Raw genomic sequence first — 62,243 nt, forward strand, 5'->3', positions numbered from 1 at the left:
TTTATTGTTTGCTCAAATCAGTGTCAAAGCAAGGTCCACACTTGACATTGCATTGCTAATTTTTAATTATAAAAGCAATACATGCTCATTGTAAAAATAAAAATTCAAATTATTCAGAAAGTTGTGAAGTGAAAAGTGGAATTCCCCCTAGAAAATTTTAGGGGCACCTGAGTGGCTCAGTCAGTTAAGCGTCTGACTTAGGTTTGGGTCATGATTTTGCAATTCAGCCCTGAGTCAGACTCTGTGCTTACAGCTTGGAGCCTGGAGCCTGCTTCAGATTCTGTGTCTCCCTCTCTCTCTGCCTCTCCCCCACTTACACTTTCTCTCTCTCTCAAAAATAAATGAACATTTAAAAAAATTTAATGCATGTATAAGCATATGTCTCTCCACAAATAGGATGATGCCATATACACATATATATATGTGTGTGTGTGTGTGTGTGTGTGTGTGTGTGTATAATAATTTTCCTGTAATGGAAAGATGGCTGTCAGTACATCTAGATCTATGTTTAACAGCTACAAGTAATTTCCCTATATGGATGTGGCAAAATTTATTTAACTAAATCCATACTGATAGGCAAATGAGATTGTTTTCATTCAGCCATTAGCAATAGTGCTACAGTAAACGTTTTGCATAGATCTCTGTTCAAGTGTTCTAGAAATGAAATTGCTGAGTGAAAGTGTGGGCATGACCACCATGGATACATATCCATCAAAAATGGAAGAATGCCTTTTACCCCACAAGCACACCAACCTGACAGTTATAAAAGTGGGTCCTATTTTTTACAGTTTCTCTGCCCAGCAATTTCCAATCACTCTTTATTCATTCAAATGGAAAGTCCATTAGAAATAGTCCATAGCAGCACAGTTGCAATCTAAAAATTTTTTGAGCTAAGTACATATCAGCAAAATAGAGGACCAAAAATATCCAAAAAATTAAAGCTTTAAAAGCTCCCTCAAATTTCAGATAAGGTAGGCTAAAATCACCTTAACTTACATTTGTGTGGGCTTCACCTAAACAAAGCCCTGAAGGAGACTCTAGGTAAAGAATAACAGCATACAGGGAGAAAAAATTAAAATTTGACAGGTAAAGGATTCTATATCTACCCCATCCGATATAGAAGCCACTAACAACATGTGGCTATTAAGCACTTAAAATATGGCTAATGCAACTATAGGACTGAATTTCTATCTTTATTTAATTTAAATTAAATGTAAAAGTGGATATCTACCAGAAAACATTTAAGGTGTTTCGAACAACTTGAGTATCTGATTATATTTTTCCATAGTAAGTTTCATGAAATCTAAATCCAAACTAAGCACATCTGATGAAAACCTAGTATCTGAATTGAAATGTATTTTAAGTGTAAAATACACTCCAGATTTTGGGGATTCTGTGTGAGAAAAAGCATAGAAAATACCTCATTAATAGTTTTTAATGTTGATTATAAATTGAAATAACATTTTTGACTTACTGTGTTAAATTATTAAAATTAATTTCACCAGGTTTTTTTAGAGGAGCTATTCAAAATTTTAAAATTATGTATATGGCTCATATATTTCTGACAGTGCTACTCTAGACCAAGGTAACTACATTTATCTGGGAAGAAGATTCATAGCACCAAGAGTCTGAAGTCCCAAAGAACTTAAGACTCACCGTACCTGACAGAACTGTAAGATAACCTCTGTGGCTCCTTCTGGAGGCTGCCCTCATAAAACCTTTCCACAGAATAACTCTTGATTTAAAATAAGGTATTTTACCAAATCACTGTATTCTCCTACAAAAGCCTCCTTCTGGAGGCTGCCCTCATAAAACCTTTCCACAGAATAACTCTTGATTTAAAATAAGGTATTTTACCAAATCACTGTATTCTCCTACAAAAGGGAGGTTTCCAGCAGCCATCTCTTCTGATGTTCATTCACTAGGCCAGCTTGGCAGGCCTAGATATGCTGGTACTGAAAATCTTAGTTCCTGACAAGAGTTAGCCTTCCAAGGAAAGTTACAATTTGAGAACTGCAGCAGCAGGTTTCACCTCACCTCTTTCTGCCTCCCTCCCCACACCCGTTTCCTCTGCCAAAAACTGGTAAAGGGGGGTTCTTCATTTGGACAAAAATCCTGAAAGCATGTGAAACTGTTGCATGGCTAATTAAAAAAGTAAGTACTCCTGGGGCTCTTGAGTGGCTCAGTTGAGCCTACAACTCTTGATTTCGGCTCAGGTCATGATCATAGGGTCACGGGATTGAGCCCCGCATCAGGCTCCACACTGAACATGGAGCCTGCCTGAGATTCCTTCCACCCCTCCCTCTGCCCCTCTCCTGTGCTTGTGCTATCTCTCTTTCAAAAATTAAAAAATAAAAATAAATAAATAAAAGTAACTACTCCTATTAAAACTGCTGACCCGAGGGGCACTTGGGTGGCTCAGTCATTTGCACATCTGACTCTTGGTTTGGCTCAAATCATGATCTCACAGTTCGTGAGTTCAAGCCCTGCGTAGGGCTCTGTGCTGGTGGCATGGAGCCTGCTTGGGATTCTCTCGCTCTCTTTCTGCCCCTCCAAGGCACTCTCTCTCTCTCTCACTCTCTCTCTCTCTCTCTCAAAATAAATACATAAACTTAAAAAAAAAAAAAACAGAACAAAAACTGCTGACTTGAGAAGTTCATGGGAATAGCACAAAAATCAGGTTATAAGTGAGGAAATTAAAAGCATTCTTTACTTTCAAATAATAAAGTACTTCTTGTTAATCATTTTATAAGTTAGTTAAATGACAACATTAAAAGTGGTATATCCATAAAGCAGTAGAACAGCAGTTTATTGTCTCATGATGTATCATTCTGTGTTTCTCTCAGAAGACTGAAAATCATTTTACACTCTTATATCTCTTTTACATATTGCATATCAGTGTCCAGACTTCCTAGACCATAAATCCATAACTGAGGAAGGGAGTTCAGAAGTGAGACTACCAGTGCCAGAATAGGACCACTTAGGAGAGGGTGGAGATGTGTATGGATTTAAAAAGCACATTCAAAATGATCATTGTTCTGATTTAGCCATGACAGGTGATATGGTATATTTTGAAGTTTCAAAGAATATTAAAGGATGCATGGTTTGATTCCCAAAACAGAGCACAAGTTAAAACAAATTTGAGGATCACTACCCCTAAATCTACATTGCTTTCCACAAGAACAGGGTAGTACAATAAAATGTCAGCTCACACTTGAGCAAATCAAAATTCTAGGAATTCTTTGTACTGGAGGAGATAATGCTGCATAACATACCCCTGTGTAACAGTCTACTGAGTTCTCTAATCAGAGTAAGCTTAGACTTTAAATTTGACATATACAAAGTAGAAGCTTTCCTACCTACCTAAAGCATGCCTACACTTATCACCAAAAGTAGGTGTACTTGAGAAGTAAACACAGCATTTCAACTTAGTATGATCTTACAAGGCAGAAAAAAAAAGGTCGGGTCACTTTTCTTACAGCCACTTTTCACCCACAAGGAAGGCAACAGCCATAACCTTTCTTTACAAAAAAGATGAAATCAATATCATTACAAGACTGGATTATTAAAAATCTTGAGTCTCACTTCACCACCAGTCCATAACTTCTGGGCCCATGGGAGCAGCCGAGTTGAGAATTAGGGACAAGTTGGAAATTTCCTTAGCCTGTTGGCAGCAGTCACCACGTAGAAATGTTTCTTGGTGTTAAAGAGGGGAAGAAAAGGATAAAAAGTATATTTTTAGACCAATTGTTTTAAGAAGAAATAAAAGGACTTAAACAAGTTTAGCCACTTGGGTTTGTTCAAAACTGAGAATCTAATGGGGAAAACAAGTTGGTGGCAAAATTCCAGTAGAACAGCCCCATGACTCTGGAGCATTTGGGAGCAAGTTATGAAGTGAGAAAATATACCCTCTTCTTGTGAAAAATGGAGCCCACTGGAATGGGATTTTTCAAATTGTGATTCAAAATTCACCAGTGAACTGGAGAGTGTGATGCTAAGTGAAATAAGCCATACAGAGAAAGACAGATACCATATGTTTTCACTCTTATGTGGATCCTGAGAAACTTAACAGAAACCCATGGGGGAGGGGAAGGAAAAAAAAAAAAAAAGAGGTTAGAGTGGGAGAGAGCCAAAGCATAAGAGACACTTAAAAACTGAGAACAAACTGAGGGTTGATAGGGGGTGGGAGGGAGGGGAGGGGAGGTGATGGGCATTGAAGAGGGCATCTTCTGGGATGAGCACTGGGTATTGTATGGAAACCAATTTGACAATAAATTTCATATATTAAAATAAAAACCCACCAGTGGGTCATGAAGTCAAATTGGTGGGTTATGAACAGCACTTTTTTTTAATGAAACCAAATACCATAGAACAGAAAATATCAGAGTGTATTTCACTCTGTTTAGCAAAGGCTGGATGTTTTTGTTTCATATGTGTGTGTATGTATACATATTTTTATATACTGGCTCTCTAGGTAAAGGCTTTTATTTTTGTTTTTTAGTGAGGATCTGAGTTGATAACAAAATGTTGGAAAGCCACTTTTCCTGGAAGGCAATTTTTCTTTTTATATCCATGATACCAAAGGGTTCTGTTGTAAACAAAATTATGAAGCTTTTAAAACCTAATAGGGCTTTCCCAGCCCCTCTTTCTGAAATGTGGAGGAGTCAGATCTCAAGCTTCAGGCAGTAAGTTCCAAGCACTTCCCTACTACTGTTACTGAGAACATATGCTCAAACTTTATTCTGTCCTTTCAATTGTCCATATAAGTATGAACTAAATGCCACCTTTATACCAGTTGGTTTTGGTCTGTGGCATTCTTTAATCAAGATCACAGGTTTTGATATAAGAGACTTTTTTTCCCTCCCAAATAATCTATTTAGAATGAAAATGTAAGTTAAAACTTAGCAACATTTCTTTCAAAAGACACATTAAAAAGACAAATGCTACCTTAAAAAAACAAACAAAACAGATACCTTCCATTTCCTCTGAGCCATGTATTTCTGCAGTAATAATTGGGATTTGAGACAAACTTTGGATTTTGAAGCTTTGGCAGGCAAATTATTCAACCACTCATGTTTCAGGCACTGCGTGGCACTCATTCTGCAGCTGTGAAATCAAACAGAGGTTGAAACTTTTAGTTAGGGTTGCCTTTTCTGATTTTCCAGAAATTGGTTCAGCTGGGTAGGAAGTGTTAATCAGTGAATCGATTAATCATTCAAGCAGATTCATGCCACAAACTAAAAAGGAACTCCTCATGTCTAAAATTCCCTTCCTTAAAAGTAAAAGAAAGTCATCAACAAAAATGTTCCCTGCCTTCTACAGAGGGAATGTATCACAGTGATTAATCACCTCCTCCAGAAAGAGCTGGGAAATTGAGGCAGGAAGTAGGAAGGCCAGGTGGGCCTGGAATTGCTCTTAAGAAGAAAAAGAACATAAGTCTTGAAAAAAGCTTGTCTCTCCTTCCAGAGAATGATGTCCTTTTTGTTCATTTGAATTAGAAATATTTTACCTCTCATAACTTTTCACAATCAGAAGAACAAAATAGTAAAGGCCAGGGAACTATGGGCTGTCTCAGAGCTCAGACTCTTGGGCCTCACCCTGGGTCATTTGCCATTATTTCTTTATGTCTGAGTCTCTGAGTATCAGAAAACTCCATGGTTCAACCCATGACTTTGATATGCCTGCTGAAAACTAAGTAGGTCTTCATTATCAACAAATGAGGTTTTCTGGCTCTTATTCTGGGGAATAACATCTGCATATCTCAACCTTTTTTCAACATTAATCTATTAAAGTGATTACTTGATAACTTACCAAGGACTAATTTATATATGTGGTCCTTTTTAAAACTCTATCTAGATTTTATGCTCCTGTTGTTTATTTTTTTATTTCCTTCATCTCTTTCCCTGTTACCTTTTTTGTTCCAAAGCCATAGCAGACTAAGAAATCTTGGACAGAACTGGTCCAGAGAAAGCATAGCACCAGCCTGATCTTCACAGCACCCAGATGGATGGTCACCATCAGAATGGTTTCTGAATGACAAGCAATTAACGGTACCTCTTCTCTTTGACCAGCAGGCGGGAAACAAAGTCCTTGGCCTCTTCTGACAGCCCTTCAAAGGTGTCAGCGTCAAACTCCCAGCTACAGTTCACAATGAAATTCATGGTCTCTGCATCTGTTTCCCCTAGAAATGGGGATAAACCACTGAGTCTACAGAGGAGAAAAAGGACTGTCAGTATGTAGAAGCCATATCTGCCAACATGCAATGACGGGATAGAGGTCTTACAAGGTACAAGCAGCTCTAACCAGAATTCAAAAGAAAAGTACCCCTATTACTTCTCAACAGGAGATAGTCCAGTGTGTTCTGTTAGGGGAGGAAGTGGCAGGACTAAAAATTTAGAGGCATGAAGAGTATTTGAATAAATCCTCAGTCATGCTTACCTATTTTCCCCTTAGCCTGAAGCCTAAGAATAAATTGAGACCCAATCCAATATGTCCATTTATGAAATAGATGTTAACTTAATTTAAAAATATCCTAATATGTCTCTGATACAGCCTGGTTCATTTAAATATTACTCTAGGCCTCAGGGGCCAAAGGAAAACTGGCTTCATTAGGTCCCTCTAGAGTGAGGGTAGAGAGATAGGACACTCTAACTGGCTGGCCTCGGGCCTCAGACTTCCCCCACCTGGTGAGGTACACACATACAAAGTGTGGGGACACAAGGTAGCAATTATGCCATAATGACAAATCTGGGAGCAAAGCATGACTTGATTGGACCTCTGAGGAAATAACCAAGGGAATTCACAGAGAGACAAGGATGCTTAGTCTGTGTACATATCTCCTCTCAGTCCATGCTAACTCTGCTTCCTCAGTCCATAGAAAACAGGAAGCACAGGACAGGAGGGACAAGTTAGATGATACATCAGTGTTCTGCCCTGTCCATCTCCTCTCCTTACCGCTCTGGTGCACTCCAGCCCCACTTGTACTATAGCACATGCATTTCCTTGCTGGAGAGCTTCTTCTCTGGTGGAAGCTGCTTTATCCACCCAGAAGTTTCAAGGAACCAATGCTCTCAGGACCAGCTCACAAGCAATAACTGGTAAGAGTTGGTGTATAAACACCCTTACACCCTCCCCCCTCAGAATAACTGTGAGGGGCTGTTCCACGATGGATCCCAGACTTCCCCGATAGTATTCAACTCCAGTTGCCTACAGTGGTAAGTGCTCAATAACACATGCTTTACTGGTGTCTTCTCCCATCTCACTCCCTTACTCCTCTGTTGGCATTTCCTGGGAACAGCTCTCAAATAAATGACTCCACACTCAAATTTTCTCTGCTTCTAAGGATCCCAAACTAAAACAGATGGCCCCTATTCTCACTAGGAGCCAGGCTCCTGGGCACTCACAGCATGTAGGTAATGACCCCCACACTCCACATGTCTGTAGGGAAGGACACAAATTCGTAGTTGACGACTTCTGGGGCCAGGAACTCTGGAGTGCCAAAGTTCACCTTAAGCTTCTCCCGAGGCTTGTACCTGGGGACAACAGGATGCAGAGGACCATGGGAGTGAGGCCTGAGAGAATTCCTGGGACTAATTCCTGGTCAGAGCTAGACATTCCCAACCCTTCCTGTCTGCCATGTTGTCTGGACCTCACATCCCACCACGTGTGGTTTTCTGGATAATCATCATACCCCCAGGCCCCAACTTTAGACTTTCCTAAGTCACTAGGGAGAATCAGAAAACCATAGTCCTCTTCCTCCTAGCAGTTACAATGTCAAAAGGAGAGAAGATCAGTGTATCTTATTTGGCATGCAACCACATGAGCAAACACAAACAAATTGGATAGCAGCTCTCTGTGGAGGTCCGTCTGGTAGTGTGACCATTATTGTTGGAGAGATGACAGTAAGAATTAGAAAAAGCAAATATGTTCAATATCACAAATCATCAGGAAAATGCAAATCAAAACCACAATGAGATACCACTGCACATCATTGCTACTACAAAACAACCAAACAAAAGATCAGAAAATAGCAAGAGTTGGCTAGGGTGTGGGGAAGTTAGAACCCTTGCTGGTGGGAATGTAAAATAGTGCAGTTGCTGTGGAGAACAGTATGGCAGTTCCTCAAAAAATTAAAAGTAGAACTACCATATGATCCAGCAATCTCGCTTCTGGGTATATATCCAAAAAAATTGAAAGCAGAATCATGAGGAGATATTTATATACCTGTGTTCATAGCAGCATTATTCACAATAGCCAAATGGAGGAAGTAACCCAAGTAAGTGTCTATCAATGGATGACTGCATAAGTAAAATGTGGTAGATAAAAATACATAATAATAATGTGGTAGGTAATAATATAGTGGAATATTATTCATTCTTAAAATGCAAGGCTATTCTGACACATGCTACAACATGGGTGAACCTCCAGGACATTATGCTAAGTGAAAGAAGTCATTTGCAAAAAAACCAAATACTATATAGTTCCACTTAGGTATGGTACCAAAAGTGGTCAAATTCAGAAACAGAGGACTTTTTAATTAATGGTGTGTTTTGACAACTGTTTACAGGTTCCTTGTCATGAGCTGCTGTGAGTTAGGTCCAGAATATCATGCACCACCCCCCCACCACCACTGGTGATTCACACCAGTGTGGATGAGAATAAATGATTGTTTTAAGCCTCTGCAGTTTTGAATCATTTGTTAAACAGCAGTACTGTGGCAGTAACTAAGCCTAAATGTCAAAATATCCACCAAGACCCCCTCGCCAAATTCCTAGCATAAGGCCCTCTGTGACCATAGGGTCACCTATGAAGTTGCAGCGTCACAAGGTTTGGGGTGGGCATCTTCTTTCCCTGCCAAAAGATCTGATGAAATAGGCTTGGATTCCAGTCTGAGCATTGGAGCAACATTCTGGAGACCAAGAGTAAACTTCCCATCCTGTCCCTATCCTTGACCCTTGACATGACCCTACTTAGACCCACCAATGGCTCTCACTGCCCAACCTGGGGCAATGTTGGTCCCTCTTGCTGGATGTCACAGCCTCTGAACATCCGTATGTGCCCCCTACATGACCATAACCCCACTGACAATCTCAGTACCTTCTAATAGCTCCACCCAGAAATGCAACTTTACTTTCGATGGTTTGTATTACAGGAAAAAAATTGGCTTTTCCTCCCTCTTTATAAACATTTAATTCCTGTGACATATAAAATATGCTCCACCTGCACATTCCCCCACAGATTGTTCCTGCTTCCGAGGAAGCAGGCCAATTTGGCAAAACCCAATTTGCCAAATGATCCTTTCACCCAATGGCCAGTTTGCTGGACTGTTGAGGATGTTTTCGATGTTTTCCTTTTGCCTCACAGCCAGAGCCTGTGACTCTGTCAGCACAGCTCTGCTGAGTGCGGTTTCCTGAGTACCACGTGTTCCAGACACCTGCACTTCCCCAGTGCCCAGCAGTTTTATGTGGGTGGCCTTCTCTTAAATGTGGCTCTGCATGTTTATTTTCTTGAACTTGCCCTCTGCCTCTGGTTCATCAGCAAAAATTATTGTCATCAATGCCTTTGACCATGTTAATGAATTTATCAGACAGTTTGGGATGGATGACTCAGATTTTGACTAACTGATGTTTGGTAAGTTGACCTACAGCCTTTTTCACCTCTCCAGCAGGCAACACTCAGTGGCCTATAGTATAATGTTCCAGCTTCTTAGCCATGACATTCAGGACTCCCTATTAATGCCCTCATCTTCACTATATCTCCCTCCCCCATCCCCACCCCAGCTCCTACCTTCCCCGAGAAAGCCTGCACATGTGCAGTGTACATCCTATACTGACACCACCCCAGCCCCTCACCCTCCCATCCCCCCCAACCACCCTCACCCTCACCCCCAACACGCTCCAGTGTTGTGCTGGAGCCACTTCTCATGGGTTCATGAGAGTCAATTGTGTACATCTCCTCCCAACTCTGTATTCAGTGATGTCATGTTAGTAGTTTGAAGTCAGCCAAAATTAGCAAAGGTTACAAATCAAACCCCATTCCCATCCCGCCCACCCCTACAACTGATTGTTAAACATTTACCAGTATCCTACTGCCCACAGATAACAACACCTTGTCCATCGCTCCTTTTTAGCTGCTCAGAGAAGCCTTCCCAGAACCCAGGAGCCTCAGCTGGTTAATTTTTGCTCTGAATTCACAGTTTGTCACTGTAAATACTCATTTGGCAATTGGACATCTGGCATTTGTGAGGGTACTACATACACATCTGGGAGGGTATACATTCCTGATGAAGACAATATTGCCCCAAGGGGGTGAACACCGGTTCTTGGAAGGGCAAAAAGTCTTAGCTATTACAATGGTTTCTGGATTTCCAAAGGGCCACAGAACATAAAAAGATACAAAGGACAATTGTAGCATTAAATTTCATGAGGAGGGGCCTGGCGATTAGGAGAGAAATGTCTAAAAAGTCCCTTTGGAAGCCAGGCAGTGATAATAAAAAATAGATTCAGAGACATTGCTCTAGTGTATAAGACACACAAGTGTATAGGATGCATCCCAACTTTATAAGACATTATTTGCAAAAATATTAAACAATTATTTACATTATGAATTGAATGTGATTTTGAAGCATTTGGGTTGGGGGATTTGGCACTGTTCATGAAAAGCAGTACTGTACATTTGGTACAGTAGGACGATATGAACTTCCCTCTACTGTTACTCTCATGACATTACCTGTGGCCTCCCATCCATCATGGGGGCACTGAAAATGCATCTTTGACCCCTGAAAAGAGGTAAATTTACCACTTGACCCAGGGAGATTGCCACTATGGTTTTGAATGCTATTTGTGGGAGGCAGGTCTGGACATCAGAGGCTGAGCTCAGGCAAGTGGCTGTCTCCACTGGGACAAGGTTTTGCTTTCTTCCCCTTGTGGATGGAGCGGAAGATACCATTAGGCCTATAAAATGGCAAAAACAACTTCTTTGTGGAAAATGACCATCAGGGTGAGAGAAATTTTAAAGAGTTTAAATTTAAAGAAAATTCAGCTGTGGTGTGAAGACCTACCTAGAAAATATGTGATTCCCAGAGAAATGTCATTCTTGGTGGAAATAGAATTCTGGAGGAGTCTTGGAGGATGGGCATACAACTGTTGCCATGTTTGTAGACTATGGATGCTTGAAGGTTTGGGGGACATTCCCTCCCCAATATGAAGGGTCTGTTACTACCATTGCACCACTGGGTGTGCGTGCCAGGGACCAGAACCCTGCAGAGGCACGGCATTCATCATACATTGGTCTGGACAGGTTTGTAAAACTATGGACATACTGTCCTTCACCAGGGACTTTAAGGGACTTTAAGATATTTTTTAAATTATATATGATGTTTATGTACTCAAACTTGAGAACCTAACCACCTTCATAGGATGGGTCTGCACTCTCTATGTATTATTTCATTTAACCTTCCTAACTGCCCGTGTCAGCAAGTATTTCATGTTATCATCACTTTACCAAGATTTAATCAGTCTTGAGTGGCCCCAAACCACATACCCCAACATCACCCTACACTGTTACATATGCACCTTCCTATTTAAACCACTCACTTCCTGACAGGGAAGGTGCTAGATCCCTCACATAGCTCAGCACATCTTGGCCCCAGGCCTGGGGGATGAATAGAACTGATCTGAGGACACCCACCCAGTGGCACTTCTTGAACCGTCCCACCCTCTCTGCTCACACTGGGGTTTGAAGTACAATTAATCCCACAGCCTTTTAAGGAGAAGCAGAGTCATGCAAAGTCTGCATGAAGCCACCCCTGGGGTAGTAACAAGGCCTATCTGTACAACTGAAGGCCACCAGCCTCTCAGTGAAAAAGTTTTCTGTGTCAGTCCCAAAACTCAAAAATTATCTGAACTGTAACCATATCCAAGAGAGCCACAAGCAGTTCCCAAGGAGTTCTGTCAAAGTGCCAAACCACAACCCCCTTACCTTCTGGCCAGCCCAAAGTCAATGATCTTAATTTGATGTCCTGTCTGATTGACACACAGTATGTTCTCCGGCTGGAAAAGAAACAGATGTCTGCTTAGCTCAGCCAACAGCTAAGAAGGTGTCAACTCCCATGCTTATGTCAACAGACCTCAGTTTCCCAGCCTCCAAGACAATAAATGGCCTAGGGCAGCCCTACAGGGATATATAGATCATGAAAACAAAGTGGGCTGGTGTGAGACACTAAAGAACTGTGTGGACTGTGGAGAACTGGTGGCCTCCTGCCCTGTGAAAAGCAGCTCCAGCCACCAGTCACAATGAAGGAACGCAGGCCCAGTTGCCAAACTTCCCCAGTCCTCAAGAGAAGCCAGAATACATATTTTTATGTGAAAAATCCATGATTTTAAATACTGACAACTCAAATTTAAACATATACCCAAGTGCAGGTGTCAAACAGAACACTTCTGTGATGCAGACTTGACCCACAAGCTGCTTGTGTTGAGACTGTTGGATCAGGGTCATGGTTTCAAAGCCTAGCTGCACATTATAATTATCAGAGGATCCCTCAAAAGTCCCAGTGTCCAGGCCCCAACCCCAACCAATTACATCAGAATCTCAGGGGTGGGAACCAAAGCTTCAGAATTCCAGTCAAGGAGATCAGAGCTGCTCAATGTCAGTCAGTCTGCCATGTTATGGTGACAGCTGTGACCCACAGGGTAGAGATGGTGGTCTTGGGATGCTTCTCCTCTTAAGTCCTTCAGATCAGCTCTGAGGCCTGGAATGATGCTTTCTGCTTATGCAAAACAAATTTGGATGGGGTAGGGTGGTGTACACACATGGGGTGTACGGTAGAAATGCCCTGAAGACCCAAGGCCCAGTGCCTGAGGCCAAGGGGTCTTTTATCTGGGTCTGTGGCCTTAGGTGAGTCTGTTCCCATTCCTGAAACCTCAGTGTCTCCATCAGTAAAATGGGAATAATAACCACTTCCTGCTTTCCTCCTGGGAAGGTATGAGGATTGAATCACATAATATGCATGAAAACACTGTACAGATTCCAAAGCAAATGTCAGGTACTATTTCTCTCAACAGAAGGTTTTATTGGTGCAATGGAATTAGGCAATGAATGCCTCAGATAGGAGCAGGAGATTTAAAGTCTCCATGTCTTCCTCATGAGGTCTGGAAAAACACTGTCCAATAGAAATATAATGTGAGCTACATATATAATTTAAAATTTTTCCAGCAGCCACATTAAAAAATTAAAATTAAATAAGTGAACTTAATATTTATAGCAGCATTATTGGAGTATAAATAATAAATATAAATAATAATGATGATATCATAAAATTCACCATTTTTAAAGTGTAAAATTCCCTGGGTTTTAGTACATTCACAGAGTTATGTAATAATCCTTACTATCCAACTTTAGAACATTTTTATCACATTAAAAAAAAAAAAACAACCTCATACCCATCTGCAGTCACTCTCCATCTCCCTCACCCCTAAATCTTGGCAAGAACTAAGAACTTGTTTTCTGTTTCTGTGGTTTTGCCTATTCTGGACATTTCATATAAATGACCATACAAATGCTGGCCTTTTACATCTGTCTTCTTTCACTCAGCATAATGTCCTCAAGGTTCATCCATGTTGTAGTATGTATCAGTACCTCATTCTTTTTCATAGCTGAATAATATTCCATTGTATGGATGTACCATATTTGTGTATCTATTCATCTGATAGTGAATATTCAAGCTGCTTTCACTTTGGAACTATAATGCATAATGCTGCTAAGAACATTTGTGTACAAGTTTTGGTGTCAACTTATGTTTTCAGTTCTCTTGAATACATACCTAGAGTTAAAATGACTAGGTCATATGGTGATGCTACATTTAACATTTTAAAAACTGCCGAACCGTTTTCTAAAGTGGATGCACAATTTTACAATCCTACCAGCAATGTATGAGAGTTCTAATTTCTCCACATCATAGCCAACACTTCTTATTGTCTGTCACTTTTTTTTTTATTTTAGCTGGTCTAATGAATATAACATAGTATCTCACTGCAATTTTGATTTGTGTTTCTCTAGTGACTGATGATGTTGAGAACTTTTCATGTGCTTATTGCCCATTTGCATATCTTTATTGGATAAATGTCTGTTCAAATCCTGTGCCCATTTTAATTTGTCTTTTAATTATTGGTGTGTAAGAGTTCTTTATATATTATAGATATAAGTCCCTTATCAAATCTATTGTTTGGAAATATTTCTCTCATTGTATGGGCTGTCATTTCACTTTCATGATATCATTTGGAGCATAAAGGTTTTTAATTTTGATAAAGTCTAATTTATCTTTCTTTTCTAGCTTTTTCTTTTGAGTCATATCTAAGAAATCATCACCTAATAATCTGAGGTCACAAAGATTTACTCCTAGGTGTTCTTCTAAGAATTTTATAAGTTTAGGTCTTACATTTAAGTCTGCAATCTATTTTGAGTTAGTTTTTGTTTACAATATGAGTGTATTCTTTTGCATATGGATACCAAGCATGGGATCGTAGCACCATCTGTTGAAAAGATTATTCTTTCCCCGTTGAATTGTCATGACACAGTTATCAAAAAATCAATTGACCAAATATATAAAGGTTTGGTTTTGAACTCTCAGTTGTATGCCATTGGGTTATCTATTCATCTTTATACACATAACTCATTGTTTTGATTTCTGTGGCTTAGCTGTAAATTTTGAAATTGGGAAATGTGTATCCTCCAGCTTGCTTTTCTTTTTCAAGATTGTTTTTGCTATTCTGCATTCCTTGAATTTCCATCTCAGTTTTAGGATCAGTTCATTGATTTCTGCAAAGAAGCCAGCTGCAATTTTGACAGAGATTGTGTTCAATCTATAGATCAATTTGGAGAGTATTGTCATCTTCACAATATTGTCTTTCAACCCATGACCATGGGATGTCTTTCATTTATTAGGTCTTCTTTAAATTCTTTTAATAATGTTCTGTGGTTTTAAGAAAATAAATCTTGCACTTCACCTGTTAAATTTAGTCCTAACTATTTTATTTGATTATATATTACAGTAGTCCCTCTTATTCACGGAGGATACATTCTAAGACCCCCCCATGGATGCCTGAGACCACAGATAGTACCAAACCTTATATATGCTATGTTCCTTCCTATATATACATATCTATGATACAATTTAACTTATAAATTAGGCACAGTAAGATAAAACAACTAATAATAAAACAGAACAATTATAAAAATACTACTGGGGCACCTGGGTGGCTCAGTCAGTTGAGCGTCTGACTTCGGCTCAGGTCATGATCTCGCAGTCTGTGAGTTCGAGCCCCACGTTGGACTCTGTGCTGGAGCTCAGAGCCTGGAGCCTGCTTCAGATTCTGGGTCTCCCTCTCTCTCTGCCCCTCCCCCGCTCATGCTCTGTCTCTCTCTCTCTGTCAAAAATAAATAAACATTTAAAAATTTTTAATTAAAAAAATAAAAAATAAATAAAAATGTACTGCTAATAAAAATTATGTGAATGTGCCCCCCCTCAAACTATCTTATTGCACTATACTCAGCCTTCTTCTTGGAATGAAGTGAGACGATAAAATGCCTATGTGATGACAAGAAGTGAGGTGAATGACATAGGCATTATGATGCAGTGTTAGGCAGCTATTGACCTTCTAACTGTATGTCAGAAGGAGGATCATCTGCTTCTGAACTGTGGTCAACCATAGGTGACTGAAACCATGGGATATGAAACCAGGGATAAGGGGAGGACTACTGTATTGTAAATGGAATCTTTTTCTTAATTTTATTTACAGATTATTGATTGCTAGTATATAGAAATACAATTGATATTTATACATTTGTCTTATATCCTTTAACTTTGCTGAACCTGCGTATTTGTTCTAATAGTTTCCCTCTACCCTTCTTAGGATTTTCTATACACAAGATCATGTCATCTGTGAATAGAGACAGTTTTGTTTCTGCCTTTCCAATCGGGATGCTTTCTACCTCTTTTCTTGCCTAATTGTCCTGGTAAGAACCTCAAGTACAATGTTTAATAGCAGCGGCAAGAACAGACATCCTTGTCTTGTACCTGATCTTAAGGGGAAAGCATTCAACCTTTTACCATTAAGTATAATATTAGCTGTGGGTTTTCCATAGATGGCCTTTATCAAGCTGAGAAAGTTCCCTTCTATACCTAGTTCATTCAGTGTTTTCATCATGAAAAGTTGTCTGGTTTTTGTTAAGTCTTTTTCTACATCTATTGAAATGATCATGTGGTTTTGTCCTATATTCTATTGGTGTGGCATATTACATTGATTACTTTCATATGTTAAGCCAACCTTGCATTCTTAGGATAAATCCCACTTTGTCATGTGTACAATCCTTTTTATATGTTGTTGTATTCAGTTTGCTAATATATTACTGATGATTTTTGCATATATATTCATAAGGGATATTGGTCTATAGTTTTTTTGTGTGTGTGATATCTTTGTCCAGTTTGGTTTCAAGATGAGACTGGCCTCATAAAATGAGTTAGGAAGTGTTCCCTTATCTTCTATTTTTTGGAAGAGTTTGTGAAGAACTGGTATTAATTCTTCTTTAAATTAGATCTTCTTTAGGGATACCTGGGTGGCTCAGTCTGTTAAGTGTCCTACTTCAGCTCAGGTCATGATCTCACAGTCTATGAGTTCAAGCCCCGTGTCAGGCTCTGTGCTGATAGCCTAGAGCCTGCTTCAGATTCTGTTTCTCCCTCCCTCTCTGCCCTTCCCCTGCTTATACTCTCTCTCTCTCTCTCTGTCTCTCTCTCAAATGAACATTTAGAAAAACACATAAATTAGATCTTCTTTAAATTGGTAGAATTAAATTGGGCCTAGGCTCTTCTTTGTGGGTGATTTTTTATATTAATTCCATCTCTTTACTTGTTACAGGTTGATTCAGATTTTCTATTTTTTTCAGTTTTCAGTAGTTTGTGTCTTCGGATTTGTTCCATTTTATCTAACTTGCTGGCATACAATTTTTGACATTATTGCTTTATAATCCTTCTTTCTTTCTAGTTTTCATCACTACAGCTACTAGTGATGTCCCTCTTTCAATCCTGATTTTAGTAATTTATTTTCTCCTTTTGTCTTGGCCAATATAGCTAAAGATTTAACAATTTATTGATCTTTTCAAAGAGTCAGCTCTTGGTTTCATTGATTTTCTCTATTGGTTTTTGTTTATTTACTTATTTAGAGAGAGAGAGAGAGAGCGAGCATGTAAGCAGGGGAGAAGCAGAAAGAGAAGGAAAGAGAGAATCCCAAGCAGGCTCCACCCTGTCAGCATGGAGCCCAATGCTGGGCTCTATCTCACTAACTTGAGATCAGGACCTGAGCCAAAATCAAGTGTTGGATGCTTAACTGATTGAGCCACCCAGGTGCCCCTGATTTTCTCCTTTGTTGTTTTTTCTTTTTTTAATTTACATCCAAATTAGTTAGCATATAGTGCAACAATGATTTCAGGAGTAGATTCCTTAATGCCCCTTACCCATTTAGCCCACCCCCCCATCCCTTCTCTGTTGTTTATCTATTCTCTGTTTCATTCATTTCTGCTCTAATCTTTAGTATTTCCTTTCTTCTGCTTGCTTTGAGTGTAACTTGCCTTCTTTTTCTAGTTTCTTAAGGTAGGATGTTAAATTATTGATTTGAGGTGATATCCATATTTGCAGGTACAAATTTCCTCCTGATTTAGATGCATCCTAGTATGTTCTAGTTCTAGTATGTTGTGTTCTCATTTTCATTCATCTTAAAATATTTTCTAAAACTCAACTTCAATAATATATTTTATTTAATGCAGTATGTCCAATATTTCATCATTTTGATAGGTTATCAATATGAAAAATATTAATGAGATATTTTTCATTCTTTTTTCATATTAAGACTTAGAAATCTAATGTGTATTTTATATTTACAGCACATTTCAATTCAGATACTAAATTTTCATCGGAAATATTTTAGATATATTTAGATTTCATGAATTAATTGTATTGAAATTTCATAAAATTTATAGGTGAAAAGGAAATTCGCATAGTGAAGTCATCCCAAATATACTTAAAAGTTTACCAATAACTAAACTGACAGTTTTTAAATTTAAATAAATTAAAAATAATAAAATTTAAAATTCAGTTCCTCAGTCACACTAGCCACATTCCAAGTATTTAATAGCCACATGTTGGCTTATGGCTATTGTATGGGACAGCAGCTCTGGGGCTTTTTCTTCATGCTTTAATCCATGCAACACCCCTAAGAGGAAGATACTCTTATTCCCCATTTTGCAACTGATGAGCTTATGCAAGATCAATCAATATGATCAAGGAACTTAGGCAAGATCTTTTGGCCACGAAGGGACTGAACCAACACAAGCCCTACTCTTGGCTGGGAAATGGGCCTTTGCAATAATCAACTCCTGCTGCAGAGACACAGGGTTGCCCCAACGGCAGGTCTTTGACCCAGAACCACAGAGCTGAAGCCTGTGCTTCCCCCAACTGCCAACCTCACAGAGCAGCTAATCCAGAAGGCTTGGAATTAGCTGTAGGGATCTGGGAAGCCACAGGTCAATTCCCTACTATCGCTACCATTTTTCTAAGAAGTCCAACTTTACAGGTGTCAATCAGAAAAGATGGTCAGAAGAAGCAATGTGCACCCACAAAGTTCTGGCCAACCTATTTCCCACCTTCTGTGGGGAGCCACTGAAATTCCTGAAAGGAGTTGTTGAGAAACACCCTCCTGCTTGCCCAGCAGAGTAGGAAACCACAGAAATGGCTGCCATGTATCAAGTGCTTACTACCAGCCAGGCATGACACTCCTAGGACGATCCTAGTAGACAAAAGAGAGTGTAACACATTCACTCACTGGAATATCACATGGCCCTTAAAGAGAATGAGAAAAGATGTCTATAATGTACTGTTAACTGAAAAAAAGGTAAGTTTAAAAACAGCATGTATATAGCATGATCACTTTTGTATATATTTGTGTATCATGCCAAACTGCTAATAGAGAAGACCTCTTAGCAGGGGAAGAACTTTTACTGTGTATTTTATACATTTCTATATTGTCTATATTTGTTACCACAGCATATGTTCCTATTTTAATTTTTTTAAAACTAATCTTAAATGTTTTTAAGTTTTTATTTAAATTCCAGTTAGGTAACATACAGTATAAGATTTCAGGTGTACAATTTAGTGATTCAGCACTTCCATACAACACCTGGTACTCATCACAAGTGCCCTCCTTAATCCCTATCCCCCATCTAACCCATCCTTCACCTAACCCATCTGGTAACCATCATTTTCTTCTCTATCGCTAATGGTTTGTTTCTTGGTTTCCCTCTCTTTAAAGATATTTTTAAAGAAAAGAAGGTCACTGTATCATTTAATCTTCAAAAAACACTTAAAGAGTTACAATTATCCACATTTTATAGTGGAAGAACTGAGGTTCAGAGAGGCAGCATGACTCATTTACTCCAGAGCTAGGAAATGGCAGAGAGCCAGAAATGGAAGCCAGGATGGTCTGTTGATAGAGTTCTTTAAGGTAAGAAAGCAGCAGAAGCTCAGGAACCCTGGAGGCCCACCCACCACATGCCCAGGTGGAGCCTGACCTTGAGGTCCAAGTGCAGGATATAGTGCTGATGGAGGTAATGCACACCCTCGCAGATCTGCTTGGTGAACAAGATCACATCCAGTTCAGTCAGCTGGTACTTTTCCTCTGTGATCCGGTCAAAGAGTTCACCTCCATCCACACTGCCAGGGCAAAGAGAGAGGTAGGCACTGGCCTGAGCAAGGCTCCCAGAGGACTTGTCCACTCATATCACCAAGGTTCAAAAGAGGCCAACCCACGTAAGCCTGAGGGTTACGATTAAGGAGGGATTAAGGAGGGCCACTGCCATCTGGGGTTTTTATGGAGATCTTTGTTCTGGCCCATTGCCAGCTCAGAGTGCAGGTGGTAAAAAGAAACTGATGGGCCAAAGGGAATACTGGGGATTGTCTTCAATGTTGATGATCCAGGCTCACTCTGGTGACTCTGTGCCAAGATTATAAACTTGTTTGGCTACAATGTTGCTTTTTCACTCTTGGTAGAGACATGACATGACATGATATTACAAACCCTACCATAAGGAAAATAGCAACACAAGCACAAAAATAAATGGCCTCTGAGGCCCTGGTCTCAGCTTCAGGGGTGGTTGGGAGTGGTGGGGACTGTGTCAAATGGGAGACTGGCGATCCTGTCTACAGAGTCAGCAAGTAGGAGCTCCAGCACACCAGTTTCAGCTGAAACGCAGGTCCAAAATTACTAGATTGTTCACATTTGTAAGAAAAGCAAGATATCTGGGTTTTAATGTGAAATTTCCCAATTTCCAATTGTTAATGCTTAAATCAAAATTATTACAAATTGTGTATGCTAAACCAACATACATCTACAGGTCAGTCAGGTTTACTGCTGGTTTATGACAAATGACTTTGTCCTCCATGCTGCATATTGGAGGTGATGATATTCCTTAGATGTCCCAGAGAGGGGAGGGGAAAGGGAGAGCTTTGCCTAGAACCACGGCTCCAAGCCCCAGCCCTGAGTCTGGGCCCACAGACAAGCCACTGCTCCACCTCCTGAGACACTCACTATTCCATGACGAGGGTAAAGCTGTTCTTGCTTTCAAAGGCATCATAGAGCTGGATCAGGTTCACGTGGCTGAGCTGGTTCATGATGTAGACCTCATTCTTCACATCCTCCTTGTGGAGTTGGATGGGAGAGGAGTTTCCAAGAAATGGGTCAAGAAGATGAGCCAGCTGTGCCTCCCAAGACACATGCCCTTCCAAGGTGCATGCCCACCCTGTTTCCTCATTTCCTACTCTCACATCAGGTTTCCGACTCAGCACCCAAACCAGGTTCTTACAACAGACCCACCATTCCGCAGATAGGAAACCTGAGAGGCCCAAGAAGGAAGCCTGGAAATCCAGAGGGACCCTGTTGTCCAAGGTATGAGGTGATGTGCTGGGCAGAGTGTGGGACTCATGGAAAAGAGACAGGGAAGGTGGCAGTGTTCCTGATCAGCATGCAGGGGGCTGGGGAAGTGTAGGGCCAAGGGGCCAATAAGGAAGTATAGGAGCCCTGAACTTGGCCCAAGGCACCAGCTGGTCCAGGGCAGATGCCTCACCCGGTCCTTGGCACTCTTCACTTTGATGATCTTAGCTGCCAGTGAGAGGCCTGTGGACTTCTCTATGCACCTGTGGACCTGGCCAAACCGGCCCCTGCAGAAACACGACACAGCAGACTGAGACCCCAACAGGCTCACTCCATACATGGTGGACCATCCTGTACCCTGGAGTTTCTGGTCCTGCCCTCTGTCCATAAACACCATGGGATTATCCTGCACCCCAGAGGTACTATAGTCATCACCCCAACACCACATTGGTTATCCTGAAACTTAGAGAAGACCTTCTTCATCCTCTCATAAAGTATCTATCTATACCCTGGGGACTACCTCCCTCATTCCACACCACTCAGATTGCCCTACCACCACTAGTATATGGTTCCCATGCCCATACTGTGTGGGTCTCCTGCACCCTATACTTCATCTCACACCATGTGGGCTCTTCTGCACTCTAGAGGTATTCTCTTCACCTACTCTCTGTGGACTATCCATTTCCTAGTACACTGTGTGGCATATATACCACTCCTGGCTTTGGCTCCTGGTCAACCCCTTCCTGAGAAGCATACAACAGCATGCCATATAAGGTCTCCAAGTGTCTCTGCCCCCAAGCCTCTTGCTCCCGCTCTCTCATCAAGGTGGAAGCCCACCTACCCTCCCAAGACGTCATGCTGGCACACTGTGTAAACTGCTGAGGTCGCGGTCTCCTTGACATTCACCACGCGGTGTTCAAAAGGGGCTGGTGGGGCTGGACTGTCATCTGTTTGGGAAACAACACCTTGTGAGCCTCCTAAGTGGTTGGTTTAAGTGACAAGCCCTTCACTCTTCTCAAGGAACACCTCATTGGAGTCACCCACTCAGCAGAGGAACAAGCTGAGTCTCAGAGATGTGAGGTACTAGCCCAAGGTCACACAGCAAGTCAGTGACAGATGGGATTCAAACCCAGGTCTCCCATCACCTACAACAGTGCTCTTTGAAATATGGAGAAGTTATACCCAGTCTGTTCATTGAAGTTAAAAGGGGATCCACGGTGGATCAGTATAGTCAGCAGGAAACAGAAGGTGCACTTGAACGGGGTAATTGAGAGAATTTAATGACAGGACTATGTTTGAAGGTCCAGGCAGGGCTGCGGACATCAGTGACGCTAGTGTGACAGGGAGCCAGCTGGAGACAAACACCCACCCTTCCTCTTCTTGCACCCTCTGATCTCCTGATAGGGCAAGTAGCCTGTGATGTAGCCGGTAGCAGGTGTGCTCGGAGGGGTTTGGTGGTATCTGGGGAATGGAGGAGGAAACAGGACACCAGCACTTGGAAAGATAAAAATGTCTGAGTGTTTTTGAAAAATCTTGTCCTTCAGAGGTAATAGGAATCTAGAAGTGTTGCATGAAATAAAGCACAGGAATGAAGCAAAACAGCAAACACAATGACTGAAGCTGGTTTGTGCATTAAGGACTGTGGTGGGAAGTCAGCGGCCTGGGTTGAAATTTTGTCTGGATTTGTCATAGTTCACTCAGAGTGTTCCACCCACAGCTCTCATACCTCTGAAACCATACACCCGGTGCAGTGCAAACACAGCTTAGTTTGTCTTAGTAAAATTACTCTTTGCTCCCCAGAATAGAAGTTTGAATTTGCCTTGAGAGAATATTGCTTATTCTTTTTTTGCATCTGCAAAGCAAACCGTGGGCCCTGGGCCACAAAGGTAATATATATGGGCTATTGTTGCTACAGCTGCTATTTTTCTGGGACCCTAGAAAAGCTGGGATTCTGAGTGTGTGTCACAGGGATTCCAAATCTAGAATTAGGTCTGCAGTTTCTTTGCCGCACACTAAGTGTTCAGAGTGGCTGCAGAGCCATGAGGTTTGTACACATGGTTCCAGAGCCAGTCAGGGTTAGATCCTGGCTCTGTCAACACTGACTCTGGCCCTGAGCATGTTCCTTGACCTCTCTTGTATTTCCATTTATCCCCACTCAACAGGCCTGTGGGAGTAAATGCCTGCACAAATGCACGTGTCTTGGCACACAGAGAGCCCTGAGTTCACGTTGGCTTTATCACCATTCCAAGCCTCAGAAAAGATTCTGGAGACTCTATTTGCTTTCAGCTGTGTTTCAAGAATTAAAGGAAGGGATGCCTGGGTGGCTCAGTCGGTTAAGCGTCCGACTTTGGCTCAGGTCACGATCTCACAGTCTGTGAGTTTGAGCCCCGCGTCGGGCTCTGGGCTGACGGCTCAGAGCCTGGAGCCTGCTTCCGATTCTGTGTCTCCCTCTCTCTCTGCCCCTCCCCCATTCATGCTCTGTCTCTCTCTGTCTCAAAAATAAATAAAAAACGTTAAAAAAATTAAAAAAAAAAAGAATTAAAGGAAGCCCTTGTCCACATTTGGACCAAGTCGTACAGGTGGAGAGGAAGCAACTAGAGATGTCACTATGACAGGACAACTGCGGAGTCCAGAAGTGGCAAGGGGCCCCAGATGACCTGCAGCCCTTCCTCAGGGACTTCCAGAAATTCCAGGGCAGGAAACCAGCAAAGGGTGGCCTTTCTGCTGGCCTTCATGAGATGAGGGTTTACACCAAGGAGGGCAGGACCCTAATGCTGGAACAGTTGAGGGCATTTCAGTCACATGAACACAAGGATGTTTCCCACCACTACTGGGATCCTCACTACACCCTTCCATACCCCAGGATGAGAACTTACTCATTGGGCATGGTGGCCGATAATGGGTCCATTAATTAATAGAAGTTCTTTTTAACAGGATCCTTCTCTGGCTCAATCCAGAATGACACCAATGGTGAAGAGCTCAGGTGGGCTGGTGGCTTGGAGAAATCCACCCCGTTGAGCCCCAGGGCTCCCTTACTGCTACAGTCACTCCAAATCCAGCCTGCTGCATCTCCAGCCCTTGCTCTTTAGCTCCAGCAGTTACTGGCAGGCTGTTCTAGGTCTTGAACTCCCCCAGACCCACATTCTCTTGCCCTGAAAGCAGAAAGGCCCCCTGGGTGTAGGTCCCCCAAACCCACTTACCAGGCACACAGCAATGGACTCACCCAGAACCACGCTGCCAGCCTCGGCTCCCAGGGGGGTCTTTCTTCCTGCTTCAGCTCTGCCCATGCCTCTGGATGTGCAGTCCTTTCCAGGCTCAGGGTGTCCTGTCCCTGGGTCTTTGTCCTGCTGCCGGCCCAGGGATCCAGCATGGTCTCCCATGTTCCTCCTGGCCCCTCTTTGTCCCACGGTGGACTCAGCCCCAGGCCCCTGCTTCTCCTTTGCCTTTGCTCCCTCATCGCTGCTCTGCTTCCGCAGTGGGGAAATCTTTCCAGCTCCTTTTGGGATCTTGGTCACAGGGGTCTGGGGGGTGGGCCCAGGTGGGTCCTGCTCACCTGGATAGGCAGCTGCTAGAGCCTCCTCAGGGGGTATGTGTCTGAGGCTGCCCCCTCGTGTCACAAGCAGCTCCCCAGGGGTGTCTGTTTCCTGCACATGGATGGAGATCCTGGAGCAGAGATAAAATAAGGCCTTAAAACCAAGGACTTTTGAGTCACCACAGACCTGGGGTCAAATGCCTGCTGCTGCCACTCAATGATCACGGCCTGTTGGTCTGTTTTCTCATCCATAAAAAGGGTCCTTCAGGTTGTTATAATAGTAAGGTAGACTATGTTTGAAACAAGCAGACCTCAACCCCAGCCTCTCTGGATACCCTGATTACCTCTGCACAGACAGGACACCTGGGAGAGGCTGGATTCAGTGAAATGGTACCATTTGCTCTCAGAATTCCAGTGGATGAGTGTCTGAAGAAGACTGATGTAACCTGTGTTGGACAGTGAGCACCAGCTGCCTCTGAAGTCCTTGGAAACCTGCTTCTGCCCCAGGGGGACTGTGGCCTGGAGGCAGGAGACCTGGGTTCTTCCCACCCTCTCTAGGCCTCAGTTTCCCTTTCAGTTAAATGAAGAAAGGGTGAAGCAAGTCAAATATCACACTGGAAGCCCCAGGTCAGACATATTTTATTAAAATCAGGTAAATGCTCATAGAGACTGGATTTCTTATTTCTCTTGAACAAACAGTTCTGGCTGAGCTGGGCAGGTCTGCAGAGCTGAGATGCAGCTCCACTTCCTCACAGACCCTGCTGCACCCCGGCAATGCCATAGAGCCCACTTCATCCATTCTTACCCATACCTTGTGACATTTGGATTTGGGGGCCCAGCTGGAGGTCAGGAAGGCCCTCTGAACCCTGACAATATTCAGAAGGAAGGACCTTGACCCTGGGAGCTATGACCCCCAGGGGTTCGGACCCTCCCTCTTAGAGTTGCCCCTGCTCTGATTGTTCTTCACAACTCACTGCCAGGGTGTATGTGTGTTGGGGTGGGGGTGAGGGGGTGAGGGTCTGGCATGGACTAAGTCTCAGGAGGAGGCAGGCAGCCTCCTTTCTGGTCTTAGCTCTGGACCATGTTGCTGGACAACTTTGGACAAGGCCAGTGCCAGTTCCTTCTTCTGTCAAACAGAGACATTGATACCTTGCAGAAGTGCTGAGTTTCCACAAAGCGGGGAAAGGTCCCAAAGTGAGACCCAAATGGTCCAGCTGCTGTGGACAACAGGAAGGTGGTTCCTCAAAAATTTAGAAAAAAAAACCTACCAAATGACCCAGCAATCCCACTTCTTAAGTTCCAAACCCATGCTCATAGCAGCATTATTCACAACAGCCAAAGGTGGAAGCCACCCAGGTGTCCATCAATGGGTGAATGGATAAACAAAATGTGTAATATCCATACAGTGGAAAATTATTCAGCCTTAAAGAGGAAGGAAATCCTGTTGCATTCTACTACCTGGATAAACCTCAAGGACATTATGCTAAGTGAAATAAGCCAGGCACAAAAACTCTGATTCCACTCATATAATTCCACTTATATGAGGTACCCACAGTAGTCACGTTCAGAGACAAAAAGTACAATGGTGGTTGCCAGGATCTGGGGTGGGGGTAGTAAGAATTGTTTGACGGTTGTAGAGTTTCAGATTTTCAAGATGAAAATGTTCTGGAGATTTGTGTCACAACAACCCAAATATACTTAATACTACTGAACTGCACATTTAAAAATGGTTAACTTGGTAAATGTTATGTTACATGTTTTTTTACCATAATGAAAAAACAAAGTGAGGCTTTTCCATAGCAGTTGAAAGCCCAGCCCCTCCCTGAGCTGCAACAGGTCCTCTGAAAGCAGTGCCTATTCCTAAATGCACTGATTCTGTGCAAGCCTGTCCACAGCCAGACTTAGGCAAAAGGCAGCAGAATCCCCCCCTGCACCGTGGCCCTCGGGAGTGAATACAGGTTGGTGATGACAAGGTAGGGTGGGAAGGTGGCATCCAAGCCTGGCTCAGGCCTCATCTCAACTGAAGGACACAGGAAACTGCAGGAAGCCAGTTGCTGGAACAGTATCCAGGTGGTCAGGTGGCCAGCTGATAAGGCCACGAGTCACTGTTGTCCCACTTGGTCTTCATACCCAGCAGGGCATGGGATGCCCCAAATGCACTGACATGCATTCCCATGTCACTGAGTATCCAATGTTTTTCCTCCTCCTACAAAGCACACCCAGGGCAGAGGGCAGGCATGACTAATCAATTACAGCACTGTGTCCCTCCAACTGCAGCTAGGGCCTCAGGATCCTCTAGACAGGCAGCCACTGCCAATCAACCTACCTTCCCCCTAATGCAGAATCTTTTTGAGGACCCTAACAAGTTCATGGCAAGTTCATCCCTATCCCTAGATTCCATATTTATAGCCCTGGCTAGGATCCAGGGATGCCTGCCAGGATTCCCTCCTTTTGGCCGGTTAAGGCTCTCATTTCCTTCCAGAACAAAGGCAGACAAACCATCTGGGCTTCCCTGCCAGTCACCACAGTACACAGACAGCAGCGCCCCTCCCTATGCCAGGCCCAGGGAAGGGATGGGGCTCTGTTACAGGTCAAGATGACCCAGGACAGGTGCAGGAGGGCACCAGACCCCCTTGAGAAAAGACAGGTAAGCACAAGTACCCTTAAGTGGGCCAACCTGGGGGCCAAGATGTACTGTTCCCCAGGGCTGGGGAACACAGGGCTGGGGAGAGCTTGGCAGTCATCAGGTTCTGGGTCTTCCTGCACTGTGTCTGCTGAAGGCTGAGGGCTGGTCCTGAGGCTACCTCCTGAGGACACAACACCACCTTCAGGACCCCAAGAATAATTCTGAAAGCTACCTAGATTGATTCAGCCTATACCAACCTCTTTCTGAAAGCCCATCCTTTCCTCCCCACCTTAGTATTTGGGTCTTAATTAAATGCTGACCTGAGGAAAGAGGCTGGTGCAGTAGTTAGGAGATTTCTGGAGTCCATAAACCTAGATTCAGATTTCAACTTTGTGAATCCCTAGCCATGTGGCCCTGGCTACTCTCAGCCTATTTCCTTATCAATAAAATGGGAAGGCAACCACGCTCATCTCCTGGGAATGTTGTGAGACTACAGAGATATGATACCTGTGAAAAGCTTGGTCAATTCCAGCACCTAGGAGAGTTCAGTGAGCCCCAGCCTGTAGCTATTATAATTGCTCTAAGAGCTGGTGGTTCTCAGCCCTGCTCCACATTGGAATCACCCAAGGAGCTTGTAAGAAAGAGAAAGAGAGAAAGGGAGAGAGAGAGGGAGGGAGGGAGGGAGGGAGGGAGGGAAGGAAGGAAGGAAGGAAGGAAGGAAGGAAGGAAGACCAAGAAAGCAAGAAAATACCTGAGCCTTACTCCAGACTGAATAAATCAGACTCTCTGGGCACTGGTATTTTAAGAATTCCTTTCAGGGGGCACCTGAGTAGCTTAGTCGGTTAAGCATCCGACTTTGGCTCAGGTCATGATCTCACGGTTCATTGAGTTCAAGCCCTGCATCAGGCTCTGGGCTGACAGCTCGGAGCCTGGAGCCCGCTTCGGATTCTGTGTCTCCCTCTGTCTGCCCCTCCACTGCTTGCACTCTATCTCTCGCATTGTCTCAAAAATAAACATTAAAAAAAATTCTTTCAGGTAATTGTAATGGGCACCAGGTGAGAAACAGTGCTCTAAATTCCCAAAAGCATTGCCTGCACCTTCTCCTGTCTTCCCCTCATGAAGCTAGCCAGCACTGTGCCGACAGTGACACTCAGCCTCAGCAGCCAGTCTCTTGGCCATGCTCCAGCTGAGGGGCTGCTGTTAACTCCCTCCCTTGCCCACCATGGAGGAACACCCCCTACCTCGGAGGTGTTTCTACACCACTGTAAGCTGCCTTGGCCTGGACTGGCAGCCCTGGAGTCAGCCTCATGCCTGCCTCTGTGGGCCGAGAGTCAGGCCTGCTGAATGATGATCCTCGTGCTGTACTGGGTAAAGTCTCCTGGCTGGTTGGGGCCTCCTTGACCCTGTTGGGTGCTGCAGACAATTCCAGGTCAGTCCCAGGGTTCTCAATGAATGCTCCAGGAACTTTGGCTTCCACCTCTGTGGGCAGCGGCAGGTGGCCAGGGGGCACTTCTGCCTGCCCTAGTGAAGCCTCTTCCTGGGTGAGAAGATCAGATCCTATCCCTGAAGCATTGATGGGAGTCAGCGTCTCCACTGTCCCCTCTGGCAAGTTTTCCTTCTGGCTCTCTACAGGAAAATAGGCAGCATAAAAATGCATTCCTATATGGAGAACTCTGTGCTAAAGATATTGTAACAAATGTGCAAAGGCCGTTCTGTGCAGCATCTTTATAATAGGCAGACTAGAAATAACCCAAGTGACCACCAGTAGGAAGCTGGTTGGCTAAACCATGGCCCATCACACAGGAGTACTGCACAGCCATGAAAATAGAAAGATGCAAATATCTCCTTATGTGGCTATGAAGCGATCTCAGGATATACAGTGAAAAAAAAGCCAGGTGGAGAAAAGTATGTGCTTCTCTTTATCTAGGAAGGGAGGATATGTGAGTGTGTGTTCACAACCACTTAGAACATGGTAAAAATGTTCATGCTTAAACTTTCATGCCTAAAGAGGCAGAAAGAAGGATAAGACAAAAACTTTTTTAAATGCTTTCATATGCAAGGGAGGGAACACAATGCAGGGAACAAGGACAGAAGCTAGACTTCTCTTAATATACCTTGTTTTGTCTATTTGACTTTAGAACTATGTCAATATTACACAAAATTGTAAAAGAAAATGAAACTTTAATAGAAGCTATTCCAAGTGACTTTAAAACAGTAACACAGGGCACCTGGGTGGCTCAGTCAGATAAATGTCTGACTCTTGAGTCTTGATTTTGGCTCAGAGCAGAATCACATAGTCATAAGATTGAGCCCCATTTTGGGTTCTGCAATGACAGTGCAGAAATATAAATAACATTTTAAAATGTTTTTAAATAAATAAATAAATAGGAATACATAGTGGGATATACATAAAGGACAAAAGAAAAAAGAAAAAAAAGGAGCAGCTTCAACAGTTTTTCAGTGATCACATTGTCGCCATTGGTATTTTTATTTTGAAACTATTATGTGTGTGATGTGAAATAAAGCAAATAGGGTCCCACTCACCTTCCTGAGACCCCCTGATCTCGGCCTGCACGGCTCTGGTGCTCAGCACATGCTTTGGTTTTGCTCCTTTCTCTTCCACTCGATCTTTGTTCTAAAAGAAACACCATAAAAACCACCACGATCATCATCACCATCATTGTTCAGGCCACAGAAGGTGGAACACCTACCATATGCTAAAGGTAGAAGTACTTAGGTTATTTCACGTGGTCTCACAGTAATACTAGAGTGTAGATATCACTATTGTCATCATAGGGACAAAGACACTTACCCAAGGTCATCAAGTTCTTTGTAATATGTCTCATATTGTCAGTAAGGAGCAGACCTGACAGGGGCTTCTAAACAGACTGGACCTCAAAGCACGTAGACCAGTAATGGAAAATAAATTTAATCATAAAGTGTTAATAATTCAGATCAGTCAGTTATGGCTATTGCTTGGATTCTAAAGTCAAATTAACCCATGCTTGTTTAGGGGGTGGGGATGGGTAGAGGGGAAAGAAGGGTAGGGAGAATGCCACAATCAATGAATAGTGTCTGCCAGGAAGCTGGGTTGATGCATCCTATGGTCACCCCTTTACAGTACAGTAGTGTGGCAGGAAGCACAGCCTCTCAGACTCTTGAGCCAGACCTGCTGGGTTTAAACCCCATCTTCACCACTCGGCAGAGATCCTTAACTTCTCTGTATCTCACTTTCCTCATCTGTGAAATGAGGAGAATAATATTATCTGACTCACAGAGTTAGTGAGAGGATTGGGGAGTTAATTTGTGAAATGTCCGGACAAGTGTGTCCAGCACATGGTAAGTGCTCAGTAGCTCTGGTGATTTTATCCTGCCTGAGACAGGGAGCTATCTGTCTTCGATGAGCCAATTGATTGATCCATGGATGGATTGCGTAAGGACACTCAAAGTCTGACCTAGAGAAGCCCTCAGCAGCTCTCCCTTTAACTCTAAGTGCTCTGCATGAGGCCAGTGATCTTACTCCTGAAATGGTAGGAGTACTCAGTGTTTTTAAGTGCAAATATTTCTAGATGACCTGACCCCTTGCTGGGTGCCCCTGGTGTTTGTAGAGGTTTTTAGCCTTTGATTGGTGCAGCCCCTAAAACTCCTCCTGGCCCTTATCACAGCAGCAGTTCTGGTCACAGCACAGCCCTGAGCCTGGGCTGAGACCCTGGGCCCCACTAACTGCTGAAGGACCTTTCCCTTGACTTGGCCACAGACACCCCAACTGGGAGCCAAAAAGAGCTTGAGACACATTTTGTTTGGCATGCACAGCATTTTAATTTTTTTAATTTGTTATCAACACTTTAAATCTAGGAGACTTTTATATTAAAATTCTAAGTTCCATTTTGGGGCTTAGAATTGCTCTGTGTTTTGATTATGGTGGTGTTGATTTGGATGTACACACTTGTTGAACTATGTTGAACTATGTACATAGTTTGTGTGTATGTGCCACTTATTGTATGTAAATTATATATTAATAAAACTGATTATAAACAAGTCTAGGTTCCCAAATTCTCCTAAAAAAAAAACTGAAGATCTGGCAACTTTAGGGACTCATGGCAAAAATCAGCTGGAGCAGTTCCCTCTAACTGGGGCACCACAGTCCTCACCTCTCCAGAAAGTCTCCCTGGCACTAAGGATGAGGGTTTGTTCCACTGTTTTTCCTACACTGTACCCGCTTTGTTCAATCCTACTACGTGCTCATCCCTTTGGGATCCCAGCACACCAAGCTTTGTCTTCTTGAAGGTAACAACACATGGGAACACCCAGCCCCACCCCTGGCGTGTGGTAGGCACCTAATAAATAAATGTCAGCTGCTGTTATTATGATTAGCACCAGCACATCAATGTGACCAGGGCCCCCTACTCAGCAGAGACCTCTACGTTGGCCTCCTGCAGACTCTGTCCTTCCACCCCCGTAGCTGGGGGAACAGGAAGCATTATCATGGGATGCCTCCTGTTTCACCCCGGCAGAGAGGCACTCAAACTCTCCTTTGGCAGACCTTGATGGGCTCAGAGTGTCCTCTCCCTCTCTCCACTCTTGGTGTAGGCAGTACACACGCACCTAAACATGCAAACACACACACACACACACACACACACACACACACAGCTGAGTCGTGTCTTCAGGACTCAACATTTTGGTTCCAGTTCATCCAGAGGAAGGAGAAGAGACCCTAAACACCATTCTAGAGGACTGGTGTCTTCTGAACAGTTTGCCTATGATTTGGGCCACCCCTGGCTGAGCCTGGCCCTGTCCTTCATGAAAGAGCACCTGACTTCTAGAAATACTCTAATTCATTTTTACAACCAAACTGAAGTACCACTGGGCACTTCAGAAAACCCAAGGAGGACCTTTGTGACGTCCTGGCACAATTTTCTTTTTTCTTTCTTTCTTTTTTTGGACATTTAAAAATGTTTTAATTCCAATATAGTTAACATACAGTTAACTACAGTGTTACATTAGTCTCAGGTGTACAATACAGTGATTCAACACTTCCATACAATACCCAGTACTCATGGCAAAGTGCGCTCCTTAATCCCCATCACCTATTTCTCCTGTCCCCCCTGCCACCTTCCCCTCTGGTAACCATCAGTTTGTTCTCTGTAATTAAGAGTCCACTTCTTGGTTTGTCTCTCTCTCTCTCTCTCTCTCTCTCTCTCTCTCTCTCTTTTTCTTCCTTTGCTCATTTGTTTCTTAAATTCCATAGTCCCGGCACAATTTTCAAATTTAGGAGCCAATGCTAGGATTTAATTCAATCCCATAAATCATTACTATGCCCCTACCCTCTTAAGGAAACATGAACAGGATCTCCAGAAAGTCTCTTTTCAACACCAACAATATGTTAAATAGCTAGGGGTCTGTCTCAGTTCATTACCCATTCTCTGACACCTCCTATGATACCCGCTCTGGCCACAGTACACAGAGGGAAGTAGAGGCCTCTTGTCACGGATCAAATAGGAGCTGACAGTCTGATTGGGGTGCTAGACCCAAACCTATAGATGGTTACCGATAGCTGTATTAAACACAAAGACCAGAAAAGAGATCAATCACATGCCAGTTGACCAGAACAGACAAGAAGAAATGTTGCAAGAACTCAGAAAAGAAAATGTTCTATGATTTCCCCTATTCAGAAATGCCTGCAACACATATAATATAGAGCTAATTTCACTAATATATGAAGAGCTCTTACAAATCAATAAGTGCAAAAAAATGAAATAAAAAAGTGGGAAAAGAACATGAGCAGTTCACAGAAAAATATAGCAAACAAATTAAAACTACAATGACATATGCTATTCTATCTATTTCTGGCTACATTTGAAATTTTCCATAATGAAAAGTTTTAAATTTTTTTATGAATTAAAGAAAAAGAATTAGCTTTGAGAGGCATATAACCAGTTGTCTTATTTAAATATTGATTCAAATAAACAAATTGTAAGGGGAAAAAAGCATAAGACAATTAGGAAAATTTGAACACTGACTTTGGTAATATTAAATTACTATGTACTTTTTGGTCATGATAATCGTATCATGATTACAAGTATTTTGTTTTTTTAAATATTTATTTATTTTGAGACAGAACACACATGAGCAGGGGAGAGAGAGAGAGGGAGAAAGAGAATCCCAAACAGGCTCTGTACTGACAAATTGACATAGGGCTCAATCCCACAATTGTGAGATCATGACCTGAACTGAAACCAAGAGTCAGACGCTCAAATGATTGAGCCACCCAAGCGCCCCTTGTGATTACATTTTTTTTCCCAATATATGAAATTTATTGTCAAATTGGTTTCCATACAACACCCAGTGCTCATCCCAAAAGGTGCCCTCCTCAATACCCATCACCCACCCTCCCCTCCCTCCCACCCCCCATCAACCCTCAGTTTGTTCTCAGTTTTTAACAGTTTCTTATGCTTTGGCTGTCTCCCACTCTAACCTCTTTTTTTTTTTTTCCTTCCCCTCCCCTATGGGTTTCTGTTAAGTTTCTCAGGATCCACATAAGAGTGAAACCATATGGTATCTGTCTTTCTCTGTATGGCTTATTTCACTTAGCATCACACTCTCCAGCTCCATCCACGTTGCTACAAAAGGCCATATTTCATTCTTTCTCATTGCCACGTAGTATTCCATTGTGTATATAAACCACTATTTCTTTATCCATTCATCAGTTGATGGACATTTAGGCTCTTTCCATAATTTGGCTATTGTTGAGAGTGCTGCTATAAACATTGGGGTACATGTGATTACATTTTTTAAAAGAGCCCTTATCTTCTAGATATAACTGCTAGTTTTTTTGGATGAAATGATCCAATGTCTCAGATTTGCTTCAAAATAATCTAGAGAGAGGGAAGTAGGTGAGGATATATGCAACAACATCGGCCTCCCCTTGTGGGTTCACAGGGTGCATGATACTAATCTCTACTATAAGTGCTTGAAATTTTTCCTATAAAAAAGTTTGCATTTCGCAAAATTTTTCAGAATGTTAAAAAACACACACACAATAAGATCTCAGTTTTCAATCCCCACACAGGCAAAGAATAAACAAATTGGATGGTATGCTTTGTCAGCCAAAGGGGAGGCCACAACCATTCCCATATGCTATTGACAGGAGACCAAATTGGAAAAACTCCTTTGAAGGCCAGTTTTGCTTTATATACACAAATGGCATTGCTACATCTAGGAGTGTATCATAGACATAAGCTCACACTTCTATGGATATTTGCTGCATCGTTATGTATAATAGCTAAAAATAAGAAATAATGTAAAAAAACAATGACGCAGGGCTAGATAACAAATTAAGACACACACCCCCAACTGGAGAACTTTCCAACTTGCAGAAAGAGGAAGATTTCTATGTATAAATATGAAACAGAGCATGTGGGTGGCTCAGTCGGTTAAGCATCTGACTTGATTTTGGTTCAGGTCATCATCTCACGGTTTGTGGGTCCAAGCCCCATGTCAGATTCTGTGCTGACAGTGCAGAACCTCTTGGGATTCTCTCTCCCTCTCTCTCTGCCCCTTCCCTGCTCTCTCTCTTTCTATCTCAAAATAAGTAAATAAATTTTGAAAACAATTTTAAATATGAAACGATGCCTAAAATATATTAAGTTAAAAAAAATCAAGGCCAGAATAATGTGAATGATTTGAGTTAAAATAGAACAAAGAGGTGTGTTATAAACAGACTCCGTCTGGGAGGTTTTGCAGGAAATTGGCACCTATCACTGCTCGAGGAGGAGTCTTGGGGACTGGGGATGGGGGAATGGAGTAGAAGGGACACGATGATGTTTTTTACCACATGAGTATTTTCATCATGTGCATTTACTAGAGTCATTTTCTTCTTTAAAGCTGAGGTTGGTTATCAGTGAAAAAGGGGGAGGTCACCTCTCCCTGCAGGCCAGACTCACAGGACAGCTGCAGGAAGCAAGGAGCTACTGGAGAGGGGCATCCTCTGGAAGAAGGTGAGGGGCAGGGAGAGGAAGGGGCCAGCAGGGTGAGCTCTGGCCTGGCTGCAGATGAGGAAGGAAGGCAAACCCTGCAGCCTTTCCCCTGAAAGCCTCACTGCTGACAGAGTCCAGCACAGCCTCCTGCGGACCTCAGCTTATCTCTTGCCAGAGGCTGGTGGATAACAGCAGGGATCTGAGATGGTGGCTCCAGGCCGTCTGAGTGTTGCTAAGTGGCTGACTCTTAGCTGTTCCCAAACAGAATGTTGCTTCTATACACCTCACACATACACAAACACCCCCACCCCAGCCAAACTTCCATTAGCCAGCAGGTTTGATTATGCAATCTTTGGGAACAGTCCTCCCAGAAATGCCATACTCCACCCCCAGGCTCCGGCTTCTTCATAGCCTGTGTCCCCTAGGGGTCATTGTCAACACTCATCTTCGAACAAGCAGCTGCACACTCTGCCCACTCTGGGACACAGCACAAGGTTGGGGACAGGAAGGTGAGGGTTCTAAAAGGGGGTTCTAATAGGTAAGCTGGCTCCCACCTGTTTCCTACTCCAGGTGTGAAGGACAAAAGGGAGCAAAAAGAAGTTACTAGAATGTCCAATAAGCTTCACTGTCTTCCTCTCCCTAATGGCCCATTTCCCCCCACTAGGTGCTCTGACACTGGCCAAGGCCCCACAGACCTCACCGAGGCACTGCCTCTTCCTTTCCCTGGGAAGAGCAGCCAGTCAGTGACCTGTGTGAAAATCCACCTATGAGCTCTCAGGTTCACCCTCTTCTTTCTCCATCCACAGGTCATGCAGGTGACACAGGAAGAGAACAACAGCTCCTGCTTCTCCTAAGACTAGCTGCCTGGCCAGTGTCCCCACCAGAGTCACTGGGGTCTCCCTTTCAGCCAGAAGGGTTACTGGGATAGGGAAGCAAGAACCAACCTCTGAAGAGCCATCAGCCAGGCTTCCTTTCCTCCAAGGGACACTCCCTTGCATGATGAAATCCATCACCTTCGAGTTCTGGAACACAGCCCCCACCAAAGCTATGGTCTTGTCCACGGCCACGACCATCCTGAATAGGGCTTCAAGCCTGGCACCATGCTGGGCAGCATCCTGCCGCACAGCCCTCACCAGCTCCAGGACCTCTGGCCACCCAGCCTGTGCGTCAGCTGGAGGAGTATGGTCAGCCCCACCTGGGCCCAGGATGTGAGAGGCCTCCAGGCGGTGTAGGCCCTGCTCCAGGTGGCCCATGCCTTGGTACACATACTGCAATTTCTCCGTGACATCTTCCTGGAAATGCAAGAGTTTGTCAACCTTCTCGTTTAGCACATTAAGCTTTTTGTCCATGGTTGTTAAGCAGGCCTTGCCTGACACCAGCAGCCCCCAGGTCTCCACACCCTCCTTGGAGGCTTCAGACATCCTGAAGCAAGCTTGACAAGGACGAGGAATCAGAAAATCCACAGACTCCTAGTTTTCACTTGGGCAGTGATATCTGGAAGTTTCATTGTTCTTGGTAGCTAACAGCCTCGCCCCACAGCGCCTGGGTTGTTTAGGGAGTCCAGAGGACCAGACTCTCTCTGAGCCTTGCTTATCTCCCACTCTGCTGTGGCTATGAGTGATAGGCTGGGTTTGGCAAGGCCCTTCTCCTTGGGGCCCCTTTGACATCATGGCAGCATTTAACATTCCTCTCTGAGAGGGTGCTGATAGGCAAATATTTTAAGAATCTATCCAAGGCAGGCAGGAGTTTGGATAGTTGACTAAAGGTTAGAAGAAAGGGGGTCCTTTAGGTAATGAACCAGAAAGCTGGACTTTACAAGGGGTCCAGGGATCCCAGGGTAGACCTTTAGAGGCCCAAAGCACTGAGGAGCAAATGGTATCATACTTGCCACAAACACATTGAATTCATGATGGAAAGCAAAACCAAAAATAAATGTGAGGTCATTCTGATTTTTGCCATGATAAAAATTTTGATGCTTCCACAAATTAAAACCAATTTTTGGTGCTCCCACTTTGAAGGTGCCCCAAATATGTGTTTAAGCTGCCTTTTGGGTGAATTGGCAGATCCTTCCCCACAATGGGCCCTCAGTCACTAGCCACTTGTACCTAAAAATAGAAGTAAGGGAAAATGGCCTAGGCTACTTGCCAAGTGCCATTCTTCAGGTCAAGTTCCTCACAGAGCCCTTTGGAAAACACCCACCAGTGGTGCCCCACCCCCCACCCCTGCTCCTCCAGCATTGACCATGTAGGCATCAGGCACCCAATCTCTATACACTAGAACTAACATAGTAGCAGCCTAGAGAGCAAGTGGGCCTGTGTTTCCTGTAGTTTCCAAACATTTTAGCCTCAAAACCCTTGGTTTGAATACAGAAGCATCAATAAATAAAGCAAAGGAGATGCTCAGGCTGACACTGAGGTGGGGTGTTAGGAGCCACCAGAGAGTCCCTAAGCTGCCAGGGAACGATTGGCTGACACCATTTTATTCCAGGCCCTCCTAGGGAGAAAGCAAAGGGTGAGAGAATTTGTCCAAGGTTGCCCCAACACGGGGTATCCTCAGGCTAGCTAAGCTGTAGCCAATGCTGGCCCCAGGGAGGGCCTTTGTAGTGTCCTGCTACACTTCCTCCTCTGGAATAAAAGCAATCATGAGGATAAACTTTGACCTGGAAACCTGACATCTAAAAGCACCTTTAGATCATTTTGCTATTTTAAGCTACGGGTGAGCTTGCTACACAAGTACAGCTTGACCACAAACCCCCTCACTACCTGACCCTCCATCGGGATAGCTGCCCTAAGCAGCCAGTATAGACATTCAGACCCATTTCTGGAGAGCACAGGCCTGGGTGTCATTGGTAGAAATATCAGGAACATGCTCATAAAAATGCTAGTCTGTTACAGCACTATGATTTAAACCAAACATACAAACTCTTCTTGGGAAAAGATGTTTGGGGAATGTTGTGCTCCAGCTCCTCTTGGGGATTCAAGATGTGCCTCAGCAGGATCTCATCTGCTACAGAAAGAAACCAGCACCTGACCAGGGAATCACCCCTTCCTCTACACTTACCACCTCATACTTCTCTGTGGAGCTAGGGGTCCCTGGATCACACTTAGGGAAGCGGCTACCCAGAGAAATCTCTGCATCTAACACCAGCCCAACACCTGTCCGACAGCAGGTATGGATAATCTTTGTGGGATGCAGTCCCCACCAGTCTAAAGAGACAAACCCAGCTTCTAGGAGGGGTTGACCGAGCCAAATTTACAAAAGCTGGAGGAGCATACTTTTCAGGCATTCCTCATCCAAAGAAAATCTTGTAAGTAAGTACTATGAAGCATTGTGATTTATAAGGCTAGAAGGTTTATTAACTCCAGGAGGGAGTTTCCACCAATGTGCACCACAGGCCACTGCTGCGGGGATCTTTGGAGCAGCCTACATTCTTGGCTTAATAAAACCTGGAAACATTGCTAAGCGAAATTAGTCAGAGAAAGACAAATATCATATGACTTCACTCATATGAGGAATTTAAGATACAAAACAGATGAACATAAGGGAAGGGAAGCAAAAATAACATGAAAACTGGGAGGAGGACAAAACATAAGAGACTCTTAAATATAAAGAACAAACAGAGGGTTGCTGGAAGGGTTGCAGGAGGGGGGATGGTCTAAAAGGGTAAGGGGCATTAAGGAATCTACTCTTGAAATCATTGCTGCACTATATGCTAACTAATTTGGATATAAATTTGAAAATTAAAAATTAAAAAAAAAAACCTGGAAACCTATCGTGAAAGTCCATTTGAACCCAAAGGAAAACAAAATGTCCCAGACATATGTCTATATCAAAAGCTAACTATTTAAATTACAAAAGGATTTACCCCTAGGTCTCCCTTAAGCAGCAAGTAATTGCAAGGCAGCTGGTTCACTAGAAATGTGGCTGCTGCATCCTCTACTGTTTCAGAACCAGCTCGCTGTTCCCTGGGGTCAGAACAGTCCTTGGACTTGCCTTAATTCTCAGGTGCACCAACATGCCTGGCAGGTTGTGGGTATTCGACACAAACGTATGGAAGAAATGAATTAAGGGGGCTCCAGCTGTGCAGGAGGCTGGGCTGAGCATCAGGAGACTTATGGAAGGAGCAGCAGCTGGGGTTTTCCACAACAAACAAGTGCAGGGTAAGATGCCTTGACAATTCCCAGCAGTAAGCTCTGGGGCCTCATGGGAAAAAACTTGGAATATGCCGACAGGTGAATTCCTTGAGGGTTCTTTGATGAAAAAGAGCAGCCAGGAGGACAAGTTTGAATACCTGTCATTTCTCTGCCTTGAGGAGAAATGAGATCTGTGAGGGCTGACGCACAGCTTCTCTCCAACTCTCCCTGATGTACAGGGCACAACAAGAGCCATGGGCAATTCTTTATGGGTAATGGCACCTGCCCAGAGGAGAAGGGGGCCATTCCATCCCTCAAGTCAAATCAACACAGACCAGAGAAGAGACAGCCATGCTGATTGGGTACAGAGTAGTAAATCCAGTGACACTTCATCTTTCCTGGGTAAGGACAGGACAACTGATCCACTCCCAGAAAAACATAGACTGACCTCTGTTTGTCATAGGCTGGGGTCAACGTGCACTGAACCCAAGACTCTTCCCTGGCCTTTCTGGTGACAGCCAGCTTTCCCTGTACAACCCCTGTGGACCCTGAGACTCCAAGTAGAATAAGAAGGGAGGAGAAATGCAAGGCTAAGGAGTCCATTCCAAAGTAGTGGCTCTCCTCCTTCCCCACTTCAGCATAGAACAGGCATGGCCAGGAGAACCCCCACCCTCCATGGAGATCAGAGGTCTGTTTCTGGAGAAACTCAATAGTCCATAATACAATAGCTCTATGTACTGGCACTGGAGGTTCCTGGGAGCTTCTCATCTGGTCATCCTCAACAAAGCCAGCCAGTCCACAAGCCTCAACCACTCAGCCAGTTTTTTGTGCCTTACTCTGAAATATGCACAGATAAAAAAAAATATCACCAGGTATTCAAAGAAAGCCCCCAAGGTGAAAAGGGGAGCACCCCAAAACAGAAATGTAATCATTGAGGAAACAGAGAAAACAAGAAATACAAGAAAGTTTCAAAAAGGCTCTCATTAGTTGCCACAGAAAAGTATGAAACGCAATTCCATCCATTAAAAAAGAAGACGGTGTTATGGGGAAAAAACAGGCATAGAATAGAAGAGCAGTCTTGGAAATTAAAAATACAAACGTTAAAATTTTATTTTTTTTTTAAGTTGATTTATTTATTTTGAGAGGCTGGGGAGGGATAGAAAGAGACAGAGAATTCCAAGGAGGCTCCACACTGTCAGGGTGGAGCCCAACTGGGGGCTCAAACCCACGAATCATCAGATCATGACCTGAGCCAAAATCAAGAGTCAGATGCTTAACTAAATGAGCCATCCAGGCACCCCATGAATGTTAGCATTTTAAAATCCAGTATGGAGATGAAAAAAATGAAGTTAAGATAATATCCCAGAAAGGAGAATTAAAAGATGAAGAGCCCTATGTAGAGAGAGAAAAGATAAAAGTAGATAATGGATCCAGCCCCATATCTAGTTAACTGGAATTTCAGGAGAAATGAAAGAGGGTAGGAATTTATCAAAGAAATACTACAGTCATCATGCAATTTTTGAACACAGAGATAAAGAGATTATAAAATCTCCCCAAAATGTGAAAGAAAAAAATCATGTGCCAAAGAACCAGAATCAGGATGACATCAGACTTCTCATTCTAAAACAACTGGACACTGGAACAGACTGAATGTAGTATATTCTAGATTAGAAATTTGAAGACATTGCACATTGTCAAAGGACAGAAGGAAGCATTTTTAAGACTTGCAGAGATGTGGGGCACCTAGGTGGCTCAGTCAGTTAAGCCTCTGACTGTTGATTTCAGTCATGATCTCACCTTTGTGAGACTGAGCCCCCTCTTTGGCTCCACACTGAGTGCAGAGCCTGCTTGGGATTCATTCTCTCTCCCTCTGCCCCTCCCCTGCCCATGCATACTCTCTCTCTCTCTCTCTCTCTCTCTCTCTCTCTCAAGATAAATAAATAAACATTAAAAGGGAAAAAAAAGACTTTCAGAGACGTAAACAATTTAAGTACCTTTTGAAAGAAGGACATTAAAGTACATGATTGATTTTTTTAGTGAATACTATTTGCATAATATTGTTCACACTATTATGCTGTAATGAGGTCAACACTTTACAAAGTTAAAACAGTGATGTTGTAAGGATGGGGGAGGGGAAGTGGGAAAGTGACAAAGCTGAATCATTTCTCTTAATAGGAAACGCACAGACAATGTACAAAATTGACAAGGAGGAAAGTGGAGGCAAATACTAGGAGAAACCACTGAAAGACTCCCCTGTGTTTGCTGCTGGGAAGCAGGAAGGGAAGTAGGTTTTGCAGAGCTCAGGGTACAACATGTACAACGTGTCCTATACTTTGCAGATGTGTATGGTCATAACAAGCGTTGCAGCACACCGCAGTGAGGGCTCTAGCGAGGGTCTTGTAACGAAATCAAATATGACAGCTTTCTGAGAGATGGAGGCCACGTAGCTTGAGAAAAGGTATGCTTTTCTACTTCACAGAAAAGTGCCCCCTGGCCAGCTGCATAGCTGAAACTTAACCTCTCTGAATGCAGCTTTCCTCACCTGTAAAGGGGTGCAGGACAGTGCAGTAAGCACAGGGCTGTTTGAGTATTCATGTAAATGAAACATTTTGCACCATACCTGGCATGCAGTAAGTCCATGAAAACTTTGGAGATTACAACTCACACCCCCCACCTAGCCCTGCTCCAGATGGTCAGCCAACAGGACAGCAGTGTGTCCAGCCACCTCATTGTGGGGTGGTAGGAGGGAAAGGAGGTATCTCCCCCGTCCTAAATCAGCTCCCACAGGTACCAGCCCACCCAGGCCATCTCCCTTGTATGCACAATTAGCTGATGTGCACTCAAAAAGTGCAAACCTGTCCTCCATTAAGCAGAGCTTATTCAGGAAAGGAAATCAGATATGAAACAGAACCCCAGAAAGTCTCACAGGTTCAACTCGGACAATTTAGGGGTTAGCGGCCACCAGGCCTTGTCTGCCCGCTACACCCTTAGTTGAGGAGGCCCAAGCTGACCATCCCTGGGCCGTATCCATCAACCAGAGCTTCCTGCTGACCGTGCTTCTTGGTCCAAGAGGACCTACGTCTGGGGGATAATTGTCACCAAGGCTTCCTTAGTCGCATGACCCTAACAATTGTCCCTCAGACTCCTACTTCAAAGGAGACCGGCCTGGAGCGCCCTTACCGCAAATATCTGGATGTAATCTGACGCCCGCTGCTGGCCTCTGGCGCTGGAGCCGTGAAGTGCCTGAGTGGGCACAGAGTCCCCTTCCTGCGGCTGCGCCCGTTGTGCCAACTCAGTGTTTACTCTGCCTGGAGATGCCCAACCGCCCCGGGAGTGCTGGGAATGAGGTGGGCTGGCCAGCCAGGATGATTTCTCTAGAACTCAGGCAGCAGTGATAAGCCTGGCATTTCCGCTTATCTCTGACCCTGCCCCAGGCCCCAAAGGCATCCAGAGTCTTCGCTCTGTTATCTGGTTTGCTGGGTGGTATCTGCTTCCTGGGGGGCCTACTTCCTGCATCACTTAATGAAGTGTCCAGCTGTGAAACAAACACCATGTGGTCTGAGGAGGGAGGAAAGAAGGGAGGGAGCCTAGGGCAGAACTGACCTGATTTCAAAACCCAGGATCCTGGTGCAAGGGGCCCAGGAGAGGAGCTGGGAATCACTCCCTGATTCAGGCAGCTCTCCAGGACAGAAGAAAGGTCCAATTAGCCAGAGTAGGGGACCCTTCTTTTCTTCGCAGGGGCTGCTTACACCCTGGCTGGAAGCCTGGTTAGTTATCTCCAGGCTGGGAGGGTCTAGCTGTTCCCTCTTTGAGTAAAACTATTCAGGAAGCAACAAAGACATACAGAGCCCCAGAGACTGGAGCTGCAGTGAGGGAGAAGGCATGACCTACTCCTGCTGCATGAGGTCAGTGTTCTCATTTTGTAGATGGAGAATCTGAAGCCACGAGAGGGGAAGGGACTTTCTGAAGGTCATATAGTAAGTTAATGGCAAAAACAGGACCAGATAGCAAAACTGTTGCCCTCAGAGTAGCCATGGAACTCTGGCCCCACGACGTGGGTGTAAGAGGGATATATACGTTCATGTGCGTGCACGTGTGTGTGTGTGTGTGTGTGTGTGTGTGTGTGTGTAGACAAGATTAGGCTCTGCCCCACAGGCTTGGCTCTGACAGTTGTCTGGGTAGATGAGGAGGGGGCAAAGGGTCTGGGACCCCCAGATACAATATTGGTTGCTTATTTTTTCATAGAAAAATGTCTACAATGGTCTCAGAAAGATAGTAAAGCTACCCAGAAAGATAGTAAAACAACAGCCACAGTCCTGCCAAGATGAATCTAGGAACTAGGCTTGGGAATAAAACCAAAGTCAAGCTGGACTCTCTGAAGAAGCAGAGAGGGAAATGACAGCTACATGGAAACCTGGCCTGAGCTTGGGAAGTCCCCGGCCAGCTCTCAGGTGGCTAGTGGATTTGCCCCCAGGATGTCACTCTCCTCCATGGTCAGCATTCCAACCCCTGCGGGAAGATTTTGTATTTAGTCAATTCCTTTTCCCCATGCCTAGTGAAAATTGTTCCCGGACTAATCAGATGAAACCAGTCTGAAAATACTAGAGAAGAACAAAAAAGCACTCACAGAAGCCAAATCCAGACCAACAGCCATTCATTCCTTCATTCCTTCATTCATTCAACACTTACCAAGCAACACTTGTTAGGAAGTAATGAAAGCACTAATATTTTCTGAGCACATCTATGTGTCCAGCACTGTGCTACAACTTTGCATAAATTACCTTTTGCACCTCAATAATTATAAGAGGAAGGGACTATTATCCCCACTTCACAGACAAGTAAACTGAGGCTTGGAGTAATAAAGCCACTTTCCAAAGTCAGAGTAAGACCCTATAATATAAATGCTGGCAGCCAGACTCCGAGTCAGCTTACAACTGAAAGGAATCTAACTAAAACATCTTCTATCTAGAACCCGACTTTGTCTCTGGGGAGCTGCATTTGCCAACTGCCAGTTCAAAAACACAATTATATGTGCAAGTTAGAATCAGGCCAACCCGTTTCATACCAACACATTGCATTGCTGGCCCTTCTACCAGCTCACACAGGGAAGATATCTCCCCTTGCAAAATACTTTGACATGTGCTCACATTTACATTTTTTTGAGGTAGATGGATTACGTTCCCCATTTTCCCCAGTCAGAGACTGGGGCTCACAGTGAGAGTTTATGCAATGCTGGGACTTGGACCTGGCTCTATAGCTCTAGGGCCTGTGTTTGCAGCAGTGGGCAGAGTTTCTAAACCTCTCTCCCTCCCCCACCTCATCACTTTGGGACCCTGACTCAACTGGCCTGACTGAAAAGAGTCAGAGAAGGGGGTGTAAGCTTTTGATATGAGCTCACTTTTCTGAGCCTTATCAAAGGTGGACCTGTGGTAAGCAATCAGTGGAAATATCTTATTTAAACCCCTTGATTGTGCTAACCCTTGTGAGCTCAGAACTCTCTATGTGCCATGGGAAACTCAGAAAGTCTGGGCAGGAGCAAAGTTAACTCCTTGGAACAACAGAGAAAATGAGGTAGTCACTAACTCCTAGACTCAAAGGCTGTGGGTGCAATGGAGCAAAATTGTAAGATATATCAGAGTTTCCAGCCCTACCATATCTGATAAAAAGAATTCCTTCTTCATCTGCTTAGATTCTCTCTTCTCAGTCTATCCCTACCCTCTGAAGAGAGCCTGGTTTCAGGATTTTTTGTGTCAAATCCAAAGAAAGGATGGTAAGATGGGGCCTGAGGTCTGGAAGAGAGGATTTGGCTGAGCTGGGGAGCAAAGTGCCAAGAGTACGGAAGGAAAGAAGAGGAGAGACAGTGAGTAGGGACTGGAGTTGCAAAGCGGCAGACCTGGGGCAGTCCCACAATGTGAGAGAATGGGAGAGAAAAGAAAGGAGCATTTGGGGAATCTTGTGCTGCCAGACAGAAATGCTCAGCAGGGATCACAAGTAGGAACGGCATATTAGCTGGGCTCCCATGGCCCAAGTCTCTGCAGAAACTCAGTCATATGGTGTTAACTAATTCAGGTGTAAGAGGGATGCAAAGAACTTAGAAAAAAAATTGGCAAAGAGGGAAGATTTCTTGGAGGAAATGGGACTTGAGTTGAGCCTTGGAAGATGGGTGAGATCTGGGGAGGCCAAAGAAAGGGCAGTTTTTGTAAGGACACAGTGTGAACAGATCTCCAGCTGGAGCCTGGCAGGTGGGAGAGACAGTGCACAGGCTGGTCTCAGGCCAAGAGGTGTGGATGGAAAGTCAGATGATTCAGCAGGCAGGATCTGAAAGAGAGTGGACCCAGAAAATCAGGCAGCAACATTTAGACCCAAAACAGCAAGATATAGGGACAACAATCCTATGGAATGTTCTTAGGTAGGAAATAACATGATAAAATTAGTGTTTAAGAATGTATGGAATAATTACCTAGGGGTGGGGGGCACTGACTCAGAGGAGACACAAAGCCACTTCGGAGATGCTGGAGATGTTTTATATCCTAAGTGGTGGTCACATCGGTGTACGCATGTGTGCATACAGGGCTGCTGTGTTCAATAGCCTCTAAGATTTGTACATTGTACTGCAGGTAAGCTATGCCTTAATCAAGTACCGCTAGCACGAAGCGGGGGCGGAGGGGACTAAAGCACCTGATAACAGGGTGCAAATGGATCAGGAGGCAGGATCATCATCTACACAGAAGCTAAAATCAGCAAGTGTTTACCAGTTCTGGGGTGTAGCTGTTGCCAAAACACAGGAGTGCTAAGGAAGTGGAGTGACATCTGAGAGAACAAGTCTTTGAAAACCAGTGCTGACTGAGGTTCTAAGGTCCCCATCCACCCCCCAACCCCCAGCACCACCACACATCCCCCCCCCCAGCCTCCAGCATACAATAGAAGCAGGACCCCTCCCCTTGGCGGAGACTCTGAGGATCTATGATGTTCTCCTCAGACTCAATAGGTGAAAACCTCACCCCAAAAGCAGGTTGGACAACAGCAGGTCATACATTAGGTCACATGTTTGTCTGAAATATGCATATATACCAATATGGTTAATTGTAGATGATCTTTATTTTCCATATTGCTTTGATATAATTATTCTAAATCTTTTAATGTGTATTATTTGTGTTATTAAACAAGTTTGTTTTTCTATAATAATCAACATTTACCTGGACCCACAGGAATTACTAGAGAGACAATATGCACCAGAGAGAGGTTTAATTAACCAAGAACAGAGTAATAGACTCCCTTGAGTCCCTAGCTGACAGAAAACAACATTTAATAACCTTATGGGGTGGTCTGAGATCAATTGCTTGGCCTTAAATGAACAGAACGTAGGGAGGTAAAACAGACTCAGAAGGACTCCTCAGTTGTAGCAAACCCCAGGGGGGAAGATCAACAAATCCTCTTTGCGCTTTGTTTTTTATACAGATTTTTGGACCCTTCCAACTTGGAACCAAATGTCCCAGACACCATGTGCAACTCAAACTACACAGTAAAATTAACTTGAAAATTTTTTAGAGAGAAGTTGGCAAATGTTTGGGAACAATCCCCAACTACAGCATTCTCAGATGATAGAAGGACCTATCAGCACTAATCACAGCAGTAAATTGAAAAAGGTTCTGAAGTCTGAATTAAACATGCATTTCCCCCAAATATGCACAAAGCCAAAGACAAATCCATGCACCTAAAACTGTTAGCTTTTATTGTTGCTTGTTTGTTTTTGATCAGATTCTACAAGTGTTTTCTGGAGGGTCTACATCCCCCTAATGCACCTGCTAAAAGCACAAACACACAGTAAGTTTATCATCTGCACTTACATACCACCTTCCATCCATGGAGCCCCAGTGGTCTGTCAGAAATATTGTTTTCGTGAGTCCCCAGTGAGATGTGTAAATATTGTTGCCTCCATCTTATACCCAGATAAACTTAAATATGTGGGCAGTTAAGTGGCTTGTCAACGGTTATAACCCAAGACAAAATCCTTGCAAGCTGCCCTCTGGTCTCCCTTCCTCCCTTCCTCTGCTGACCGTCCCTTTGAGCTTTCTCGTTGGCCCTGGCTTAAATCATGCATGCAGACCATTGTTTCCCTGGTGATGGAGGTGGCATTCTATTTCATGCCCTGAATCTGGCACAGGGCCCTGGCTTCAACGCATTTAGCCACAAGTGCATCAGCCTTGCGTGAGTGGAGACAGCTTGGCTCCTTGGAAACCTAAGTGGCGTGTGTCAGCTGGCTGCAGCCCACTGAGAGCCACTCCAGGCCATGCTGCTGACTCCTCCATCACTAGCCCAGAACAACCCACAGTGCAGGTGATGACGTCTCTGGGAGCTGGGTGAACAAATGGAAACAGCTCAAAGGCAAATGTTCTGGCCCCGCTCCAGGGCAGCCCTCAGGGAGAAATAATCCATCATTGTTGGGGACCCCAGGCACTTAAGATGGGTTCGGCCTGCTCTCTGCTCATTTCCACAGAAAGCACAGCAAAGTGTGAGGGTTGTTGATTACATTCCTAATAGGCAACTGAGTTTACACTTCCAAGTCCCAGTTAGCAGTCTTTATTCTTATGTTTCATTAATTAATTAATGTGTCCTTGAATGACCATTCAGAATCCAAGCCAGACAAATAGGAAAGTTGCTGGGGAATCCACCAGGGGACAAGTGACCACCTAAAAAGTGTTTCCCTGATGGTTGCAGTCACTCTTAAAAATTGGGGATGGAGGATTTTTTATGGTCAATAAATGCCATATAACTTTTAAATAACTTCAACTTCTTTGCATCTAAAATGTCTTGTTAATCTTACTGGATGGTCATGTGCACCATACGAACTAGAGGCTGGGTTAGTTGCCCTTCCTTCCCATATGTTTCCAAAGCACCCCATACTTGTTCCTATCAGAGCCAATTGGTAATAATAACACTTAATCTCTGTTGAGTGTTTACCTTGTACCAGGCACCCTGTCAGACATTTTGCATTCATTAGTTTTTTCAAGTTCTAGGTATTGCCATTAATGTCCTTATTTTGCAGATCAGGAAACTGCCTAGAAAGGTCACAAAATCACTATGTTAGTTTCTTATGGCCATAACAAATTACCACAAATTTAGTGACTTCAACCAATAGAAATTTATTCTCTCACAGGTCTGGAGGTCAAAAGTCCAAAACCAGTATCAGTGGACCAAACCAAGGTGTCAGCAGGGCTGTGATTCCTCTGGAGGGTCCAGGGGAAAATCTGTCCTTTGCCTCATCCAGTTTCTAGTAGCTGCTGGCACTTCTTGATTTATGGCCACAATATTTATTCTCTGCCTCCATGATCTCACTGCCTTATCTGCTCCTCCCTATGTGAGTCAGATCTCCTTCTGCCTCCCTTTTATGATGATATATGTGATTACAGTTAGGGCCCACCTGGATAATTCAGGATAATCTTTGCATCTCAAGGTCCTTCACTTAATCATATCTGTGAAGTCCTTTTCTTCTTCTTCTTCTTCTTCTTCTTCTTCTTCTTCTTCTTTTTTTTTTTTTTTTTTTTTTTTTGCCATCTAACATAACATTCATAGGTTACAGGAATTAGAGTGTGAATAACTTTGGGGGGCCATTAGCTAGCCTACAAGTCACTCATCTAGTAGCTAGTGCCTTCAGGTGTCCCTTCCCATGGGCTCATGAGGATTCATCTGTGAAGTGGGGGTTGGAGCCTAGAGATCAAGAGCTCAGGTGCATACATACAAATGCCTGCCTGTAGTTTCGAGCATAAGCAATTGTAACTCTTGTCCTTTTTGTTAAAAGCAGAGTGTAAGCTGGAGTTCTGACCCAACCTTGCAGATGGACACCAGTGAACACCAGGCTTCTATAGATAAAGAAATATGAAAGTGAAGAAAAAAGAAAATTCTGCCAGAGAGCCCAAGAAAGTCAATGCTAACCAAACATAGTCGAACTTTCAAAATATTTGTCATGGAACAATATAAAGACCTGCCAGAACTAGCCATGCAAAGGATTTCTGCTCTTCAAAAGTGGAGAATGTGACCTTTCTCCAGAGCGAGTAGGGATCAAGGTCCCCAAAATGTGTATTTTTGTCAATAGATATTCTTATACATTGTTATAAATGGGATTCATCTGGAAATTAACAATCTGGTGGTCCTCTTGATGTTAAATTGATTCCAGTTTCAAGACCTATAACAAAAACATGACCAGTAAATCAAGAGTTTAGAGCATGGAGAATAAACTAAGAAAAATAGGCAGCAAATAGTAAGAAAAGAACAGTAGAGGGGGAACAAGAACATTTAGAATCTGGGTGTTTGTTATTAGTATGTTTGAGAGATAATGCAAGCTGGCTTGCCTCAATGCTGAGCAAAATAAATGTGATTTGATTCTGATCCATTTATTAGCTGGGATAGGATAACATGAATTTTAACAAAGAAGTTTTAGTGCTGTACTTCTAAATATTGTCATATAGTATGATCTGTTCAACTTGCTATATTTCATTCAATTAGGTTTTTTAGTTTAATCGACTGGGATTCTTTACAGATATCACAAGGGTTTCTCAATTTGGGCAGAAAGCTGAAACAGGAAAGTAATAGATTTTGTCTTTTTAGAAAAAGAAAAACTAAACTACTTAAATGTCAACCAGTAGAGGAAAGAATTATAGCTCCACTTTTCCACTGCCAGAAAAGACATATAGGCAAGTTAAAATTCACATAAAACTGGATCCTACCTAAATTAAAAAGATAAATACCCTGACAACCATACTGATGAACACAGATATGTAAATCCATTAGCAATAGTGGAGGATATACACCCAATTATTAATAACAATTAATTCCTGGGCAGAGAGCAGAATTGGGTTAGGGAAATAAGGAAGGGAATAGCCAATTTCCCTGTATAGTCTACATCCTTTGATATTTGCATTTTCATAAGGAACCTGTTTTTGTATATTACTTGTTTACTTTTTTAAGCAATAAAAGATAAGTTATTTATATTAACGGAAATATCTCAGTAATTTATAGTGGTTTTTGTTAGAAATATTACTTGTGAGATAACAAACAGTAAATGTTTGGGGTTTTTTTTTAACCTTTATTAATAAATCAGACATGCTCTCTCTGCCTTGACTCAGCATTAAAGGAACAGAAGTACACAAAGGAATAAACCCATACCTGAGGGAGAATAGGGTAAGGGAGTGTCACGTTAGGATGAGAGAGTGGACACACATCTGGAGGCCAGGAAGTTGATGGGAGAGGGTTCATAGGTAAGGAACATAGTAGAGAGTGGCGCTGTGAGGGCTGCAAAGGAGGGCAGCCAGTCAGCCTGAGGGGACCTGGGCAAGCTCTGACGGTGGATCAACTGTACCCACCTGCTTCCACCACCTCCCAACCCCACCGTAACCCAGTCCCTTGCACACATACCCAGCAAGTGCAGGCAGCTGGCATTTACCCTCAGGCAAAAACAAACAAGTTCCTGACAGCTCTTCTTCAAAGAAATTAAACAATCAGAGGCACCTGGGTGACTCAATCAGTTAAGCATCTGACTTGGGCTTAGGTCATGATCTCACGGTTCATGAGTTCGAGCCCTGCAACCAGCTCTGTGCTGACAGCTCACAGCCTGGAGACTGTTTCAGATCCTGTGTCCCCTCTTCTCTCTGCCCCTCCCCAGCTCATACTCAGTCTGTCTCTCTCTCTCTCAAAAATAAATAAACATTAAAAAAAAGAAATTAAATAATCCATATCAGAGAATCTAAGGTTTTTAGCATTCAACATTAAAGCCCTCATTCTGGCAGTCGGGTGCCTTCAGTCTCAAAATGAGTTCCCACTCACCTCCCCCACCTCACACCCAGAGCACCCAGTCAGATTTCTCACTGGGAAGATGCAGCCCAGGTGTGTGGACCTTCTTTCTCAAATATGACAAGACATGCAAAGATCACTGAGATATTAGCAGATCTAGCAGCTTGAGAGTGAAAGACCAAGATATTTAAATGTGAAAAACAAATTCTGGTGGAAAGAAGCATAATCAGGGAATAGAAAAAAACAACTCAAAGAGATTTGAGAAAGATTTTATAAAACCAGAAGAGGCTGATTTTGGGGAAAAAAATCAGAAAAGCGATTAGAGATTTAAAATACAATAGCTAAAATAAAATGTTCCAAATTAGAAACAAGATAAAATAAAGGAGATCTTCCAGAGCATAAGATAAAAAAGAGAGAAAGTGTGAAATAACACATAAAATCCAGAAGTCCAATGTTCACCAAATGGAATCCAAGAAGGGAAGAGAGAAAAGGCTGGGAGGAGAAAAGCTGACTGAACTCCAGCTATTTACCCGTCTTTGCATCACTCGTTTCCAAGGGAGCTCTGACAGGGGCCCCCCGGAATGCCATCCCATCAAGACTGGGGAATGCTATATTCAGGAAGAGGAGTTGAGTGTGGCCAAAAATGACATATGATTATAACTTTCTTAATGCAGCCTAATAGCACCAAGGAAGCCAGGACCATGACCTTTGTTCATGTAGGCACTTGGACTGTAAGGATAGCTCATCTGACTCATTGAGAGAAATGCTAAAATCAGGACAGGTTGAGCAGAGTCCTGAGATCATCATTAATGACATTCCTCCAGGCAAATACCACTTCATCCTCTTTAGATCTGGTTGTTCAATTGCCTATAATTTCACTCAACTCCCCAAGATTCAGCTCATGTTTCTCCATCTTGTTTACAAGGATGTCATCACTTTCTCCAATGTCTTGGTCTACAGAGTGTAGCAAGCGCTACACTCATTCAGGTGAGTGCCTGGTTAGTAAACATTCTGCCTCTTCCAGGAATGCCCCTAACACAGTCTACATTAGTAGACTCCCAGGAGTCATGTCTGTACCGTGTGTTTCTGGTGACCACCCACTAGTCATGACTGACTAATCCAAGAGTAGATTTCTGATCAGTTCAAAATAACTGGATTTTCCATCCTAGAAAGTTGAAAATTGGTCCGGTAAGAGAGGGATTCTAGAGACAATCTTTAGGCTTCAACCTGCAGAAAAGGGCCATAAAATCTTATAAATTGAAAAAGATACAAATGAAGTATAAGACAAAAGGCACAAAAGTATATTTGTCAAGAGCCAAGAACTATGATGTAGGCAAAGGTAGATTCACTGGAGACTTTCAGACCTCAACTGAACAAGCAGCATTTATTAAAGACGGGTTTTAGGAAACAAACAAGGCATAGAATTGAGAGATGAGGGCATGGTAAGAACTCTTAGGGAAGGAGAATTTGAGGAGGCATTTTTTCAGGAAAAGAGGGTAAGGCCAATGAGTAGACCATAGTAATCAAGATGAAAGCCAGTCAAAATATGAAAAAAATATTTTCATCCAAAATTTGCATCTGAAAAGAAACCCTGCAACACACTTGGAGAGGACACCTATGTCAGTCAGGAAGGTTAAATGAGCACTTGGCTTTCTGTACTTTTATGTAATATTCCCAAAACAGTTTTTTAAAAAAGTTCTTTCTATCTACTTAAATCCCTTATTTTCCAGATGATGTCCATGTCACTTTCCTGGCCAGTTGCAATAATATTAAGTTATTTGAAATGCATTTCCTTGTTTGTCCTCCACCCTACAAGCTGTGGTACTTCTGTTATGGGACTGGGGTCATACTAGCCTAGCTTTGTGTTCAGACTCTGCCATTTACCAAGTATATAACCCTGAGCAACTTTCTTAACTAACTTTGAGCTTCATTTTCCTGATTTATAATTATTAAACACAAGCATACATGGAAAAGTATGTGCCATAGTGCCTGGGACATAGTGAGTACTCCATAAATGGTAGCTCTTTTCTGTTGTTTTTGCTATTGTTCTTTTTAATCACATTCACATGTTGGCATTACCATAAAAACAAATAATTGTTCTCAGATGTGTTCCACTGATTCTTTTGTTACAAACATGAGTGACATTTTTATGCGTTTTATATTTTTATAACTTAAAAATCACACTTTAAACTTTTAACTCTGAACTTGATGAAGGGCTGAAGTTACAGCTATCCATTTTATCTCTAGCACCAAATATATGTATCTCTCAACGCAGAAGAGGCACACACAAAAAATTTGTGTCCAAGCTGCTGCCAGTGGAGCTAAAGCAGATTCACTTAATGATGACATGTGAAATTTACAAAATGAAATTTTCATTTGCAGGTCTAATTAGAAACCATATACCAGAGAGTGAAGGTGTTTTTGTTTGTTTTATGTTTTATATTTCATTGAGAGAGAAAATTTTCCAAACCAAAGAAAAGTGAAAGTTAACAGTCTATCACTGTTGAAGAGACTCACCCCCAAATGATGTCCATTAGTCCATTCAACCAACCTTTTCTGGAAGTTTGCCATGTAGAAATAGCAGGAGCACTCTCTGAAAATAGCCCACATACATGGGAAGCAACTTGGAATCACTATCTGTTTCATCTATTACACAAAGAAACATCTTTCACCTATGTCACACATTTATCATAGAAACACAAAACATTTTCCTGTGGAATATTTCCTAGAAATGCCAGATGTAAAATATCAAAAGAAATATTAAAAATCCAGGAGAAGGGGTTGTGGGAGGGGGGATGGGCTAAATGGGTAAGGGGCATTAAGGAATCTACTCCTGAAATCATTGTTGCACTATATGCTAACTAATTTGGATGTAAATTTTTAAAAATAAAAAATAAAATAGAAAAAAAAAAAGAACTTCACTACAAAGACACAGATATTTAGAAGGGAAAAAAAAATCCAGGAGATCTTTTGGAGAGCAGACAGATTTGGGCATTAAAACATAACTCGACCCCAAAACAAACAACCCAATTCAAAAATGGGCAAAGGGTTTGAATAGACATTTCTTCAAAGAAGATACATAAACAGCCAGTGAGCACATGAAAAAATGCTCAAAATCACACTAGTCATTAGGGAAATGTAAATCAAAACTATAGGATACCATTTCATACTCATTAGTATGGGTATTAAAAAAGAAAAAAAAAAAGAGAGTAAAGCATACACACACACACACACACACACACACACACACACACACCAGAAAATAACAAATATTGGTGAGACTGTGGAGAAACTGAAACTTTTGTGCATTGCTGGTGGGAATATAAAATGGTGCAGCCACCATGTAAAATAGTTTGGTGACTTCTCAAAAAGTTAAACATAAAATTACCATATGGTCGAGCTATTCCACTCCTAGGTATGTATGCAAAAGAATTGAAAGCAGGGACTCAGACAGATACGTACACCCATGTTCATAGCAGTATATTCATAATAGCCAAAAGGGGGAAACAACCCAAGTGTCCATCAACAGATGAATGAATAAACAAAATGCATTATATACATACAATGGCATATTACTCAACCTTAAGAAGCAATGAAATTCTGATACATGCTACAATGTGGATGAAACTTAAAAGCGTTATGCTAAGTGAAATAAGCCAGATAATAAAGGACAAACATTATATGAGTTCATTTATATGATATACTTAAACTATGCAAATTCATGTAGACACAAAGTAGAATAGAGGTTACTAGGAACTAGGAGCTGGGGGGAGGAGGGCACGGGAAATTATTTAATGGACAGTCTATTTGGGATGATAAAAAAAATTCTGGAAATAGTGGTGATTACTACACAGTGGGGATGTCTGGGTGGCTCAGTCGGTTAAGCATTCAACTTTAGCTCAGGTCATAATCTCATGGTTCATGAGTTCAAGCCCCATGTAGGGCTCTGTGCTGACAGCTCAGAGCCTGAAGTCTGCTTCAGATTCTCTCTCTCTCTCTCTCTCTCTCTCTCTCCCTTCTCCCCTCTCTGCCCCTCCCCCACTTGCTCTCTCTCTCTCTCTCTCTTTCGAAGATAAACATTTTCAAAAAATTACCACACAATACTGTGAATGTAACTTATGTCACTGACTTGTACACTTAAAAATAATTAAAATGGGGGACTTAGGTGGCTCAGTTGGTTAAGTGTCCAACTCTTTGTTCTGGCTCAGGGCATGATCTCTTGGTTTCCTGAGTTCAAGCCCTACATTGGGCTCTGCACTGACCATGCAGAGCCTGCTTGGGATTCTCGCTCTCCCTCTCTCTCTGTCTCTCCCCTGCTCACACTGTCTCTGTCTCCCAAAAATAAATAAATAAACTTAAGAAAAATAGTTAAAATGGTAACTTTTGTTTTGTAGATTTTAACCAGAATAAAAAGAAATAAATCCACCTCAACCTACACAAAACTGAAATAAAATTTCTAAACTTCTTGGGCCACATATAATGCCATAAAAATGTTTGATAACTGCATCTAACAATCAGCTTAGCCCAGGAATGTGACAGCACAATTGCATCATAAAAACAAAATGACTCTGAAGCAGACTTCTTTACTGGTAAGAAGTGATTCTAATTAAAAAAAAAAAAGACAAAAATATCAGAAGTTTTTGATAGTTATGTTGTTAATAAGTAGACTCTGAATGAGGATTAGTTTAGAAACAAAAGAGAGGGCATGTGCTTTATCACACAACAGGAAAGCATATACAATTAGAATCTAAAGTGTTTTTTATTGACAGCAACTGGTTATACTTTAAAACCTGAGAATAAATATGAGCTAAATAATGGAGGCAGAGAACTTCTACTTTTAGGATAAAATAAGGACTGGATTCGGGCACCTGGGTGGCTCAGTCGGTTGAGTGTCTGACTCTTGATTTCAGCTCAGGTCATGAGATTGAGCCCCAAGTCGAGCTCTATCTGACAGCAAGGAGCCTGCTTAGGATTCTCTCTCTGCTTATCTCTCTCTCTCTCTCTCTCTCTCTCTCAAACACACACACACACACACACACACACACACACCATGAATAAACTTTGAAAACAAAAATTTTAAAAAGAACTAGATTTACCCTCGTTTCTGAAACAACTAGAAATATGGACAAAATATATGAAATAACAACAACAAAAAAGAAATAATAGTTCTCAAGACATTGGACATCAAGCAACATAGGACAGTGATGCATAAGAGATGGGGAAGAAATAGGTGAACCCTACAATTGCTCCAGTTTTTAGAGAGCTAGAGAAAAAGTAAAATATATTAAATAGAGACAGGAAATATTTTAAAAGCCTCAAAATGAAACTGTAGAGAGGAAAACTACAACATCTGAGATGAAAAATACACTGGATGGGATTAAGGGCAGGTTAAGTACTGCAGAAGAAAACACTAGTGAACTTGAAGACATAGCAATAGAAACTATCCAAAAAGAAAAAGAAAAAAACAACTAAAAAGAAGAAGGATGAGGAGAAAAAGGGAAAGAACAGAGCAATAGTGAGCCATGGGACTTCAAGTGGCCTAACATATGTATAATTAGAGTCTCTACAGGAAGAGAAAAAAACAATGGCCCCAAATTTCCAAATTTGATGAAAACCATAAATCCACTGACACAAGCTCAATGAACCCCAAGCATAAGCAGCATCACTCCTTGTCATTCAGCACTCAACTGAAATGTCACCATCCCTGAGAAGCCTTCTCTTACCAACAAACCTTAAGTATTCATTATGCGATTATCTTATTTTTAAAATTGTCTACTTTTCATTACATATCCTTACTTCCACCCCAATGTAAGCTCCACAAAGATAGGACCCTTGTCTTCATACAGAACCACTGTATTCCCAGAGCCTATCAGAGTCCCTAGCACTTAGAAGATGCTCAATACATATTTCATGAATAAATTAATGACTTCATTCATTCCTAACTTTCAGGAATAAATTCCTACATCAAAATCCTTCTCAAATGATCAAAACCGGTCTTTTTGTATTCCCAACATTTTCTTTTGCTCCCAGACTAATATAATATGGCATTATATTGGTACTAATTAGCAAATGATATGGCAATTATTTGTGCTAATTTTTTTTTTGTCTAATAGTTAAGTCACCTCACTATTTCTTGAGGAATTACCTATAAGAAAATAATCGTGCCAGTCCAGACTGACTTCAGGTAAGCCTCTGGCAACACTACTTCCAGGCTTGACATGCAGCTTCCCAGAGAGTATATTCTCAGTTATACAGTTGAGCATCAATCCATCATGGCAGCAGTTTACTAAACAACTACTACTGGAAAACACTATAAACATTATCCATTTAATCTATAATGAGGTTAAAGATGAGGAAACTGAGGCCTATGAAGGTGAAGTAATGTACCCAGTGACATGGCTAGTTGGTAGCAGAACCAGAATATAAACTCGTCTGTTTGACTCCAGGTGTTTTTCATATCACACTAAGATGAAATTGAAGCTGTTGTGAAATTGCAGCTAAGTATTAAAACAGCATTCATCTCACCAGGAGGAATATAAATTTTCAGTCTTCTTTTCCATCTGATAAAAAGAAAAAGACCAAATTATTAATATGTACACCCAGCAACTCAAAGGGCCCCTGCTATTGTCTGAAATGAGAATCAATAACAAACACTTACCTCAGCCAAGATATTTTCTCTTAAAGCCAAAACCTCTGGGATGCAGCAAAAGTGGCATAAGAGGGAAATATATAGCAACCCAGTCCTTCCTAAAGAAGGAAGAGTGGTCTCAGATACACAATCTAACCTTACACCTAAAAGAGCTGGAAAAAGAACAGCAAGTAAAGCCCAAACCCAGCAGAAGAAGGGAAATAATAAAGGTTAGAGCAGAAATCAATGATATTGAAATCAAACATAACTGACCAATTAACCCAGCAGCTGGTTCTTTAAAAGGCTTACCAAAATTGGGGCACCTGGGTGGCTCAGTTGGTTAAGCATCCAACTTCAGCTCAGGTCATGATCTTACAGTCGGTGAGTTCAGGCCCTGCATTGGGCTCTGCACTTACAGCTCAGAGTCTGGAGACTGCTTCAGATACTGTGTTTCCCTCTCTCTCTGCTCCTCCCCCACTCATGCTCTGTCTCTGTCTCTCAAAAATAAACAAACATTAAAAAAAATAAAAAAGAAGACAAAATTGATAACCCCCTACCCAGATCAATCAAAAAGAAAAAGGAAAGGACCCAAATAAATAAAATCAAGAATGAAAGAGGAGAGATCACAACCAACACCACAGAAATACAAACAGTAAGAGAATATTATGAGCAATTATATGCCAAGAAATTGGGCAATCTGGAAGAAATGGACAAATTCCTAGAAACATATAAAGTACCAAAACTGAAATAGGAGGATATAGAAAATTTGAACAGACCCATAACCAGTAAGGAAATCGAATTAGTAATCAAAAATCTCCCAAAAAAACAAGAGTCCAGGGCCAGATGGCTTTCCAGGGGAATTCTACCAAACATTTAAGGAAGAGTTAACACCTATTCTCTTGAAGCTGTTCCAAAAAATAGAAATAGAAGGAAAATGTTCAAACTCTTTCTATGAAGCCAGCATTACCTTGATTCCAAAACCAGACAGAGACCCCACTAAAAAAGAGAACTATAGACCAATTTCCCTGATGAACAGACCAGGAGAGAATGGGATGACATATTCAAAATAAAAGAAAATAATGATCAATCAAGAATACAATACCCAGCAAAACTGTCCTTCAAAAAGAAAAGAGGGATAAAAACTTCTGTGAACTAACAAAAGCTGAGGGAGTTCATTACCAATAGACCTGCCTTACATGAAACAGTAAAGACAGTTCTTTCAGTGGAAATAAATGGATGCTAATTAACATCATAAAAACATTAAAAATTAGTATAAAACTAATTGGTGATGGTAAATATATAGTCAAAGTTCAATTCTGAAATTTGGTGATGGTGGTGTATAGTTCACTTATAATTCTAGTTTAAAAGTTTGAAAAAATGAATATAGTAAAAATAACTGTATAATAATCTGTTACTAGTTACATAATATAAAAATATGTAAATTGTAACAGCAATAACTGAGAAAGTGAGAGAGAAAAGTAAAAGTGTTAAGTTTAGAAATTCTATTGAAGTTGTTATCAGCTTAAAATAGGTGTTATAGGGGCGCCTGGGTGGCGCAGTCGGTTAAGCGTCCGACTTCAGCCAGGTCACGATCTCGCGGTCCGTGAGTTCGAGCCCCGCGTCAGGCTCTGGGCTGATGGCTCGGAGCCTGGAGCCTGTTTCCGATTCTGTGTCTCCCTCTCTCTCTGCCCCTCCCCCGTTCATGCTCTGTCTCTCTCTGTCCCAAAAATAAATAAAAAACGTTGAAAAAAAAATTAAAAAAAAAAATAGGTGTTATAATTTTAAGTTGTTTTCTGTAAGCCTCATGGTAACCTCAAGGGAAAAACCTGCAGCAATTACACAAAAGAACATAACAAAGAAGTCAAAACATACTGATACAAAGACATCAAACACAGAAGAGAGCAGGATAAGAAAAAGTAACAATGAACTCGCAAAACAACCAGAAAACAATTAACAAAATGGCAATGGTGAGTCCTTACCTTCACTAATTAAAGTTTGGTTTTTTTTTTAAAGAAATTTCTACACCCAGCATCAGGCTCAAACTCAAGACCCTGAGATGAAGAGTCACATGCTTTTCCAACTAAGCCAGCCAGGAGCCAATATCAATCAATAATCACTTTAAATGTAAATGGATTAAATTCTCCAATCAAAAGACACCAAATAGCCAAAAGGATCTCCATGTCCTTAGGGCTTATGCTATTGTAAATGGGATTGTTTTACTTATTTCTTTTTCAGAAAATTCATTACCCACAACTGTATGGTCAATTAATCTTCAACAAAGCATAAAAGAGTATACAATGGGAAAAGACAGTCTCTTCAACCAATGGTGTTGGGAAAACTGGACAGCATCATGCAAAAGAATGAAACTGAACCACTTTCTTACATCATACACAAAAGTAAATTCAAAATGAATTAAAGCTCTAAATGTGAGACTTGAAACCATAAAAATTACAGAGGAGAACACAGGATGCTTTGACAGCAGCCATAGCAACTTCTTTCTAGATATGTCTCTTGAGGCAAGAGAAACAAAAGCAAAAATAAACGATTGGGACTACATCAAAATAAAAATATTCTGCATAACGAAGTAAACAATCACCAAAATGAAAAGACAACCTACTGAATGGGAAAAGATATTTGCAAATAATATATCGGATAAAATGTTAGTATCCAAAATATATAAAGAACTTATACAACTCAACACCCCCAAAACAAATAATCCAATTAAAAAATGGGCAGGAGACATGAATATACATTTTTCCAAAGACATACAGGTAACCAACAGACACATGAAAAGATGCTTAACATCACTCATCATCAGGGAAACAGAAATCAAAACTACAATGAGATATCATCTCACACCTGTCAGAATGGCTAAAAGTAACAATACAAGAAACAACAGGTGCTGGCAAGGATGTGGAGAAAGAGGAACCCTCTTGCACCATTGGTGGGAATGCAAACTGGTGCAGCCACTGTGGAAAACAGTATGGAGGTTTATCAAAAAGTTAAAAATAGAAATACCCTATGATCCAGCAATTGCACTACTAGGTATTTACCCGAAGAATCCAAAAATACTAATTTAAAGGGATACGTGTACCCAAGGTTTATAGCAGCATTATTTACAATAGCCAAATTATGGAAAGAGCCTAAGTGTCCACCAACTAATGAATGGATAGAGAAGACATGTGTGTGTACACACACACACACACACACACACACACACAGGAATATTACTCAGCTATAAAAAAGAATAAAATCTTGGCATTTGCAATGACATGGATGGAGCTAGAGAGTATTATGCCAAGTAAAATAAGTCAGAGAAAGGCAAATACCATGGGATTTCACTCATATGTGTAATTTAAGAAACAAATGAAAAAAGGGGGAAAAAAGAGATAGGGAGGCAAAGCAAGAAACAGACTCTTAACTATAGAGAACAAACTGATGGTCATCAGAGGGGAGGTGGGTTGGGGGTCAGGGGAAATAGGGGATAGGGATTAAGGAGTGCACTTGCTGTGATGAGCACCAGGTGTTGTATGGAACTGTTGAATTACTATATTATACACTTGAAACTAATATTACACTGTATGTTAACTAACTGGAATTTAAGTAAAAACTTAAAAAAAAATTTGTTAGAGTATTGAAATGCTAATGATTTTGGTCTATTAATTTTATATCCTGAATTTTACTGAAATTATTAAGATCTAACAGATTCAATAAAGGATGCATAATAATTGTTCTACAGATGCTCAGAGAGCTACAAGAGAATGCAGATGTAAAAAATGCAGAAAAACAAGAACAAAATACAAAATTCAATAGATTAAAATATAAAAACAGAACCAAATAGGAATTCTGTGGCTGAAGAATACAATGACTGGAATGAAAAATTGAAGAGTTTCAAGAGCATACCTGAACAAGCAGAAGAGAGAATCAGTGATGTAGAAGACAGATCAATTGAAATTATACAAACAGAAGAAGAAAAACTAATGAATAAGAATGAAGAAAGCCTTGGAAGTTATGACACACCATGAAAAGAAATACTGTGTGCATTATTGGAGTCCCAGAAGAGAAGGTGAAAGGAGTAGAAAACTTATTTCAAGAAATAATGGCTGAGAACATCCCCCAAACGGGGAAAGATTTGGTCATCCAAGTTCATGAAGCAAATAGGTCACCTCAAAATGTCAATCCAAAATGTTCTTCTCCAAGACACAGAGTAATAAAACTGTCTAAAAACAAACAAACAAACAAACCACCACCACCACCATCACCAGAGAATTTTTACAGCAGCAGGAGAAAAAAATAATTGTCCCTGTAAAGTGGATATCTTAGCAGAGACCTTACAGACAGGGGAAATAGGATGATATATTCATACTGCTAAAAGAAAGTAACCGCCAGTCAAGAATTCTTTACCCAGCAAAGTTGTCCTTCAGAGTTGAAGGCAAAAAGACTTTCCCTAATAAAATCAGAGAGAATTGATCACTACTAAACCTGCCTTGCCAGCAATGTTGAGAAAAGTTTTTCAAGCTGAAACAAGAGGACACTAATTATTAACATGAAAACATATGAAAATATACAATACACTGGGGTAA

The 62,243-nt window shown here is 42.2% G+C and overlaps 1 protein-coding gene across 1 annotated transcript; it reads right to left on the reverse strand.

The window, feature by feature from the left end:
* Positions 1–2,821: 2,821 nt before the first annotated feature.
* MYLK3 (myosin light chain kinase 3) lies at positions 2,822–36,639 on the reverse strand. Its single transcript, XM_007096711.3, has 13 exons — positions 36,057–36,639; positions 29,678–29,768; positions 28,375–28,759; positions 24,199–24,638; positions 21,817–21,922; positions 21,169–21,262; positions 20,634–20,743; positions 19,618–19,759; positions 11,980–12,050; positions 7,404–7,532; positions 6,055–6,207; positions 4,974–5,106; positions 2,822–3,696 (listed from the first exon to the last, which is right to left on the reverse strand). The coding sequence occupies exons 1-13, from the start codon at positions 36,531–36,533 to the stop codon at positions 3,637–3,639; spliced, it is 2,391 nt and encodes a 796-aa protein (XP_007096773.3). The 5' UTR covers positions 36,534–36,639; the 3' UTR covers positions 2,822–3,636.
* Between the last annotated feature and the right edge of the window lie 25,604 nt (positions 36,640–62,243).

The sequence above is a fragment of the Panthera tigris genome, chromosome E2 (genome assembly GCF_018350195.1).
Source record: "Panthera tigris isolate Pti1 chromosome E2, P.tigris_Pti1_mat1.1, whole genome shotgun sequence".
In the NCBI taxonomy this organism is placed as follows: Eukaryota; Metazoa; Chordata; class Mammalia; order Carnivora; family Felidae; genus Panthera; species Panthera tigris.

Excerpts from the sequence above, each read along its gene's own strand:
- MYLK3 (XM_007096711.3), bottom strand. The coding sequence starts at position 36,533 with ATGTCTGAAGCCTCCAAGGAGGGTGTGGAGACCTGGGGGCTGCTGGTG. Across the intron at positions 20,744-21,168 it reads TGAAGAGTGCCAAGGACCGG|GAGGATGTGAAGAATGAGGT; the intron begins GTGAGGCATCTG and ends CAACTCCACAAG. Across the intron at positions 5,107-6,054 it reads CTGCTGGTCAAAGAGAAGAG|CTGCAGAATGAGTGCCACGC; the intron begins GTACCGTTAATT and ends TTGATTTCACAG.